The sequence below is a fragment of the Polypterus senegalus genome, chromosome 1, assembly GCF_016835505.1.
Source record: "Polypterus senegalus isolate Bchr_013 chromosome 1, ASM1683550v1, whole genome shotgun sequence".
NCBI classification, from domain to species: domain Eukaryota; kingdom Metazoa; phylum Chordata; class Cladistia; order Polypteriformes; family Polypteridae; genus Polypterus; species Polypterus senegalus.
This window is the reverse complement of record NC_053154.1, coordinates 155,892,715-155,964,803: the sequence shown is the minus strand read 5'-3', so window position 1 is coordinate 155,964,803 and position 72,089 is coordinate 155,892,715.

The window sequence follows — 72,089 nt, the reverse complement described above, 5'->3', positions numbered from 1 at the left end:
GAAGTTCCCTTCTTGAAGTAACGGCTTCTCAGCCTTGTCAGACTATTGGCACACAGCCTTGGCTTGACAGAATGGGTCTCAGCTTCAGGTTCACAAAGAGATAAGAATTTCACTTTTTCAGCTTTTAATGTTTTAGAGGCCAGGTCTCAGAAGGTCAATTTGAATATTCCACTCAAGAGAATCCCAGACAGGGTACCCTGACAGAAACACCAGAGAGTTTAGTGAGTGTCCAGCAGTTTTACCAGAGAGCTTCCTCTCACTACTTCTCACTCACTTTAAGAGAGTTGGTGCATGTGGTTTTAAAGGAAGGTTGAACCTTGTCCTGATTGGATTAAAGTCACTTCCTGTTACCAAATCAATGTGTTTTAATAGGTGAGTTCTTCTGTCCAAGTTGTCATCCCTTGAATTACAGGTCTTTGTCCTTGCTGATGTCCATTTCATGCCTTCTGGCTCAATTGGTCTGCAGAGGGATCCTCTGGAAAGATGCCAGTGCAACTCTGATTTAAGCCTTTGTTAACAAATGAAGCCCAGGCAGATCCTCGTACAAGGTGTAGTTCAGTCACTTAGTTTGGAATGCAAGTGGGAGTTTTGTGCAGCTGGATCCCAGCATCCCTGTTAAATCTGCTTTCTTAATGGGTCTGGTGTGCTAAGAAAGCTTAGTAAAATGAACAATGTTCACTTTGTTCTACAGAAAACAGCAATGGGAAATTAAGCAATGGACAGTTGGCCTCCACAAAACCGTGATCTCAACATCATTGACCCAGTATGGGATTACTTGCAGAGATAAAAGCAAGCAAAACAGCCATAGTCTGTAGTGGACATGTGGCAAGTTCTCCAATGTAGGAAAGAGAGTGATTTACCTTGTTTACCCCAGGGATGACAAATTAATGTAACTAATAGGGTGTAGGATTTCAAATTTCACCTTCTGGCTGGAACACCAGAAAATCCAAGAGATCTGTACAAAAACTGGCAAAACTTTAACACTTTCACTTTCTCTGTTGTTGTTCAAAATATGGCTGAAAATGTACAGTACTTACACAAAAAAAACAGACACACTTGTTGAAATAAATAAAACTAGCCGAAGCCCGCTGTACCATATGGCAGTGTAAGAATAGGAACGGAAAATGGTGAGAAAGGAATTCAGTATAACAAAGGCTTAGGAAACCATTGTTGCAGTATAACAAAAATAGCAAGGAGCGAAACCGATGCCAATGGTTGAGAGAGTACCTTCCTGTAGCAGGCTACGGAAAACATAGACATATATAGATAGATGCTGCATTCACTATGTTGCCCAGTCGACACGATAAGTCAGCTCGTCCGCCCTATTGTGAGTGGTAAAAGTACCATTTAAACTAATACAGGTAGACGTGGAAACCGGGTTTTCTGATGAAAAAGCAATAATGTTTCAAACAGTATCGTTTACACACAACAGATTTTGGCGAATCGTTTACATGCAATTATTTATATCCATTTATACACCAATAATGGCAATTATTAAATAATAATAATAATAATTATTATTATTATTATTATTATTAAATAATTCATCCCGTATAAGTAACATTTCGCGGACTGCTTTCTTCCATCTCCAAAACATTTCTAGACTTCGTCCTGTTCTTATGCAACACACTACTAAAGTATTGGTTAATGCCTGAGTCACCTCACGTATAGATTAAAGTAATGGTATTCTATCTGTCATCCCACAAAAATATATTAATCGCTTACAATTTATTCAAAATTCTGCTGCCAGGATAATAACCTGTTGTTCTAAATCCACTGAACATACTACACCTATTCTCTCTCAACTTCACTGGCTCCCTGTTAGCTACAGAATACAATCTATCTATATATATATATATAATTCACTAAAGCAGCCGACCATGGGCAGGCAAGACGCAAGACAGAGAGCCTCGCCCGCCAACTCACCGAGCCCCACCAACTCTAAGATCATGGGATCTTTAAAGAAATGTGAAAGTTTAAAAAACACAATAGAAAAACAATCAGTCCTTTAAAACTGACGTTAAAACAATGCAGGAAGCAGTCTTTAAAAACCAATAAGCCCAGTGTCTGCTCAGCTGCCAGCCTGCTCTCGCTCACTCTACCATACCGGCTTTCTCTCTCTCCTCACTCGCTCGCTCACTGCACAGGTGAGAAACGCCTGCAGCATGACTCCACCTGGAAACCGCTTCAGCCACAATACCACTCCCCTCGCTACGCCGCAAGCGCTGTGAATATTTATTTAAAAATGGCCCTTTTGAAGGGGAGCTGTGGACCTGCTATACCACCAGAACACCTTTGACATTGCCTTCACATTGTTTTCCTTTTATTTCTGATCCTGTTCAACAACTATATGGCGACATTGACTCTAAACTGTCATTCTGGAACAACTCAGCACGCAAACTATATTAAGCGTTACCAACGAAGACTCTCTACACCTTAATGAACAAGTGCTGAAACTTATCCCTACCAAGGAAGTGACTTTCACCAGTGTTAACTCCATCGTCACAGACGATCCTGCAGATCAACTTTCATTCTACAAAGAATTTCTTAATAGTCTTACTCCCACTGGCATGCCTCCACATACAGTGGTGTGAAAAACTATTTGCCCCCTTCCTGATTTCTTATTCTTTGTCACACAAAATGTTTCTGATCATCAAACACATTTAACCATTAGTCAAATATAACACAAGTAAACACAAAATGCAGTTTTTAAATGATGGTTTTTATTATTTAGGGAGAAAAAAAATCCAAACCTACATGGCCCTGTGTGAAAACGTAATTTCCCCCTTGTTGAAAAATAACCTAACTGTGGTGTATCACACCTGAGTTCAATTTCCGTAGCCACCCCCAGGCCTGATTACTGCCACACCTGTTTCAATCAAGAAATCACTTAAATAGGAGCTGCCTGACACAGAGAAGTAGACCAAAAGCACCTCAAAAGCTAGACATCATGCCAAGGTCCAAAGAAATTCAGGAACAAATGAGAACAGAAGTAATTGAGATCTATCAGTCTGGTAAAGGTTAGAAAGCCATTTCTAAAGCTTTGGGACTCCAGCGAACCACAGTGAGAGCCATTATCCACAAATGGCAAAAACATGGAACAGTGGTGAACCTTCCCAGGAGTGGCCGGCCGACCAAAATTACCCCAAGAGCGCAGAGACGACTCATCCGAGAGGTCACAAAAGACCCCAGGACAACGTCTAAAGAACTGCAGTCCTCACTTGCCTCCATTAAGGTCAGTGTTCACGACTCCACCATAAAACGGCCTGCATGGCAGATTTCCAAGACACAAACCACTGTTAAGCAAAAAGAACATTAGGGCTCATCTCAATTTTGCTAAGAAACATCTCAATGATTGCCAAGACTTTTGGGAAAATACATTGTGGACTGATGAGACAAATGTTTAACTTTTTGGAAGGCAAATGTCCCGTAAAATCTGGCATAAAAGGAACACAGCATTTCAGAAAAAGAACATCATACCAACAGTAAAATATGGTGGTGGTAGTGTGATGGTCTGGGGTTGTTTTGCTGCTTCGGGACCTGGAAGGCTTGCTGTGATAGATGGAACCATGAATTCTACTGTCTACCAAAAAATCCTGAAGGAGAATGTCCGGCCATCTGTTCATCAACTCAAGCTGAAGCGATCTTGGGTGCTGCAACAGGACAATGACCCAAAACACACCAGCAAATCCACCTCTGAATGGCAAGAAAAATAAAATGAAGACTTTGGAGTGGCCTAGTCAAAGTCCTGACCTGAATCCAATTGAGATGCTATGGCATGACCTTAAAAAGGCGGTTAATGCTAGAAAACCCTCAAATAAAGCTGAATTACAACAATTCTGCAAAGATGAGTGGGCCAAAATTCCTCCAGAGCACTGTAAAAGACTCATTGCAAGTTATCGCAAACGCTTGATTGCAGTTATTGCTGCTAAGGGTGGCCCAACCAGTTATTAGGTTCAGGGGGCAATTACTTTTTCACACAGGGCCATGTAGGTTTGGATTTTTTTTCTCCCTAAATAATAAAAATCATCATTTAAAAACTGCATTTTGTGTTTACTTGTGTTATATTTGACTAATGGTTAAATGTGTTTGATGATCAGAAACATTTTGTGTGACAAACATGCAAAAGAATAAGAAATCAGGAAGGGGGCAAATAGTTTTTCACACCACTGTAAACTCAAAATTAAAATTGGTTCAGTCATCATGCTTCTCAGAAACCTCCTGCCAGCAAAAGGTCTCTGTAATGCCACTAGACTTTCTGTTACCAGCATTCACCGCAATGTACTGGAGTGAAAGTCTATCGCAGGTGCTACTTCATAAATTGTCCTTATTCCCTGGATATCCCTGACCCCTTCAGATTCAAATTTGCCTTTATACGCAGACAATATCCTGTTAGATTTGCCTTCGCGATAACAATTAATAAGGTACAGGGCCAAACTTTCAAAAAGATATGCCTGTATCTGCCAAAAACAGTTTTCAGTCACAGACAATTGTATGTTGCTCTCTCCAGAGTTCCATCTTTTCATTCACTCACAGTTGTATCCTCAAACCCACCCCATTTGGACAACTGTGTCTTTCAGGAATGTTCAGTCATCAATAAATAATTATGCGGCATATGCTACGCCGTGGGTTGGCTAGTACTAAATACTGCTCTTAACATATAAAGCTCTCCACAACCTCACTGATCTCCTACAGACTGACACTCATCTCGCTCACTATGATTCTCATCTGCAGCTCTACTTTCTGTACCACACATCAAACTCTGTGCTATGGGAGCTTGAGCGTCTCTCATAGTGCTCCTCAACTCAGGAATTCTCTTCTCTCTCATATACATCAGCTCGATTCAATAACACGTTTTAAAACTACCCTCAAAACTTATCTTTTCAAACTGTCATACCAACTGTGAATTCTGCATTGCTACTGCCAGTTATCTTTGTTTGTTTGCTAATTATTGCTATTTGATCGAGAGAGACGGTGGATGCGGAAGTAGGATTAGAGATGGCGGGCGGGGCTCTGTCGTATGTATCCCATGGTCTTTAAGTTGGTGGGCAGGGCTCTGTGAGTTGGCGAGCTTGGCTTTCTGTCTTTCATGCGCTCTCTGTCTTGCTTGCCCTTAGAGTTGGCGGGCGGGCTTTGGCAGGCGTGGCTCTCTGTCTTGCTTGCCCTTAGTTAGAGTTGGTGGGCGGGGCTCTGTTGAGCGTATCTCATGGTCTTAGAGTTGGCGGGCATGGCACTGTGAGGTGGCGGGCGTGGCTCTCTGTCTTGCTAGCGCTCACTGTCTAGTTGCCCCTAGTGAATTATATATATGGATAATTCATTTATTTATAAAATGAAGCATTTAAACACAGTACTTTCATTGTTTCTTCTTTCTTTCCCTCTGTCTCTCTTGTCCTTCACCTCCAATTCTCCTCCAGCAAGCATGCATCCACCTCCATTCAACTCTGGCTCTAACAGTAGTGGAAGCTGGCTCCTTTTAAGATCCACCCAGGAGCACTCCAGGTGGTCCACTAGCATGTTCCGAAAGTACTCCCAGGTGTGGCAGAAGCCTAATGTCATAGGGCTTTGCAGACTCGGCAGCTCCTCCGGCCGAATCCACGAAACCCAACAGGGCTGCAGTGAATTCCCATGACACTGGACTGCCACCTAGCTGCCACCTAGCTACCTGGGGGAAATAATGTCCTGACCACTCTCTCCCCTGATCGAGACATTGGCATCTATATATTTAATATTGGCAGATAGATAGATAGATAGATAGATAGATAGATAGATAGATAGATAGATAGATAGATAGATAGATAGATAGATAGATAGATAGATAGATAGATAGATAGATAGATAGATAGAAATATACACTATATAGACGAAAAACAATAACAAACAACACAAAACCTGAAATTACAAAAGCTTAACACATAACCTATGTGTTATATCTTTTGTCTTAGATATGGCTTTTCTCAATTATTGAAAAAGACACAAAAATTGAACTCTACATTTTCAGTTCAAGTAGTTAGGAAGTTTCGACTGTGTTCAAGTAGTGTTTATTTGCTTACCACCTTCCCATTCCAATAATCATTCTTGAACATACTGTAAAACAAATTAAGGCTTTAAAATACCTCATATAAATAAATAATCTCAGATCATTTGCTTTACTGGAATTGGAATATTAATCACTTATGTCATACTTTTTACATACCCAAAACTTTCTTCTTTCAAATAAATCAGTTTCCATTTTGTCTACTCTCTTTCATTACACATATATTGTGAGGCCAACAGCACATCACAGCTGAGTTAGTTTTGTTTTATCAACTATCCCTCCTACATCAAACTGCACACAGTGAAAGGTTCAATAACATTGGATAGTTGATGTTTAGAGCATGTTAATGATGTATTGTTGTCTACAATTGGTCATTTGTACTACATGTCACAGCTGTACATAAACAGCAACAAATAGAATGCCTACATAATACCTCATCTTTATGCACTGTTATTCACAAAGCTTGAATCAGATTCTGAGCAAAGTTTTGACTTTATTAAGAATGACATGTTTGATGAAGGACTCAAGGCTATGCTTGATTTGTAAGTACTGCTTAATAGCGTTGTGTTGTGCAGTTTTACAGTTCAGGCGTCTTGGGTTCAATAACCATACCTAGACAATGTCTGCTGCACGTTTTCCTTATGTTAGTTTTCTGAGTAGCAGAGCTGCCCCTTCCTATATGCAGATCACACACTGTGCATGGGACCCGTGATCAGAGGACCAATGTGAGGAGGGGTGCCTGTTGGGGGATTGGAAAACTCTGCAATTTTGAAGCTCCGCCTGCATAGCTAATTGGATTGAACATTTTTGTTGCATGGTTTACTTGACTTGATTCAGATAATTTCTCCCACAACCCTAACCTTAACTATAGTGTAACCTGGCATATCGTGTAACATCACCTAATAAAATGTAAAGCAACAGCCTCCTCAAAGAAGTGGAGCTCTGGAGGTCACCAGCTTGACTGTGTTGGGGTTATTGCTGTTTCATGGATCATCAAATTAATGTTATTGATAGTCACCTGTTGTAATCATTTTCCATTAACAAGCAGAGAGACATGGCTTCAAGTGAACACCAGTCAGGAGCACATAAAAAAAAGCATGAAGAAGCAGCTTATGCTGCACTTGCAGTTGTATTTAGAAATCTAAATTTGTTTAACTTCTAGTAATCTAGTTAGCGTCACATCAGTTGCCACTGCACTAAAGACAGCGGTTGACTGGACTAATGGAGTAACAACAGCATTATGTGTAATAGTTTTGATATGAAGTATTTAACATATATTATCCATGTTACTGTACCCAGTGTACACACGGTTGAGGATTATTTATTTCCGTCATTTAGACCTCAGGATCTATACACTTTGTTAAAGGCTGCTGATATTAGTAGAAAAATATTTAGTGCTCTGAGCATTTTGCATTGGGAACTCGTTTTTAAATTTTACTGGCACGCACAGGCTCTTTGCTTACTGGTTAGTTAATGGCTGAATGGAAAAGCACCACTCAAGCACCTTTGACAATCAAGATGTGCAGATTAGCTCAGATTAACTTCAACTGTTGGTTGACGTTATTGGTAGATTACTGATTTAGTTAATGCCTTATTGCTATCTGGTATCATTGAAAGGAAAAAATAAATTTTAGATAAATTCATACATGTAGGTGATACATTCACATGTTAATTTTTAAATATGAAAATATTCAGCTTAATTTTCATCCTGTATTTACTACATTACGTTTATTAAACCATGTTCAGTATTTTTTATTTTATTATTGTTATTAGTAGTAGACTTATATATTAAAGTAAAAAGTAGAAGTTGTATTTTATATTATTATCTTTATTGTCATTATTATTAGTAGTAGTAATAGTAAAAATGTTTTTGTTGCTATTGTATCACATGTCACAAGTGATACTATTGGTTGTATGAAAAAACAAAGAGTAACAGCACACTGATACCTTGGACCATCATTATTATTATTATTATTATTACTACTGCTACTACTACAATTAGTCTTTTCCTTTATAAAAGAAACAAATCAATTGTTAATTCATTGCCATTAGATACCACTGAAGTCAGAATCTATTGGTTGCCCTTCCAGTTGACAGTTTTTCAAAACTTAAGTTCATTAAGACAGGATTTTTGTCACCCATAGCCCAAGAACATATAAGCAGGTTGGGCATCACTGGCATCAAGTAAAACCTTGCACAGAAGCTGCCGTATAATGACCTAATAGATGACTTTACCTTAAGAAAATGAAAATGTGTGCAGTTGTGATGTGCAGTAAAGAGACCAAAGAAACCCCTAAAAAATCACTGTATTTGTATTTTACATTAAAAGTTATAGTTAAGTTTGTGATGTGTGCTTCTTTGTTTATTTAATATTTATTTATATATTTATTGTTTATTTTAAAGCTGTTGTAAGAAATACTAATGTAGCGGATTGAGGGAGGGGGGAGTTGGGGGTGGGCCCCACAAAGATTCCGCTAAGGGAATCAGCAACTCTTTCAGCTTACAGTACAGGCAATGTGTCTTAGCACACTGATGAGTAATTGTTATGCTGCATTTGTGCTTCTTGAACTTTCACGTGAGAACCGTTCCCCCAGCCTGATTGAATGTCACTGTATTGCACTGCGTGTGTCACTGTACTAATGAGTTGATCCCTTTGGTGGTATCATGGGGAAAAAGTATTGTATCGAGGGAGTAAATAGTCTGAAGATGTTATCTTTCCTGGTGCAGATTTTATGTTGGCCTCCCAGCCAGGTAATGGTCTTTCCTCCATCACTTTCGGGACACCAACATATCCAATGGCACAATTGAATCTTTTTGCAGACCTTTTGATTAGGGCAGGGAATGTCTTGCCCTTCTTCCTGCCCACTCACTACCATGGAATCTCAGCCAGGTACCCATCTTGACAGGCACGCCAGCCCATGTGTGTTGACCATTACTAGAGATTGTTTATGTGCAAGAGACTAAATGTTTACTAAAAGGGACACAAAATTTCCAAAAAGGGGACACCTTGGCGGTATTTTCCATATGTCGCTTAAATCATCCGAGATCAGATGCCTCATCTTGGATAAGTTAATGCTGGTGAAACTCATCTGGGATAAGTCAGTTTTTCAAACGCAGCTGTGTAGTAGATTAGTCTAGCTGGATCTAATCATCCAAGATGATTGCATGCGCCTGCGCTGATTGAAAAGCCCATATATATTGAGTCTAGAAAACACGATCAAGTCTTTGATAGGCTGTAACAAAATGACGAGAGAACAGGCGCATTTCTTTTTCCACACAAGTGGAGCAGAACCTTTTATTCGAAGGATATGAAGAATTTCAAGATTTAATATGCACAAGGAGTAACACTGCAAAAGCAGCCCAAACCAGTAAAGATGGCTGCCAAAAAGTGGCTGACAAATTAAACACTAAGCAGTGTGCATTGTATTTACTGAATGCAGCGTTTCATTTCCTATGTGTCAGATGAATTATTATTTAATATGTCATAATTCCAGATCAAACGTGAGCACAAGGAGAACATGGGAACAGGTTAAAGTGAAGTATGAGAATATACTTCAAACTGGTAAATATTGGTATATAACTATTTAAAGAATTGTTGACATAAAGAATCATATATAATATAAAAAACATTAATTTTAAAGCTAATAAGAAGACAGACAAGCAAAAAACAGGTGGAGGTCCACAAGGTCCAGACCTAACCACTGCAGAATAGTTGGCTCTCCAGCAAAATGCCCATCGCCCTGTTTCTGAGCGCATTACAGGGGGAAGCTCCTCCTCAGAACCAGTGGCAGGATGCAGTGGTCACTTCATTTCAAGTAAAGGATGGTCATTGCATATTTTTGTCCTCAATGTGTGCCATAGGTATGTTCCATATGGCCCTCTTTTTTTTGTTGTTGTTGGGTCAGTTGCAGGGAATGTCATATCCCTAGAACTTGTGTCTGACCAACGAGATATTGACGAAGGTCAAATATTTGATGAAGACACTGTGTCTGATTATTCATCAGGAGGAGAGGTACATTTTCCAAATAATGTTTGATCAAACTCCACTCTGATCAGTCCCATGTGCCCCAATCACATTTGGAAATCCTGGGTAATGAGAATGTTAGGCTGACTGTGAGATTCTTTATGGAACTGTGGGTGTTTTTGCCTGTGTATTACCTACCTGAAATAGCATGAAATGCCTCTTTAATTGTCTGCACACACAGGTGTCCAGGAAACACTATGAAAACCCGAAGGAAATATTTCAGGGCCAAACAGACTTTACGAATTGCCTGGCAAACTGTTCTTTTAGATAGATTTTCCACATCGCCTACAGTATATAAAAAAGTCCTGCTTGCAAAAAACCTCAAAACAATGTATACTGTCTGTGTAGTTGTGAGAGCCTGACTTCGCCTAGTTTGCCTTCGAATATAAGGTGCTAATAAATCTTTGAGGTACAATATTCCCCATCGGCTAAAGCGGTATCTTCTAAAAAGAATTTCCTCTGCGAGCAACAAAGGATCTTGCCGATCGCGCAAAACCCTCCCTATATAAAATTCTCTTATTATAATTTGCGCACCGATATCAATTGTTCATTCATGAACAGCGAAGCCATGACTGAATGAATTCCATGCACAGAAAATTATTAAGTGTGTGAACTAATCCTTGTTTACATAGGTTTGAGCAGGTTTGAGGATTTGGATGTGCTGCTGTGACAACACAATCAGCAAGAGTTTCGAAAAATGAAAAGATCCAGGATCATGCCAAATTGTCAACAATTACATCCGGCTAAACGAGTATTCCACGTACGAAAAATACCCCCATGTGTCAAACAGAATAACTTTTCCATGCTATGGGATATAACATCTAAACTTAATACAATGATGGCTGTGCATCAGAAAATATCTTGGTTATATATTATAAAATTTTGAAGATAAATCCCTAAAGCACCATTTTTATGTTTTATCTAGTTGTTATTGCTGTAAACAATGTTTTTATTATCATATACTTTCTTTTAACTTGAAGTCTTGGATTCACTACTCTTCAGCCATTTGCAGCTCATTTATTATGAGTAATAGCCTTTTATTTTTGGGTATGCAATTTAGGTGCAATAATGACAAAAACCTCTTAGTTCATAAGGAGTTAAAGAAATTGTATAGTTCAATCTTCAACAGTAATTTTTTATGATTAAATGTAAAAACTGTTTATCACAACTGTATAATTTAAATTACAGGGAAGGAATTCACCACCTGATGCTCACTGTAGGCAAATATTACAGTTTCATGGATTAATTAGCAATAACAAACACTAGATAGATCCTTGCCAGAAGAAAGTACAAAAATACAAAAAAGAGTAATAAAACAACATTTTCCAGTGAACTATTTAATACATCGACTGTGTCATGATAAAAATACCATGTCATTTTTCTGCAATGATGCCTGAAGTAATATTACGGTTGATATAATAACAAGGTGGAAAGTTTATTTTTATATAGTGTCACATATTTAAAGCTTAGTCCACAGTACATATTTACAAATATAAAATATTACAATAAAACAGAAATCTGCAACCAATGCATAGATTAATACTCCATCCAAATGCTGTATCACTAGTTTAAATTATAAATGATTTGTTTTATTTTGAAAATCACAGCCAAATAAGTTAATTACTTACCTAACCACCTCTGGCCACATTTTGGAGCGTACCGTGCCTCCGCTTACCTAGCAATACCTGTTTGTTTATTGATTTTTAAAGTTTGTCTTGTTTCACTACTATGTGGTCAGAGCTGCGGGGGACAGCTAGTACCATATATAAATAAACCCTATTGTGGGGCAAACATGCTTTCCAAAAGAGCAACCATTTAGGTTATGGAAAAGCTAATGAATGAGAGTGACTATTGCACCCAGAATACAGAAAACATATTTCTGTTTAGTAAGCTAATTTGTTTGCTCTTTTGATCTACCTGGGCAGAAACAAATTGATCTGAGCAAATTGAGTTGATTAGCTTCATTTTGCAGCTCACTCATCCCTATCAGTGAGTGAGTGGTCCAGGAGTTCAGTTGTCTGCAGCATCCGCAGTTGTTTCAAAGTCTACACCTTCAGTGAGTGTCCCCATAAACAGTATTGCCTTCAGGACTCTTAGGGACCCTTTCTGCACCCATGTTATACTATTTTTCTACTTCAGATTCTACATTACTTTTGAACTTTTAATGAACATCTTTAAGAATATCAAGGCTTTGCCGAGGCCCCATTCCAAATGTCCCTTTTGCTTTTTGAGTTGTTTGCTTTTGATATTTTTTTTTAGTGAAGTTATTTTTGTTTATATCTTTCTTTGACCATTTAATTGTTTTTCATTAAGGTTTTCCTTTTTGGTAATTATCCATCTGTATTTTAAATGAATCAATGTAGCTTGTGATACTCCATACTTCTTATGTTGTGCCCAGTGAGGTGAGTAGCTAACGGGACTGCTACCTGAGGCTTAACAGGCCCCAGACTGACTACTTGAGTGAGATTCTCACTGTCATTAGAGGCCCCCTTGCTATTCTTTCCTCATCATTTATTTCCTTGCATTTTGTGGATTTTTGGTCATCTTGTTTTAGCTATATATTCTGACCTTTTATATTTGGGGGGGCGGTAAAAGATAAATATCATTTATTTGAACCAATGTGTCTGTGGTTTGGGGCTCTTTGGTGTTCCATTGTGGTTACAATGTGTATATGAGACAATTAATTTGGAGCTAAATCTATGGGCTGGCAAAATCCCATCACCACCTCCTCGCGGTGCCGGCTGGTAACAACGACCCTTTGGGAAATTGGCTAAGGGTGAGGGTGTTCGACATCAGGTGGAGCGACATCGGTCGATTCATTTCTTGGTCGCATCAAATGGCAATACCGTCTCAAAATTTGGAAGATAATGCTAGGGCGTCCCCCGGAGGCAATGCGCGGTGCCCTCGCCCGAGCGTCGTGAGAAGTGAACAAGGGCTACCTGCCCATGGACGAGGCAGGCAAAAGAACCGAGTCCAACAACAACAACCATTACGACTGGGTACCCTCAACATCGGCACGATGACAGGACGAAGCTGAGAATTAGCCGACGCCCTCAAGACCCGCCACATCGTCATCGCGTTCATCCAAGAAACCAAATGGACTGGTGCAAAGGCAAGGGATATAGGCGATGGATTCAAGCTATTCTACAACGGCAACAAGCCCCAAAATGGTGTGGGAATAGTGGTCAGCCAGAAAGCACGGGACAATGTGGTCGAAGTGACTCGAATATCGGATCGGCTCATGTCACTCAAGATCGACACGGGTGACATCACCATGCGAGTGATCTCCTGTTATGCCCCCCAGACCAACTGCTCGGAAGAAGATAAAGAAGATTTCTGGGAAAGTTTCGATGCCCACCTTCAAGCACTTGGACCCGAAGAATAAATTGTCATTGGCGGCGATCTCAATGGTAACGTTGGGCGAGATAGGAATGGCTATGAAAGGTTTCATGGCAGGCAAGGTTACGGAAGCCGCAATGAGGACGGGGAACGTGCCCTGGATTGTGCAGAAACGCATGATCTTGCAGTGGCCAACACTTTCTTCAAGAAGAAGCTATCACACCTCGTCATATACTCTAGCGGCGGAAGAGAAATGCAAATCGATTACTTTCTCACCCGAAGGCAACACCTGAAACTGGTAACCGATGTCAAAGTAATCCCATCAACCAACATCTGCCCACAACATCGGCTACTCGTCATGGACCTCAAGCTAGACCTCGGCCTACGGCGACAAGTGAGAACCACCAACGAGGAAAAGATCAAATGGTGGAGGATGGCCGAAGGCAGAAGGGACCTCACCGAAGCACTCAGATCGATCGACCTCAACAACGACAACAACCAGTTAGTCGAGACCAGATGGAACAAGATAGCTGACCAAATCCGAGAAGCAGCAACCAACATCCTAGGAAAGACCAAGCCGGGAAAGCACTTTATCGACAAGCAAATATGGTGGTGGAACACAGAAGTCCAAAGTGCTGTGAAAGAAAAGAGGTCAGCGCTAAAGAAGTGGCGCCAGTCTAGAGAAGACGAGGACTAAAAACGGTACAAGAGCCTGAAGGCGAAAGCGAAGAAAGCAGTGGCGAAGACAGCACATTTTGACCAGCTCTACCACGACTTGGACGAGCCTGGAGGAGCGAACAAGATATACTGCCTGGCCAATAGCCGACACCGTTCAACCCAGGACATCGGCCAAGTGAAACATATCAAAGACGTCAATCAACAGGTCCTGCGCGATCCACCAGCTATCCCCGAACGCTGGAGTGAGCACTTCTCCCAGATCAGCAATGAAGAATTTCCCCACCCGCCAATCCACAGCGCCGCCCCCGTCTATGGCCCAGTCCCGCCGAAGCACGACTGCTGAGATCAAAGATGCCGTGAAGAAAATGAAGAATGGAAAAGCGACTGGCCCCGACGACATTCCCGTCAAAGCCTGGAAACTCCTCGGCCAGCAAGGAGCTGCCGCTCTCAACACCCTATTCAATAACATCATCAGCGAGGGCAGGATACCAGCGGCCTGGACAACCAGCGTCACCGTCCCCATTTGGAAAGCAAAGGGCGATGTCACCGATTGCGCCAACTACCGACCAATCCACCTCCTATGCTACACTATGAAAATATTCGAAAGGATCCTAGACGCCCGCCTGCGACGGATCGTCACGATCACCCCTAACCAGTGCGGGTTTGTTAAGGGATGTGGAACCACTGACGACATACACGGCGCGAGACTGCTGGTGGAGAAACACCGAGAGAAAAATCAAATGGTCCACAAGGCATTCCTGGACTTGGAGAACGCATTCAATAGAGTGCCACACGAACTTATCTGGCATGCCCTGCGATCTCGCAGAGTCCCGGAAGCTTACGTCGACTGGGTCAAATTGCTCTACATAAACGTCACCAGTGTAGTCAGATGTCCCGTGGGAATCTCACCGCCCTTCACCATCAATGTAGGAGTACACCAAGGCTTGGCCCTCTCGCCCCTTCTGTTCATCCTTTGTATGGACACAGCGACTGCTGATCTCCAAACTCCCCAACCATGGTCACTTTTATATGCCGACGACGTATTCCTGGCAAACCAATCTAGAAGTGAGCTGCAACAACACACGCAGCAATGGAGGACACGCCTGACATGAGACTCAACATCAAGAAAACTGAATACATGGAAGCTGCCTCCAAACTGATGGCACTATCAGCATCGACGGAAAAGACCTAAAGAAGACCCATGAATTCAAGTATTTGGGATTGACGATTAGTAACGACGGGGACATCCTTCCCGATGTGCGAGCTCGGATCAACACAGCGTGTGCGAAGTGCCGCCAAGTAATGGGCGTGCTGTGTGACCGTCGAATGCCTGACCACCTCAAGGCCAAGATTTACAAGACTGTAGTCCGCCCAGTCGCCCTGTATGGATCAGAGTGTTGGCCAGCCACCGCCAAGTACGAGCAGGCCCTACACACGATGGAAATGCGAATGCTGAGGTGGTGCCTAGGCCTCACGTGCTGGGACCAAGTCATGAATGAAGACGTCAGAAAGCGCCTCGGCATCGCACCAATCACAGAGAAAATGCGTGAGGCACGGCTACGGTGGTATGGACACGTCGTGCGCGGAGACGACAACTCAGTAGCAAAAACAGCTATGAGGCTTGATCCTGGTGGTCAGCGCCCACGTGGCAGGCCGTAGAAGAGGTGGATGGACAGAATAAAGGAAGACATGAAGATTGTCAATGCCGCCCCAGAAGATGCCCTCGATCGTGCCAAATGGAGATGGATTTGCAGAAAAGCGGAACCTGCCAAGCGGGATAAACGCTAGGATGAAGAAGAATCTAAGCTAAATCTATGTATAAATGTATTTAAAAATCATATATACAGTATGTGTATATAACAATTAAAAATAAGAATCACAGTGATAATAGAAATTTATGAGAGAAGGAAAGAAACAGTCCCAGAAAAAAAAATGCAGATTCCATACATCCATATAATGTGGTCAGAATTTAAATCCATGAGCTAAGAGGCAATAACACTAACCAATGTGCCATGCTGACACTGTAATTGAGCCATAAGCATATGTATTTTTTATAGAATACCATATATAAATATGAAATTAGAATCAGTTATGAAGTACAAATACATTAGCATCCCTATAGTCTATAAGAATTTGCAGTTTTCTTATTCTTTCAGTGGCAATTTTATTGCCTGTTGTCTCTCATTAGTTTGTATATCTGGAAAAGATGGCAGGAATACTCTGAGGAGCCAAGGTGGCTGCGATGTCACTGGACTGCTATTGGTCAGGAACAGGAACATGGTGGATCATGGTTAACTGTTGGAAAGTCAAGATAGCCACTAAACCCAGACAAAGTGAATCTCACAGCACAAAATAATGGAAAAGTGTCATTGGAACAAGAGGATGATTGACTTTACAGCTTTGAACCAAGCTAACCAACTATCTTGGGAACTGTGTCTAGTACACAGAGGTCATTTACCCCTCAAAACAATAGGTGGTAGCATCCATCTGGTGGGTCTCCCATCTCACACTCACAGGGCTCCATAAGAGCTGCAGTCCTGAAGGACCTCGCCATGTGGAGCTGTTGGGAGATGACTCTGCCAATTTAAGGAAGTTCTGCAATGGTATAGCACCATGCCTGGGTCTGGCATCAAAGAAGCCATTCAACCTCATCCAGGAGTGTTGCATTTGGGTATGGAGGATGGAAAAAATTCACTTCGGAGGAGTGTAGGATTAAGGGAAAGTAAGTAGGGACACTATGTGGTATGCTTTGAAGATGCATGTTAAATAGCACTGCAAAGAATAAATATTCCTCAACCTGAACCTGTTGTCAGTGTAGTTATGTCTGGGGTTTAGGGCACTGCTGCAACCCCCTATTGGCTACATTATATATGGTGTATAAATATATATACGCATAATGCATTTGAGATCCAGAGGAGTTGAATCACTGTTTTATTAATGATGCATAATATTATTTCTGTTCCAGTATTTTCCATTTAATGTATTTCACTGTTATAATGTGTTGCTGCAAATAGCTTTTGTCCATATGTAAATAGAAGACTGAACCTTTAACACTATAAGTGCCACAGTTAGTGTTGTGTCTTTAAATCTATTATTTGGTGCACATCATACTCCTGTCGGGCAGCATGGTGGTGTAGTGGTAGGCTGCTGCCTCGTATTAAGGAGACCTGGGGTTGCTTCCTGGGTCCTCCCTGCATAGAGTTTGCATGTTCTCCCTGTGTCTGTGTGGGTTTCCGGCGGGTACTCTGGTTTCCTCCCACAGTTCAAAGACATGCAGTTTGGGTGCATTGGTGATCCTACATTGTCCCTGGTATGTGTGCCCTGCAGTGGGCTGGTGCCCTGCCTGGAGTTTGTTCCTGCTTTGCGCCCTGTGTTGGCTGGGATTGGCTCCAGAAAACCCTGTGTTAGGATATAGCGGGTTGGACAATGATTGACTGACATACTCCTGTCCCTTCTTCGCTATTTCTTAATTTGCTTTACTGCAAATGCCCATGTTGTTGTAACTCTGAAATTTTTTTTAGAAAAACGTGATTTTTAATGTTTTTCTTTGTTTTTTTTTCCACAAAAGAACCCCTATTACCGCTACAAGCGATGCCAAAGAGCACTGGAACATAGGTGTAAATCACTGTCTCTCTCTCCTCTGCCACCTCATGTATGTCCTTTACTTACATTAAATTAATGCTGATTTTTTTTTAGCTAACTGAAATGAATTGAGCACCAATAGTTTATAGGTTTGAATATGAATCTTGGAAATAATGAATATATATGGCTGAGAGTGATATTTTTTCTGTGATTATTATATAGGTTTTCGGAGGAGAGTAAAACAGCAGCATACAATAATGCAATGTGATTCAGTACTTGCATAATCATTCTATTATAACTGTACTCAAATCAGCATTTTTTTTTTTAATAGGCACCTCAGGCATGGACAAATATCACATTCCATCTTCTATTTTCACAAATAAGCCCCCACCATTCATTCTAGCATTTGCATATGTGGTCAGGTCTGTGAACACTCTGAAAGTAAGTCACTTCACTTGCATCCATAATGTCCCATCTCATGTGTCCTCCTTTTCACATGTAAGGTTGATGTTGTCTGTGTACTTTATATTTCAAGTGTGCAAAAATATTAAGATAACTGAAATAACTGGAGCACCAACAAACTGGGCAGTTTTCTTTTTTTAAATGAAAACATATGCTAACATTTACAATGAAAATATATACAGAATATTTGTTGTGTGACAATAAATTATTGATTTTTACATTCATTCTAGTTGTATTAGGCTATCTATGGTTTTTAAGACTTGGGATTTGTTTTCAAGATGCTGAGGTAATGTACGATTAGTGAGAACAAAAAGATTCAGATGCCACTTGGCACAGTTTGGTGGCTTTGAATCTTCTGTATACAGCAGCATTAGGAAAAAGGCCAGAATCAACCCAGGATTCCTCTTCATCACAAGACACAGCTGGTACATTCCCAATCTTTAAACTCATTCATCAATCCTTGCATCCACCAAACTGAGGGTAAAGTTAACAAGTTTATTTTGAATCTAAAGCATGGATTTGTTTTTGCATATGAACTAATAGTGCATATGGAAATCTTTATATAATGTTTCTTGGGCATTCATTTTAGAAATTAAGATAAATTAGGGCAGAAGCTAATCCATATTTTGCTGCATGCAATCATTTTAGAAAACTGTTTTAATCTGTTGGAGAGAAAACAACCATTCTTATTGATTTTTAGTAAAGTAATAAAATTATGCGTCTTATACAATTTTGTATCTTTTAAGGAAGTAAAGTGTTTCAGTAAAAAATGAGATCATTAGTGTATGACTTTTTTGTTAGTCACTCACCATGCTGCATTGTTTGCTCAACCATATACAATAAATACTTTCTGTGCCATACTTGACAAGACTGATTTTTTAGACCCTGAGTTCTCTTTACCAAAAAAGTTTCAAGTAAGGAAAGACTTTTAAGGCATTTCACGCTGCTTAAAACAGAAAGCAGCTCTATTAAAAGATTAGCAAATATATGCTTTTAATTCCTGGGTAGTAGAACATGGATAGCACTTCTCATTTAAAGGTCTGTCTTTAAATATGATTATGCTATTTACTATAGTTTACTACACCCCTTTTTCACAGCACAGCACATTCCAACCTGCATAAATTTTATATAACCGCAGTAGTAGAAAATTATCTAGACTTCTATGTCTTTGACAACTTAAGACCTATTTCTAATCTTCCTTTCTTAATCAAACTTAATCAAAACTCTAGAAAAAGGCATTTTTTGGAAGTTAAGTCTCTACTTAAATAAACACATTCTTGGTAAGTTTCAGTCAGGTCTTGGAATAAACCATAGTGTACTGGTTAAAGTAGCAAATGACCTGCAAGTTAAGGTGGACAGACAGACACCACATATCGGTTCTTGTTCTCTTAGACCCGAGTGCGTCATCTGACACCACAGAACACAATATCCTTATAACCCACCTTAGACAATATGTGAGTCTTAAACTGATTTCAGTCTTATTTAACAGATAGTAAAATTTTTAAGTTGCGGTGATTGTAGTTTTGAGGTCCATTATATTGTATACAGTGTACCACAAATAACTACTCTGGGCTTGCTACTTTTTTCAATCTACATGCTTCTATTAGGACAGAATATATCGATCACAAAGTGATTAACCTGATGCTTTGGCATCTTTGATGCAATGTCTGTATTTCTTAATGGATGAGTTGCACCTTTCTCAAGTTTAATAAAGAAAAAAAAAGAAACTTAACTGGTTGGCTAAAGTGGAAATAATGAGGGTATTAAAAATAAACTTGATCGCTAATCATTAGAAGTCAAGGTAAAGAATTTAGGTGTAACCATGGACACATATATAAACATTATATTGCACAATATTACTAGGACTACATTTTTCTGTTTAAGGAACATTGCAAAAGTTAGAAGTTTTATAACATTGCTTGTTGTTGAGAAATTAATACCTACCTTTTTAGTCCACTAGAGTATTGTAATGCACTACTAAGGTCCGGTTTATACTTCATACGATGCAATGAATGCACCTGCGGATGCTACTGCTATGCAAGCAGTGTACAGTTTATACTTGCGCACATACTTTACATAAATCTGGAAGATTCCACCAGGTGGCAGTACAAGATATCATCACGGTGAGAAAAACGTTCTGCTTCGTTGTGTTGTGAATTGCCTGAAACATCCAATAAATTCCGAGGACACCTTGCCACAAGGACTCTGAAAAGGATGGATGTTTAATGATTACATCCTTCAATCTAGGGATGTGCCTACTGCAGCATGCAACAGGCGCTAGGATGAAACAATCCTTGGATGGGGCATTAACTCATTGCAAGGTGAAAACAAGCACACACATACACTAGCATCATTTTAGCATCACCAAATCCCAAAACCTGAAAGGAAACTGTAGCACACTGTGCAAACCCACCAGGAAAACAAGCAACATGACTCCCTACTCTGCCACCATGTCGCCCCCACATGTGTTATTATTAACAGTATTCATTTTCTAAATAAAGTTGACGATTTATTGAAGAATATTCTACTTCCTTGCCTTGAAAAGCATGGATTTGTTTTCAAAGTATGTTTTATCTCATTGTCCATGTTTAATGTGTCCTATCGGTTTTGCAGCATTTTGCTAAATCTGAGCAGATATTATAGCCTTTTACACTTCAGAATTCATCCTGCTACTTCTGCCAGCAATTGTATCATCAATAAACACTGACTGACTTCATTTCACAGCCATGCATGCTCATGCCATAAAACTGCCTCCACCATATTTCACAGATGATGCGGTATTCATTAAATCATGAGCCATTTCTTATTTTCTCCATACTCTTCTCTTTCCAACATTCTGGTGTAATTGATCTTAGTTTCCTTTGCTTAAAGAAAATTGTTCCAGTGCTGGACAGGCTTTTTAAAAATGTTTTCTGGCAAAGTCTAATCTGTCCTTCTTATGCTTGAGGTTTACTAGAGGTTTGCACCTTGTGGTAAATCTTATGTCTTTACTTTCATGATGCCTTCTCTTGATTGTAGATTTTGGCAATAATAGGTCTACCTCCCAGAGTGTGTTCTTGGTTTGGCTAAATGTTGTGAAAGGGTTCTTCTTCACCATGGACAGAATTACGGGGGTCTGCAGGAGCCAATCCCAGCCAACACAGGGCGCAAGGCAGGAAACAAACCCCGGACAGGGTGCCAGCACCCTACAGGGCGCACACACATACACACATCAACACACTGAGCCCACACTAGGGACAATTTAGAATTACCAATGCACCTAACCTGCATGTCTTTGGACTGTGGGAGGAAATCGGAGTACCCAGACGAAACCCATGAAAGAAAAAGAGAAGCTTAGGAAGGATATTTATCTTGACAACGTTAATTCTTCCAGCTAGAGTGAGATGAAGGGTTGACCATCTATGCAAGTCTTGCTTAATTTTTTCCACACAGGCAGCAGAATTTTATTGATAAAGAGCTTTATGTTCACTTGTGATATTTACCCCTAGGTATTTAAACTGATCTGCAATGATAAAAGTGAAGGTGTCCAGTCTAATATTGTATGCTTGAGAATTCACTGGAAAGAGCACACTTTTATTCAAATTAATTCTGAGACTAGAAATATTTTGAAAGTCAGTAAGTGCTGTTAGGACTGCAAGCACAGTATTTTGTAGGTCTGACTTATACAGTACCATATCATCGGCATATAGACAAAGTCCTTCTCTGATAATCCCCTTTATCTGATAAGCATTTTGACAGTGAACTGCCAGTGGTTCAATGGCGATTGCAAAAAGTAGTGGTGACAGGATGCATCCTTGTCTGGTACCCGTTCTAGTTTAAAGTAGTCTGAATTAATGTTGTTAATACAAACTGAAGCTTCTGGATTGGTATACAGTAGTTTGATCAATGCACAAATGTTCAGACCAAACCCAAATTTCTCTAATGTAGTGAAAAGGTAGTTCCATTCAATCATATCAAATGCTTTTTCTGCATCCAATGATAATATCATCTCTGGGGTGTTTGACTTTGCTGGTGTATATATTACACTAGCAAAATACCCGCGCTTCGCAGCGGATAAAGTAGTGTGCTAAAGAAGTTATGAAAAAGAAAAGAAAACATTTTAAAAATAACATAAAATGATTGTCAATGTAATTGTTTTATGACTGTTATGAGTGTTGCTGTCCTCAAGGATTAGATTATCATTATTTCTTTCAATCAGATTCGTATTTGGAGGATGTGTTGTGTTCAAGTTATATTCCGTGTTTGTCAACCGTTGTAAAGATAACAGGATTTATTCATCAAAGTGTTCACTACCCAAATCGGTACCCGTGAATCTAAGATGTTTGACAGGCATTCCCAGTATTAAGTTATGGATTTGCCTGCAAATATTTAGCGGCAGCGTGTCTATGAACTTAATTTAAACTTAAGCTTTACACTTTGCTTTCCTATTTATATGTCTACAAAGGCTTGTTCAGATTCAGAGGGTTGTTCCTTACTGCATCAATAAACAGCTCGTCTTCCTCTTTATCTGAGACATCACATACTACATGCACAAGTTTACCTTTCCCAGTCCTGCAAACTTTAGCGAAGTGGTTCAATTTACCACATTTTTTACACTGTCTTCCTTTAGCTGGACATTGACTTTTTCCACCGTGTGATTTGTTTCTGCAGTACCTGCACTTATGAATATGGTTGTATGCGTCACACGCTTCATATTCTTTTGCTTCCTTCTAAATTGTGTAATGTGTTTTGTGTTCAGCGCTCTTTGGAGGTCTTGCTTTTTGTGTGTGTGCTGCGTTCACAGCCAGTTCACGTGAGCCACTCGGAGTACATACATCGAAGGTTCTCAGCTGTGATTGTGCTATCTCGTGTGATCTTGTGATGTCCACGGCTTTATTTAATGTTAGCTCAGACCCGGCACTTAAAAGTTTCTCTCACACTTTCACTGAGTTTGTGCCAAACTCTATTCTATTCCTGACCATCTCATCTTTGTTTGCATAAGCACAGTCCTTCACTATCAATTTTAACTCCATTACAAAGTGATCAAAAGTCTTGTTTATACCCTGCGTCTTCTCATTTAACTTATATCTCGCAATTATCTCGTGCGATCTTGTGATGTCCACGGCTTTATTTAATCTTAGCTCAGACCCATCACTTAAAAGTTTCTCTTGTACTTTTGCTGAGTTTAGTCCCCAGCCATTATAATTTTAGTGAGTGTTCACATTGGTAATGGTGGATGTAAATACATTTTGTATGAATTCTTTATCATCGACATTAGGTGCATAAACATTTATCAAAATCATTTTACAGTTAAATAAGTTGCCCATGACCATCACATATCTCCCTTCAGGATCAGATACTACATCTGATGCTACAAATGAGACTGTTCTATGTATGAGAATTCCCACACCTCTAGTTTTCTTTGTAAAGCTAGAATGGAACATTTGGCCAGTCCAGTCCTTTTGCCGCCAGAACTGATATTTGCTTAGTAAGTGGGTCTCCTGTAAAAATACTATTTTACCGTTTAAACCTGTTAAGTTAGAGGATACTTTCTTTCTCTTTAATTCGTGATTCAGGCCTTTACCATTCCAGCTCACAAAGTTAACTGTTCCATCATTGAGACATTGATTCTGAATTTTTGATGTCATTTTATAGTGAGACAGCTTTAACCTTAATTTCCTATTTCCCCAAAAGTTATTGCCATGCAGCCTATTGTTACATTGGTAGTTATAATTATGAGCATTAAATTGATAGATTAGATATAGCCTGTTCTCTTTCTCTCCCCCACTTATCCCCCACCCCCCATTTTGACGTCCCTTCGTGAGGCTGGACTCCACTTCACAAAGTACCGGTCCTCTGACATACCTAGAGACAGAGCACATCCAAAGCAAAACAAGCCCCCACGCAGTGGCGTTTTAGGATTAAATAGTAGAGATATCCATTGCCAATATAGTCTAAATACTGTATGCCTAAAATGTAATCATTAACAAACTATAAGCATAAAATATAATCTTCTTCAGAAATCTTAAAGTATTAAGATAATAAACCCAGGGAATGGTGTTAGACAGTGGTCCAGGATAAGCATAGTAAGTCTTAATGCAATAATAACAATAACAATAAACCAAGGGTATGATGTTAAACAGTCTCCTTTAGGGTAGTAAAAAAAAAGGTTAATTTCTTCCACACACACATCTATAACTGTAATTAAAACATAAACAGAAAGCATCCGAGTAATGAAAAGGACTAATAATTATAATACTCGTATCATTACAAGTGGATCAGACAGGAGGTGATATCTCCTTGCCATGCCATGAGAGGATGCGACTCACTATTGTGTTTCAGAATAGTGTCGGGATCAGCTTTCTCAATTTGTTTTCTGCTTCCTCCTTACTGGAGAAGAGTAGTATTGGCCCTGAACATCCACTTTCAGTTTAGCAGGATAGAAGAGGCTATATTTGATATTGGCTTGCCGTAACCGCTGTTTAATGTTGTAAAAGGCTGCATGTTTAGGAGAGAAATCAGGGAAAATACGAATGTGGTTATTTTTAAATATAATCTCTTGCTTGTGTCTGAGGAGTGCCATCACATCTAGCTTACATAATAATCTCTCGAAACGGATAATAAAAGACCTAGGTTTAAAGGTATTTAATCCGCATATATGATAAACTGCTGCTATCTCCAATTATTTTAGAGAATAGTTCAGCGGCGAATTTCACTGGGTTTAGACTTTCACGATTCTCAGGTAGACTTTCGATTCTAATATTATTCCTTCTGTTTCCATCTTCCAGAGCAGCAAGACTGTCTCCAAGTTTTTTGCATTCGGAATTGGCAGCTGTTGCTTTTCCATCAGCGGTGGATGCTAGATTTTCGGCTGTTTCAATTCAAGTCGTGAATGTCTGCTTAACATCCTCCAACTGATCGGCAAGTGTGCTCAGTTTAGACGCGTTTTTCTGAATGTGCTCCTCAATTTTATCCAACATTTTAAAAGGCCACCTCAAAGCGATTATATATGCATTTCTCTGAGTCTTTATTATCCTGCCGCAGCTCTTGTAGCTCCCACCGCAGCTTCTCACTTGCGTTATCGATTTTCTTTATATCATTCTTTATCTCTTGCTTGAGCTCAGCTATCATCACCTTCGGTTCAGACAGATCATTTTTGCTTTCGTGCACCATAGGTGAAGTGGCGGGCTCTATTACAGCCTATGTTCCCAGCTTGCATGGAGTAGCTGAAAGCACGGACTGCAAGGCCTTTTCCAGTTTCAAATGATCTTCTCCAATCGGCGAGCTATCGTGACCTACGTCACTCGCACATTTGCTCCCCATTTCGCTCTCAACTGGAGACGATGCAGTGGACCACGGTCCTGAGGAACCTGGAATTTCGCCCATCTGTTCCAGGTCAGCCTCTGAAAGGCCATACCTTGAGTGTGAACTTGGACTTGTTGGTCTGGGCTTGGATGTAGCTTTAGTTATTTTTCCATTTCTTTCTGAGACCCTTTCTTGCCGACCATGTTTATATATGTTGCATATACTGTAGTAGAACCCTTGGATTGGATAAATACAGGATATCTCAGAATAATAAGGAAATGATATAAAAAATAACGGAGCTCAGCTTCAGATGTCCATCTCGCAACGGAATAGACCAAAATCTATATGTTCCTATTAAACACTCCTAAAGGTGTTACTTCCATTTGGATCTCCTAAACCCACGCAGTTCTGCCCAATAGGATGAAAGCAATGCAATCTGTACATGCATATTGCGTGTTTCATATGGATTTGATAGCTTAGCTTTGGAAAGAGTGTTGTAATTTATGAGCTGCAAACTTTGAATAGAAAAGGTGAGTTTTTATAATAACATGTGATTTTATTTTAGTTGTAGTCAGTATGGCATAGCAGATTCTGGAAACATATCTAAATAATGTAGGATTAAGACAAAAATGCACTTCTACGGCATTACAATGGTGCAGTCACCTGAGGTCAGTACTCAGCTTGCAGTTCGGGTGGCATCATTGTACGGATTTTCACCAATAAACCTAAGTCATGCCAGTTATTGGTATTCTCAATAACTATGCAACTGCTGGTTAAGTATATTGAAATGGCGTCTGCTCTGCCGCAGGTGGATGCGTACTTTAATAACGGGAAAAAGCACATTTAAACAGTGGGCAGGTAAAAAAAAAACGACCTTTCCTTTAACCTTTTTGCCTTTACATGTAGTTGCAATGGCTCCACAGAAGTCGTCAAGAAAAAATAAACAGATTGTCTGAAAAACATCAGCGATACTGTAGAAGTAACTACATGTACTGTTAATGAGGAGACAATTGTTGTGGGAGATGCCAAACATACGCCAACAGAAAAAGATAAAACTGTCACTCCTGCATAATCAGATAAAGGTAATGTAAATTTTTTGCTGTTCATTCAGATATATTATGTTGAGGTGGTTTTAGAATTAGAAATTCTAAACTGAATTTCAGGCAAAGTTAAAGCAATATTTTACTCTTAATGTGATCATATCTTTTATTACAATTTAAATATTTGCAATTTTTTTGTAGCGTTTTCTCACTTTTGATGCCTTTTCATGAATAAATATAATTATATATCCTTGTTTCAAAATAGATGATGATAGAGCTCCGACTGCTACTGCACTTTACATTTGTGTGAAACAAGAAAATGTTAAGCTCCGAAGTAAGCTTGCTGTGATGGAAAGAAAGTATTAGAGCTTCAGGAGGAATGGGACTTTATACAAAAGAATTTGGACCGTTTAACAGCTGATGCCAGTTAGTTTTTTCCCATACCACTTTATAATACTTCCTTGTTTTTAATTATATTTTTTGTATAGTAAACTGCACTTGACAAAACTTCTCTATGCTTTAGTTAAATTATGTTTGTATCAGTTTTCTCAATTTATGTATTGCAATAACAAATTTCATATTAACATGAATAATTTGCAACTTTTTTAGTACTTTTTATATAATTAATAGTTTTTCCATATAATAAAATGAAATGGTTGCTTAAATTTGTAAAAATATGAATTATGAGTATGCTATTGAAGCTTCAAATTATCTTTAGGCAAACCAAGTGCCAAAAGGGGAAAATATGACAGCTCAAGTTCCAGTTCATTGACATCATCTACATCTGATTCATTTTCTACTTCGTCAAGTGATACATGTGTAGTAAAAAAAGAAAAAGAAATCAAAGAAGAGAGGAAAGGTGGCTCGCTTTTGTAAAGTTTCTTCAACACGAGGTATGATAAATGCTGTCACGATGCTAGAGGTTTAAAAGCTCTCCAAAGGTCACATTGTGATTCAAAGTTAGGTTTTGACTCTAAAACCATATGGTTTAAGTTCCATCATATTATCTACAAGGGTACACAGCCTACTTGAGATTTTTGAGATCTTTTTGTTTAGATATGCATTACAATTATGTCATGTATAATTTTTATTTTTCAAAATGAAGCACATTTTCTTTGCTATAATAGATTTACTTTACCTTTTGGTACTTTAATGTAATTCACAACTTTTTATTAAATATTTTTTGATGCCAGGTATTTATGTTTCCTGATGTATAATGGTAGATTTCCACAAATATTTTAAATACAGTGCAAACATATTTATATTTTAAAAATACAGTTTACAGCATACGAGTTATAACATTTCATGAAAAATCATGTTATATAAGGTAGTTAACTCATAGATATAATTTTGGGTCTTCTTATTCATTCATGCAAAATAGAAAAAACTGATTTGAATAAATTAAAAGAAAGTGATCCTCGTGTTTCACGGTTCTAACTTTTCTTCTACAGTAATCCCTCCTTGATCGCGGGGGTTGCGTTCCAGAATATAGCGAGGGATTACTGTACTTTTCTTTCTCCCTGAATAGCTAAAACACCAGAGGATGTACTAAGAAGATACAACAGAGTACTTCACAACTTTAGATCTGAGGGTAGTATGAAAAAAGCTTTTAGAAAAGTAAATGTTGACCGAAATACTCTGGCATTAACAGCACCATTGGCAGAATTATAATAGTGGCACTTGATTTCTTGTCAGAAATAGATAATTTTAATCTATCACAGGTAAAACTTCTAGATTATGCAAAGTGATGTTCAAGCTGCATGACCCCAGAAATAAAACAGATGATTAAAAAAATGAAACATGAAAAAAAGCTCCTGCCCATTACCTATAAATATAGGAAATAAAACCTATACAATATAAAATATCTTACACTGTTTACAAAAATATTAAGTAAGTTACATGTTGTCACATTTTCCTTTGATTTATTTAATAATGCTGTATATCCTGTATATTTTTTCTATAATGGACTTTTGGATTAATGTATTTCTGAAAAGTGAATTTACAATAAAAAAGTACACAGATTTCATGACTTATTAATTATAAGCATTTGAAATGTTACATTCTTATTCATACCTGACAACCTTAATATAATTTGTAGAATAATCATGAATAATGTATCTTATAGAATTATAAATACAGTATGTTCTTTTACTACTTCTTCAAGTATTCAATGTATATACAGAATTATTACTTGGTAATTATATTCTGTTTCCAAAGGAGTACACTTTACATATAAGCAATTCCTGGGTAAGTACATTTTGAATACATGGTAAGTACATTCTGTTCCTAAAAGAGTACACTTTACATTAAGTAGCTGTTCTTAAAGAAGTATACTTTATATTAAGTAGGCCATTTCTCTGTAACTACAGAGTAAATACATGGTAAGTACATTCTGTTCCCAAATGTGTTACATTTTACAAGTAGGCAGTTTCTAGGTAAGTAATGTATAAGCACAACATGCTGACATTTACTTCCCAGTCTGCAAGTCCCTTCTGAGTATTACGTAAGCACAGAGTACTTGAATCCTCTGCCAATCCAGCATTTCCTGTTTATGCTGTGTGTTTTAGATGTCTTCAGTGCCTGATTGTCAGCAATCTTGATGTCCCTTTTAAGTCTAAACACTGACGCATGTGCTTAAACCATTTTATGTTTGGAGCTTCTCTGCTTGTAGACTTTTACCATTGATTACCAGCTTTTGGAAAAATGAATTCACCAGGATGTGTATCGACATTCGAGATAACTAACCAAAAACACTTGAAAATCAAGATAAAAAGATCAGGCATTTATTTGCTTGCAAATATGTTGCAGCCATCTCCAAAAACCCCTGAGTAATCCTTTGCTTAGTGCATCCTAACATATGTAACTGCAGTTAGATACCGCACAGGCAGGCATTCATTATATGCCCCGTAATAACTTTTGTTACTTAGTACGTCATGAAAGATTAATGGTATCTTAAACATGTGAACTGTTTTTCACCACTCACTCCACTAGAGTGTGTAGTTCGTTCTGACCACTGCTATAAAATGTCATGAGATTAGTAACTGTTACTTAAATTGGTGAGGTTTCTGAGAAGTCTATGAGAAATGATGGCCACTCCAACGGTATGTAAGGTTCTGGCCCTTTTGGATTGTGTGCTTTGTTAATTGCATCTTAAGGATGTGGTGTTATGGGTCCACAGCTCGTTGAGCAAAGGCCATTCATTTTAAATAAATAATCGACGCACTCGCGGCTTAGCGAGGGGACGTTGGGCCATAGCGAGCCGTGGGGCGATCCGTAGGGTGTGGGCGTTTCTCACCGAGTGCACAGGTGAGGAACTGCCCACAATCGTGATTGTCCCATGGCTAATGCTGCAGCTGCTGTGGCCCTCGTCATTTTAAAAAGCGCGAGTCGGTTGTGGGGTGGAAAAATGGAGAGAGGAGAAAAGAGATGAGGAAAAGAGGACGGAGGTTACAGGGAGCGAGGAAGCATGCGGTGCAAGAGAGACGGACAGGCGGTGCGTGCGTGTGGTGAGCGCACGATCGAGGGCAGCTGTAAGGAAGCTGGGGTGTTGGGCCTACACCCAGGCGATTGATTTGGATGTCGCTCCAGCTGAGCGATTATGCAGCAGGAGTGACCGAGGAAAGGCGACTGACCGCAGAGAGGCCGCGGAAAGGCAGCGGAAGTCGGGAGACTTGGTGGTTGGAATCCCCAACGTGGGCGACCTGGCCGTTGGTGGAAACCAAGTTCTCCGAGGCTGGGATGAGTGCCATACCGGAGCCAGGGATAGGGAGGTCTCCAGTCTCGAATGTGTGTTGTAGGAGGGCAGCTGCATAGAGAGTGTGGCTCCTCTGTTGCGAAGCCTGGACAGGGAGATGCAGGGGAGTCACATGTTAAAAGAAGCACCGAGCTTGTTTGTTGTTTTAAGACTGCTTCCTAAAGAAGATTTTTAACCTCTCGTTTTAAAGGATTGTTTTTTCTATTTATTGATTTTAACCTCCACGTTCTTTTATTGGATTATTTATTGAATGAACTGCACTATTTATTGGAACACTGTTTTGTTTTGATGGACAATTTTAAATAAAAGCGCTATTCACTTTGTGCACCACCCCTTGCTCAAGTGTTTGTTTGCCTCCATTGACTAGCTCACTCGGTTACGTTATCGACGGTGTTGGGTTCAAGTGCTTCCAAACATCAAAAGGAGTGTGGAGCCAGAACCCACATCGTCACAAAGGAGTAGCAAATTCATAAATCAGATGGCTGGTGATTTCTTATGGACCTTAATATACCTTTCCACTGTAATACTGTCAAAAGACTGGGATCAATTATATTATGGTCACTGATCCTGCTGGTACAATTGCTTCCAATAGATGACTTTATTGCTGAAAAATGCAAAATCTAGAGGGGTACCTCCTTGACATATTTTGCTTAAACAAGAATTTGTCACATTCTTGTAGTTGTGCTACACTATTTATTGTTGAATATTTTTGGCCTATTATTATACCTATTCCTAACACACAGTAATACTGCCAAACTTTCATCATTCAATCAAGGTACACAGGATCGCAGAGCCATTCCAAGCATCACCAGGCACAAGGCAGGAAACAGCCCAGGATGAAGAGCCATCCCATTGCAAGGCCCACTGACAAACATACCAGCACTTACGGCTCTCACAAATATGGCCACGTAACCCAACCTACATGTCCCTGGGATGTTGCAGTAAAACCCATGAAGATGAGATAGGGAGACATGGGTAGAAAGTACAAATTTTACACACATATCTCCAGACAGAATTCCATCTCAGGATAATGGATCCGTAAGGCAAAAGCGTTGACCATTTTTCAAAGGTGTTTTCACCATTTAAAAAAGATCTTGAAATATCATCGAAAACCTATGCAGTTATCACTGCAATTCTCCATTACAATTGCCCAGACCATGGAACATCTGTTACATAGTAGTTACATACCCTGATTTTTTTTAATACATTTTGAAAGTACAGATAAATGTAACTATATAATTATATAAACTGTGGAATAACAATGACAACTGAGTAATTAACTATAGCGTATACATTTTATTACACAGTAAGTACAGAGTAATAACTCGTAGTTACACTGTACTTATACAGGTGATTACATAGTAGTTACAGTTTAATTATGGACATAATACAAAGTGTTACTGGACTCAGGATACAATACCACAGACTAAGTACAGGTTTTTTTAATCTGTTAGTGTTCTGCTAGGTAGCCTACCATATGTTAAAATTTTTTGTTTTTTAAAGCACTAAGAACTTCATATGCCAACTTCATAACCCATCACAGAATGAAATGGTGCTTGGTCAAGTCATAATTCTATGAGGAACCACAAAACCAAATAGAGAACCATAAAATGCCATTTAAGAACCAATATTTTTAAGAGTGTACAACAGTTAAAAAAAGCTTATTTTAGTCATAGCCGCAGATGTTTGAATCCCAATAAAACTCGGTTGTTAACTTGAAAAAAGGACATGTGGAGAAGTCCCTGTTGATTATTGAATTGATCTCTTTATCCTTTCATAACACATTCAGCAACAATTATTCTTCTAGATGACACTTTCCCATTCTTCCATTTCATGAGTTTATTATATTTATACATATTTAATGCTAAAAGCATTGATGCTTTGCTAATGATTGCCTTTAGACCCATCAAAGAACATATTATTTTTCCTCATAAAATTCAAAGTTAATGAAATGAGAGACTGAGTTATTATTCTTACTTTGAGCTGAAAAAGAGCTTGTTGGAAAATTCAAAAATTTGTAAATCATGCATTTTATTTTTAAAGAACTTTTTTTATTGTTGTTTAGCTTAATCTGAATTATTTGATTTAAATGTATAATAGGCAGGCATATGAGAGCTAAGTGGTCATGACTCGGAACAATTGCACCCATAGTTATTTTCATGGATAAAGTGTCTTCTGTATGCAGTCACTTGTTCTTCTTTTTCATGCTGATGCCCTTGGGAGACTTCAGTTACATTCATACTGTAGTTTAAAAAAAATACCTGTTCTTTCTGCTTAGTGTTCATTTGTGCTAAGGTAACCTATGGCACTCTGCCATGCATAATAAAATAGATAAAGTGAGTTTGCAAAATAGATAAATATTGTAGACTAATGGCTTGAAAGTCGGATACAATTTCTCCTTCCTTTTAACATTCTATGTAGTATTTTTTTACTTAACCTACCTGAAACAATAACTTCTAATTTCAAGCATAAGAAAAATTCCATTGATTAGAAAATAAGGTGTGTGCAAGAAACACACTACAAGGTTGGGGAACATACACTAGTACACTGTGTTGCCACACCCACCACATGACGAAACAGCTCAGGAACCTGGTTGGCAACCCCCTGGGCAGACATTTGTGGTCCAGTCCCATCCCCCCTGGAAATGACCGTCAATCTGCCACAGCCAGGTGTTACATGGGCGTCGTCTTGATCTGGTCCAGCCACTTGAGTACTCAAAAATGAGGATCCTGTGAGCCGGATCACCCTTGGGAAATCACACCACGCTGACACTCCTTCACAGTGCAAGTAATGTGCCTCATTTGGGACTCCATGAGCAACCGCTCATTCGATACAAAGTCAAACCAAAGGAGTACATTCTTTGTCTCATGTCACAAGATAGCATCCATGACTCACAACCATATAGCAAAACAGGAAGCAAAGATCCTTTTGCAAAGATATCAGGACTGAAACACACCCCTTTCCAGTGATCTCATGACCACCAATGTTCTCCCAATCCATCTACTGACTTCATAGGAGGAGTCACCAGAGACATGAATGTTGCTGCTGAGGTAAGTAAATCTCTCAACAAGGTTCACATTCTCTCTACAGACAGACACACTGCTGATGGCTGTGTCCGAAAGGTCATTAAAGGCCTGTTTTTCGTTTTTTATCTAGGACACTCACAAGCCCAGATGCTCAGACTCCTTGCTCAGTCTTTTGAGAGCCCTAATCAGAGCCTCCATTGACGCTGAAGATCACAGCATTGTTGGCAAAGTCAAGATCAGTGAATCTTTCTTCACCAACAGATGCCTCATAGCCACTGGGACCTACAGTATGACCTTGTCCAACACCCAGTCAATGCAAGCACTGAACAGAGTAGGCACAAGAACACACCCCTGATGAACCCCAGAATCAACTGGGAGAAACACAGAGGTTCTGCCCCCACTGTGCACAGCATCACACTACCAGTGTACCAGTTTACGGGCTGGCCATGTTATCCAAAATTTTCATGGGTATCCTACAAAGTCTCAGGATGTTCCACAGGGCAACTCAATCAACTGAGTCAATTGCTTAACAGAAATTGACAAAGTCTGCAAAGAAACTCTGCTGATAATCGCATTTTTGCTCGATGAGAACCCTCTGTTCCAGGATGTGGTGGACAGTAGACTTCTTAGGCAAAACAGGTGTGCAAATGATCATGGATCCTATTGAGGATGACCCTAGCAAGGACCTTAACCGGCATCAAAAGCAGTGCTATCCCTCTGCAGTTGCCACAATCCAGGTGATGGCCCTTCTCTTTCAAGACAGTCAGTTGGAATGATGGCTGTCTCCCAAATGCATGCTAAGATTGCTTGTAATTCCAGGGGTACAGCCTTACCACCAAACTGGAGAAGTTCACCCCAGATACCACAGATCCCTACAGTCTTCCCTATCCACAGCTGGTTAACCACCTGTGCAATCTCGGTGAGATTGGGTGGTTCACAGCTGATTGGAGGATCAGCCTCAAGTATAATGGATGCAGAGATGTCCAATGTCCTAGCCGCAGATTCAGCTTTAAAAAGCTGCTCAAAGTAGCCAGCCCAGCAAGTCACAACTGCAGCTTCAGCTATAAGGACTGTTCCTTCACCTTCCCAGTTTGTGACTTTCCAAGGAACAGATTTGGATGTGCATAATGCTTTGATTTCCTTGTAAGTAGGATATGGGTCACTATTCTATCTTTCTAAAATAGTCTTTCAGTAGACACATTGTGTACTACAGTCAGGTTTTAGAACAAATCACAGCATAGAAATTGCACTCGTTAAAGTAGTAAATGACTTGCGGGTAAATGCAGACAGAGTCCATTTATCTGTTCTCATCCTCCTCGATCTGAGTGCCGCATTTGACACCATTGATCACAATATTCTTAGAAATCGCCTTAGTGAATGGGTGGGCCTCTCTGGCAGTGTCTTAAATTGGTTTGAATCCTACCTGGCAGGGAGAAAATTCTTTGTTGTGGTAATCACAACTCAAAGACGCATGATATTCTATATGGTGTTCCACAAGGCTCTATCCTGGGTCTGCTGCTCTTCTCAATCAATATGCTTCCGTTAGGTCAGATTATCTCAGGTTACAATGTGAGCTACCACAGCTATGCTGATGACACACAGCTGTACTTATCAATAGCACCTGATGACACCGACTCGATTCACTAACACAATGTCTTACTGGTATTTCTGAATGGAAGAAGAGTAATTTTCTCAAGCTAAATAAAGAGAAAACTGAAATTTTAGTGATTGGCAATAATGGATTCAATGCAGTTATCAGAAATAAACATGATGCATTAGGATTAAAAGTTAAGACGGAAGTAAAAAATTTGGGGGTAACTGTTGACTGTAACCTGAATTTTAAATCGTATATTCATCAGGCCACTAGGACAGCATTTTTTCACTTAAGAAACATAGCAAAAGTTAGACCTCTTATATTATTGAAAGATGCTGAGAAATTAATTCACGCTTTTGTTTTCAGTCGCCTAGATTACTGTAACACACTCCTCTCAGGACTACCCAAAAAAGACATAAATCATTTGCAACGAGTGCAGAATGCAGCTGCTAGAATCTTAACTAGGAAAAGAAAATCCGATCACATCTCTCCAGTTTTGATGTCACTACACTGGTTACCTGTGTCATTCAGGATTGACTTTAAAATTCTGCTTATGGTTTATAAAGCCTTAAATAATCTCGCTCCATCTTATATATCGGAATGTCTGACACCCTATATTCCAAATCGTAACCTTAGATTCTCAAATGAGTGTCTCCTTACAATTCCAAAAGCTAAACTTAAAAGAAGTGGTGAAGCGGCCTTCTGCTGTTATGCACCTAAAATCTGGAATGGCCTGCCAGGCTAATACAGCAGAGCACTTTAAAACAGTGCTGAAAACACAGTACTTTAACATGGTCTTCTCATAACTTCACTTTAACTTAACCCTGATACTCCGTATGTTCAATTCATCAAAATAACTATTCATGGTGGCTCTAAAATCCGTACTGACCCCTACTCTCTCTTCTGTTTCTTTTTCCGTTTTTTGTGGTGGCGGCCTACGCCACCACCACCTACTCAAAGCATCATGATGCTCCAACATTGATGGACTAAAAGCCAGAAGTCTATGTGACCATCATCATCAAGTCCTTCTGTGAGAACCCTAAATACAAAGAGGACTGTTTCATTTATGTTAGGTAGAATGCCCAGAGGGGACTGGGTGGTCTCATGGTCTGGAATCCCTGCAGATTTTATTTTTTCTCCAGCCGTCTGGAGTTTTTTTTTTGTTTTGTTTTTTCTGTCCACCCTGGCCATCGGACCTTACTCTTATTCTATGTTAATTAATGTTGACTTATTTTATTTTCTTACTGTGTCTTTTATTTTTCTATTCTTCATTATGTAAAGCACTTTGAGCTAAATTTTTTTGTATGAAAATGGGCTTTATAAATAAATGTTGTTGTTGTTGTACTAATGCTGCTCCAAACATCTCGGCTTCATTTTACCTGGTGTGCCATCTGTGTTGTAATTTCTCTCCCAGGGTCCAAGAAGCTTATTTGGTTTCTATATGCAAAGCTAATAAAAGTTTGTTTAGCAAATATTGGCTTACTTTCTAGTACCCCTGTGACCTAGGGTCACTGTCTCTGTTGTGTATTGATACAGGAGAAAGTAGGGTGAAATTACACCTTTTATTAGCTAACTAAATAGATTACAAATGCAAGCTTTTGAAGCAGCTAAGGCCTCTTTATCAAGCAAGGTGTAAAAGGTGTCATTTCACCCTACTTTCTCCTTTATCAATCTATGGCTAACATGGTACAACACTCTACTGCTCTGTTGTGTATTATAAGAAGTAACTAAAGTAGGCAGGCATCAGAAAGGGCTTCTGCTATTAAATATTTCTGATCTTCAGATGAAAAGCTAAGAGATACAAAGCACTATATAGGTCCACTAAACCTGCCTGCATCAATAAGAGTGAAAGCTAGGAAGTCCGGCCGAACCACAGTTCTATTTTAGGCGCAAACCCTACTTTATTTGCTGTGGAGGGGCCAGTTTAATGGCAGAGAACATGAAGGGGAGGCAGTCAGAGTAAGACGGGAGACAGAGATAGAGAGAATATAAGGACTGTGACTTGGAAAATTGGTTGTATGACAGCAAAATCAATGGTGCAAGTACTAAGTATAAGAAGTGTAGAGGTGCTATATCCAGGAAATGAAATGGAAAGATAAAGGTGCAAGAGTGCTTTAGTGGTAATGGAAGCAGGGGAGTAGTGGTGACAATGATGGAGCTGGTGTACTTGTGTAAGAAAAATGTGATGGAGGTGAAGAGGGTCACAAAACACATTACAGTTTATTTAACATGCTTGCCCTTCCTCCTTCAAGCCAGAACATCATTAGAGACACCTTTGTGTTTATCATGCACATTTTTCTTTTCTCTTGACTCTGCTTCATATGCCAGAAAAATTTACCTACTCTTTGGAGTTCCTGGGGAAGGAATATTTTACCTATTATATAAATGTTACAAAATGTTTTTGACATGTTTATTGTAAATATATTTTTATTTTCAGGATTTTTTGAGTTGTTATTGTGAAATACATACTGTATGCTCTCTTTAGTATTCAGGTGTAGATGTAGCTTAACAAATTAGTACATATTTTGTTTAGTCTGAATCAAAATCATGGGTTATCAGAAATGGGGCATAAAAGATTTTAAAGTGTGAAGGCTATGTTAAAGGTGGTATGTGTGAGGTTTGTTTATATAAAGTGTGTGAAGGGCTGCAGAAAACTGATGTATTAAATGTAAATTTAGATATTTGCAATTTTTTAAATATTTGCAAGTTTTGGAGAAAGTAAAGAACCTCTGTTATTGAAGTGACATGCTAAGTCAGATGTGGATTATGGAACAGCAGTGATAGCAAGGTTGAAAGGTGCAAGAAGGACATTCCAGAAGCTGCCACCCATTCTACTTGTAAATGAGCCTTTCTGGCAATAAAGGGAAAAGATTATGAAAGCTGTGTGAGGAACAGTATGTTTCAAGCACAAAGCAGATCAACGAGCGGAAGCACAGAGCGGATCAGCGAGCGGAAGCACAGAGCAGCGCCGTCTCCCACAGGCACGTAGCCCTTCGCAAGCACCCGAGCACGTTCATCTGAGGTAAAGCCGGCAGCTGACCAGTAGAAATAACCAGCAGTGAGAAATTAAAGTCAATTGCTCAGCGGGTGGTGGAAACTTAAAGCCGACAGTCTCTTAGTGATTCTGTTGAACACGGAAAGCGCCAAAGCACCTATAAAAACAGCGAAGATGACTTCAACACTTAACGTAAGTTCTATCTGCCCATCGAGGGCATGTTTATATGTTGTGTGTCCTGCAGCTTGTACAGTTAAGGTTTTCCGGCCAACAGTGTAGACAGGTTCACCTGCCAAAAGTGTTTAGTTAATTTAGAGTTGGTCGGAAAAAAACACGAATTGGAGGACCGCGTTAGGAATCTGATAGCGATTAGGCAAACCGAAAATTGGATCAACTCAGTTTGTTTAGACAATTTGGCTACTTCTGATTCAGCTTCAGTCTCTTCAGGTCCCACTGTAGTCAGTGCGTGGCCGAAATCAGCAGCACCAATTCAGCAACAGGGTAAGTGGGTAGCAGTAAGACGGGGGTCTAAGAATCCAAAATGTAGTCCCCAGGTCACCAATTCAGACCCAGAACAGATTCTCAGCTTTCTGCAGTGTGCCTGTGGAAACTGAGAATAATAAAGTGCTCATAATTGGTGATTCCATAGTGCGGAATGTTAGAATTCTAAATTATGTTAAACCAGCAGTTAATGTTAAGTGCCTTGCAGGGGCCAAGATTTCTGGCATAGAGGCTGGATTGGACCGTGTCGACGACGATGAAGTATCTACCTTATTGCTGCATGTCGGCACTAACAATATTTATTTACAGCAATCTGGGGTATTAAAGTGGAACTTCATCTCTCTATGCACCAAAGCCTAAAAAGAAAATGTCGGAATTTAATTGTATCTGGTCCCTTACCAAGATTATATAGCGGGGATGTGATTTATAGCACATTGCATTCCCTTCACTGCTGGCTAGAAACCTGGTGTGCAAATAAAAGCATAGTGTTTGTGAACAATTGGGATGATTTTTGGGAAAGGCCTGGATTTTTCAGAAGAGATGGTCTTCATCCTAACTGGAGGGGATCTTATGTATTATCCCCAAATATGGCAGCAAAACTGCCTGGTTGACTGAGCACCATCCAGGCCACAGTCATGTGATCTTAAATCACAGGCTGTTCTTTATCCCACCTGTTATTTTCCTGAAGCTGTTACCCAAAACCCTTGTCGTGGGGCATCCAGTAAATTTAGTCTTGATACAAATCTCATCATCAAGTCCTTCCATGAGAACCCTAAATACAAAGAGGACTGTTTCATTTATGTTAGGTAGATTGCCCAGAGGGGACTGGGCGGTCTCTTGGTCTGGAATCCCTGCAGATTTTATTTTTTTTCTCCAGCCGTCTGGAGTTTTTTTTGTTTTTTCTGTCCACCCTGGCCATCGGACCTTACTTATTCTATGTTAATTAATGTTGGCTTATTTTTATTTTTTATTGTGTCTTCGATTTTTCTATTCTTCATTTTGTAAAGCACTTTGAGCTACATTTTTTCTTGTATGAAAATGTGCTATATAAATAAATGTTGTTGTTGTAAAGTAATTGATAACCAAAAAATAAGCTGTATAATTAGACCAAGGAATAAAACCAGACCCTCCACCAGGGGTATCTGTAATAGAAATTTACTTCAAATTAAAACAAAAAATATATCACCAGTTCAGGAAGAACCATGCAGTTTTAAATGCTATTTATTTAACATTCACTCTCTTGGCACTGAAGCTGTTTTGGTAAATGATATTATATTAAGTACAAAATCTGATCTGTGTCTTCTCACTGAAACCTGGCTTAGTAAATATGACACTGTTCCACTAGCTGAGGCATCACCAGATGGATACTCGTCCCTTCATAAGTCTGGAGATTCTGGTCGAGGAGGAGGCCTTGGAATAATTCATTGTAACAAAATGCAAATCACTTCTAAAAATTTAGGCAATTTCACATCCTTCGAGGCATTCATTTCAAATATTAAAACAGATTCCAACACAATTATAGTGCTAGTCTACAGACCACCAGGGCCATATTCATTGTTCATGACTGAATTTAGCAACCTTTTATCTGATTTGGCTATAAATTATGATCACGTAGTACTGATGGGGGATTTTAATGTACACATTGATGTGGAAACTGACACTTTTAGCAAATGTTTTACTTATTTGTTAAATTCAGTAGGATTTTGTCAGATTGTCAAAGGTCCAACTCATAATCATAACCACACATTAGATTTAATTATAACTTACAAAGTTGAAATTCAAAATTTAAAAAAAAACTCCATTAAATGAAATTATCTCCAATCACTTCTTAATTACATTTAATATAGTCCTGCCCTTGCCAGCGCACTCACAGATTAAAACAAAGACAGTGCAACATCTAGATTGTAATTCTGCTTCAAAATGTATAGATACCTTGAGTAAGTCGAGTGTAATTGTGGAAAACCATTTAGATCAGTTAACATCAAATGTAAACGTGGAATACAATTTAGATCAGCTAACATCACATTATAATGTGACCTTGAGAGATGCTCTGGACACAGTGGCTCCCCTTAAAACAAAAGTGATCAAAGCACATTGAAAGTTTCCCTGGTTTAACACTAGAATTACCAGAGCCTACGAAAAAACTCGTAGATCCGTCCCATCTTAAATCGCTTCTTAAATCCGTCCTCACCTCTCCGCCAGCGTCTTTTGTCCTGTTAATGTGCAGATTAAGAGCAGCAAGCAGCCAGCTATTCCATCCCCCACCATCGCAGAACATGCACGAACTTCTCCCAGCTCATGCCTTGATTGATTATCTGGGAGTGAAGAGGAGTTTTAGAGTGGAAATAATAAATCGTTTTTGGAACACATGCATTTCATGTGTGTTCCATTTCTACAGTAATCTGTATAAACAGATTGTTAAAACAGAAATATTACATATTTTAGTAATAGATGTCACAAAATGTAAGCATAAACTATAGAATTTATGAAGCCTGATTTCTAAAGATCAAATAAACACTTTCACAAAGGGTTCAAGAACAATACATCTCCCGTAAGTAGCGGTACGATATGCTGTCACAGCATTCCTGCCGTGCCTCAGAGACCTAAGTTCGATTCCCAGCTGAGGAGAAAAAGTTTTTTTTTTAACCACAAACGGACATAAAATTTATAAATTGGTATGCACTGTCAATTAATGAGATTGTTATATTTTCATGTGGGATGCTCCTTTTAAAATATTTTTTAACAACTGAGACTGCAATTAACATGAACAAGTGTCCTTATAACTGTTATTTTTAAGATCCATAACACACAGACAGAGCACTGCGTAATAGAGAAACAGACAAACAGGCAGAGTTTGTTTATCAAATCGATTCCAATATGTACAGAAATGTGCTGACAGTACTCCATCATTATACTCAGAAGTTCATCATGGTGTCCCGCAGGGCTGAGTACTGGGACCTTTACTGTTTTCACTTTACATGCTTCCACTAGGATCTCTCATTAGGAAACATAATGTTATTTTTCACTCGTATGCAGATGACACCCAGTTATACCTTTCATTTAAATCAAATGTTTGAAGTTTTGAAGTTTCTCAGATGTTGTCTTTAATTAGTTCTGTTAGTGAATTAAAGGAGTGGATGAATGAGAACTACTTGTCTTTAAATGCAGATAAAACAGAGATGTTAATTGTTGGATGGAATGACACTGATCACAACAATATTTTGTCATTATTTAACTCAGTTGTAATCAATTAATTTTACTGAATCAGCCAGCAATCTAGGAGTTATCTTTGACTCTAGCATGTGTAGACTTGAACCCGGACACAGACAGGCGGACATCTTAATTTTACCCAACACACTTTTATTTACAGTTATATTTACAATGATGACGTCAGTGCACTTCCCAGTGTCTCCAGCACCGTTCCCCCAAATGTCCAGGCCTCACAGTCTTTGTGCCTCTCTCTTGGCTGCCTCCCGTCCTCTCACTAGCTCCGTCCTCTTCCACCCGACTTCCACCATCGACTGAAGGGAGGCGGCCCCTTAAATAGGAACCCGGATGGGCTCCAGCTGCTTCCCGGCAATCCTCCGTAGCCACGCCCCAGTGTGGCGGAACTGCTGGGCTCCAGGGATATTCAGGCACCGGGGCGCCGCCTGGCGGTGGCCACAGGTCCCTACAGGGCTGGGCTTCTAAGCCCTTTACCCAAGGCCCCCAACATAACCAGGGTGGATGCCCCCTCGCAGTCTGGAGGAGGCACAAGCCCTCCTCCGGTCCTCCTGGGTGTCCCAGCTGGGCCACACATGTCATTTAAAGCGCATATTACAAAGTTGTCCAAAACATGTTTCTTCCATTTTAAAAATGTTAGGAAATTAAGGCACTTTCTAAATAAACAGGATTCTGATAAATTAATTCATGCATTTATCTCTACTAGGGTTGACTACTGTAATGCGGTGTTCAATGGCTGTTCAAACTGTTCTCTATACAGCCTCCAGTTAATCCAAAATGCAGCTGCAAGAATTATTGCAAGAACAAGAAAATATGAACACATAACCCCTGTTCTTAAATCCTTACACTGGCTCCCGGTTACGTTTAGGACAGATTTCAAAATCCTCCTTTTAACATATAAAGCATTAAATGGCCAAGGTCCGGCTTACTTGTCTGAACTTATCATGACTTACAAACCTGAGCGCACATTAAGATCTCAAGATGCCGGTCTGCTTATGATTCCAAGGATTAATAAAATAACAGTGGGAGGTCGAGCTTTTAGTTACAGGGCCCCTAAACTGTCGAATGGTCTTCCTGCTTCTATAAGAGATGGCTCTTCGGTCTCAGCCTTTAAATCCCGGCTGAAAACTCACTACTTCATTTTAACAAATCCTGAATAGAGCTGCTGATTAACTGTACATACTGCATCTCTGTTGTTAGTCATTAGCACTAAAATATAAGTAACATGATAGTTATAATTGAATACTAACCCTCACCTATTCTGTTTCTGTTCTCAGTACTCAAATGTGGCAATTGGTGCCACGGCCCACCTGCCAAGTTGTTTGCCTGCCTATAGTAAAGTCATCCCTAATGGAGGATCGCTGGAATCTTGGGAAAGAGGGGTCCTTTCATCGGACTGGCCGGCCCAGCACTGTTTCAGCCATGGAATGGCCAAATGGGGGAGGCAGCTTGATGGATGAGGTCTCCAGGATTCTAAAAATATCCAAATCTTATTATGTGATATCATCCATCCATTTTCTAACCCGCTGAATCCGAATACAGGGTCACGGGGGTCTGCTGGAGCCAATCCCAGCCAACACAGGGCACAAGGCAGGAACCAATCCTGGGCAGGGTGCCAACCCACCGCAGGACACACACAAACACACCAAGCACAAGGTTTTTTCCATTTTTCTCTACAAAGTTTTTTTTGGGAGTTTTTCCTTGTCTTCTCAGAGAGTCAAGGCTGGGGGGCTGTCAAGAGGCAGGGCCTGTTAAAGCCCATTGCAGCACTTCCTGTGTGATTTTGGGCTATACAAAAATAAACTGCATTGTATTGTATTGTATTTTGTGGGAGTAAGATGTGGCCAGTTAAAGCAGGACATCAGGCAAAGGTTCAAAAACACAGATTATAATAAATAGGTGGATGTCAGGAATGCCACACAGTGCAGGGATGATGAAAGCTAAGTTAAGAGAAAGACATGGTGAGAAGGTGCTAGGTGTTATGTTGAGAAGAGGCAGATTAAGGTGGTTAAGGCAACTGGAGTGAAAGGCAGAAGGTAACTGGATGAAAGTGGTGCACCAAGATGGAAGTGAAGTTCATGAAACACAGAGATAAGATAAAGAAAACATGGTTGGGGGTGGTATTTAAGTATATGAAAATTAAGGGTCTCACTGCAAAGGATACAAAGGACTGCAGAGAACAGAATTTAAAATTGTGGTGTAACTGGCTACCCTCGGTAAACCCAAAAAATGACCAGTGATGATATAAATTGATAGCATACTTTCAAGAATTTTTTTTTCTGCTACTTAATTATTTGTAATAACTCTTATATTTTATTACATTGTTATATTGAACCAGTTTTACATAGTGAAATGAAAGAGAACCACACCTTCTTCCATAAAAGATAAAAGGATGAATAAATTCCTACAATAGAGTACAGTTATAGACAGGGTATTGCCATGCACCATTGCCCAAATTAACATCAAACAGAAGATGGGGCCCACTTCAACCAACACAGTGTGTGATTTTCAAATGGGAATTACTTGATTCTTCAGTCCAGGGCAGAAGTTTCCATTCATTTTCTCCAAAAGCACTCTTTTCTGCCCACCCTGCACCATTGCATAGTCTGGCCGTTAAGAGCATAAAGAATTCAGTACATCCACATAAAAACGACAAGGGCGAGCTTTCTTGAAGGATTTTGCTGGACTTATCTCATTATAAACTGCAACATATACAAAGGAAACATACAGGTATTTGCAGGTATACAAAGAAAGACAAAAAAGAAATCATGATTTACAAAGCAGTACATATTAGACAGAATACATTAAACAATATAGCTTTAAGATATAAGACACTTACAAGGTGAGTGATTTCCATGGTCGGATAGTGACAAGAGGTGCATGTAGATAGAAATTCAGATTGCTGCGTACCACAACTAACCAGACACAGGTGTTTATATACCTTAACACTAGAATTACCAAAGCCTACGAGAAAACTCATAATCCTGGCCTACCTTAAATCTGTTCGCACCTATCTGTCAGCTTTTTTGTATTGTAAATGAGTCGATCAACACAAGCAGCAAGCAGCCTTCTATTCCATACCCCCACTTATCGCCACAGTTCAATTTGCAAAGAAGGTTTTCAGTGCTTAGTGTTTATGTTGGAGTGAAATACCTGGGGTCTCATGCATAAACAGTGCGTATGCACAGAAATGTTGCATAAGAACGTTTACACGCTCAAATTGCGATGTATAAAACTTACACTTGGCGTAAAGCCATGCACTTTTCTATGGTACTTCATACCCTGTCGTACGCAAGTTCTCCACTCGGTTTTACAGACTGGCGGCACCCAGCGTCAAAGCAGTGCTACTGTTCCTGTGTGGTTACTCTTTATTTTCCTGATGCGGCTTTATAAATACAATGAAACTAACCACATATTGTTGATTAGTGTAATGCATCTGATTGTAATTAACTTGTAACAATATAATGGTCCAGGGAATAGCCATAGTATTCCAAATACCATAACTGTTTTAGCGTTGTTACTGTCACTGCACCTGTCTTCTTCTTTTTCTTCTTTCAGCTGCTTCCTTTAAGGGTTGCCACAGCGGATCATCTTTTTCCATATTACTCTCACTGCACCACTCGGAGTATTTATATCACTGTATCTGAGTGGGGAATCACAGCAGCAGCTGATCGTAAAGAGAATTATCGGTATACAGCATCAAGCCCACGCTGCCTCAGCCACGGCAAAACATTTCAAAGCCTTTCCTGTATGGACCTCACGGTTCAGAAACAGTTTCATCCCAAGAACTATAAACACATTCAATCAAGTGCTTCTTGTAGAACTGTTTGTACTTATAAGTACAATTGCCCCACTGTAAACTTGCACTACAGTTATAATATTGCACAACCTGCGCCACTTTATAAAGCGCGTATTTACATTTGGTGATAGTATCATTTGTAAGACGAAATGCAGCAAAATATTTTGATTATATTATACAGATTTAACTTCATTTAAATAATCTATTGTTAATAATTAAACTTGTGAGGACACGTGCGCAGCACTAGCAAGTTCACGTATTGTTTCTGCCTTGCGCTGTATTTTTGCTGAGGCTGGCGTGACACTGGAAGGATAGATAAATAGAATAATTAAACACGTACTATAAAGATATTTCAGTGTTCCTTAAAAATTTTGAAGAATCGTCATTGTAAGCTTACAGATGGCTAACGTCTATTACAGAGCTGATTGTGTATTTGGGGAAAGAAAAGTAAGGACAGGAATTGAAGGTTAGTACGTTTGAAAGAGACAGTACTGCTACAATAAATTATTTCATCGAAGATCGCGCATGGCACAGCAGCATCTTCTGTGAGACATGAACAATCACTGCGCTATCGTGTTTCCATGTTTAATAACATGCTTTTATTCCAATCATCATGAAAATGATACCACATATACATCTCAGCATTTTAATTATTCAGAGAGCTGTAATATCACGAATGTAATGGATTCTGTTTCCTGTCGGAGAAAGAGAAAGAACTGAAGCATGTAGTGATTCACACACCTAGAGCACATTGAAGATGAAATACAAAATAAAGCATTTAACATGCTACTTTAGTTACGATGGAATTTGAGAAACTAGTAAATTAAATAATTTTTAGATAAAGTTTATGATGTTCTACTTTAATGACAAAATAAACTACGTGAATAAAGTGGAAATTTCACTGCGACTTTGATATGTGACTTCTTTTTTATTTTGGTAATGTGCAACTTTGTGAACTTGAGCTTTCAAGTATCTCCGACAAGGTATGTCACTCGATCAACTTCCTTTTGTTGTTTATACCACTGTTTAAATCAACAAATTGTATGCTTTTCCTTTGCATCCACTTGGTATTCGCTGAAATTCTTATATTTTCCCCCGTGCTTTTCTCATTGTCTTTTCACAGAACTCTGAGCTTAAGGGCTATTTATATTGATTTGCATATTCATAGAGGCGTAATTCTGGGAGGAGTTAGGGTGGGACAGAAGGTGTGTGCACGAGCATTACTTTTCACGCTGACCAGAATTTATGGAGTGGAAGAACATGGAAGTTGAAGTACACACAGATTCCTGCATCTAGATTTTTCTGTGCGTAAGCACATTTCGGCTGTTGTGCTTACGTCATGTTATAGAGCAAATTCTACACACGGCGTTATGCATGAGGCCCCTGGAGTTTTAAAGGGTAAATAATATATCATTTGGAATACATACATTTCATTGTGTGTTCCGTTTAAAGCATGATGTCCAAATATTAAATAAACACTTTCACAAAAGGTACAAGTATAATATGACAGTGTCCGTGGTGCAGCGGTAAGAACTGTTGACTTGTAATCAAGAGATCACCAGATCGATCGTGTGTGCCTCCCAAATTTACCGTTTACAGTAGTAAACTGCTCTTTTTGTCAATATTATACAATAAAAACATACATTTGATTTGTGTCTGTAACAGCCGGTGTAAATTTATAGCACTTGTAAAAGTTAGCCTTTTATTTTTCACTTTTATTCTCCCAGTCACGATCATGATACAACTCCCCCCACCCCAGATCTGACACTATTAGTTTTTATATGAAACTGGGAATAACTGTGGATGTGAGTGGTGTTTTAGACAATGGAACTAAAAATTCTATGATCAAGAGGGATACAAGCTGACACACAAATGCTGGTGAATGATGCCTTCTTGGTATCTCATTGTCACTTGAATATTTTTTATTTAGTTTTATTGAGTGTTCCTGCTCACACTGAATTAGTGTGCACCTTATGGTCCATGATGTCAAAGCCACACTCACAAAAAACAGAGATATAAGTATATATGATATTCGGAATAATTCTATTTATGACCTGTATAGTACATTTCAGAAAACACTGTGGCTCTGATGCAACATTATTCATATTCATTCACATGCCTTCTTGCGGTTGTAATCCGTGACCGCATTTTTTTTTTTTTGCCCAGTCTTGCTCAGTCTCCAAATTTGTGTGCACGGTGGTGTTTCTTTTGTACTCCAGGACATGCAGAGGAAAGAATAGTACAGAGAGGTCAGTTCCGTACTATATACAATCATCAAATTCAAATGTTAACAGTTTCCACACACCCAAGGACTGTCCTTTCTACATTTATGACATGGTTACCTGTTGCAATTTACACACTTCTTTCTATGATATGGTTCCTATTACATTGAAGGGGCATGTACACTCTATATATATGAGATTACAATTGCAGTGAAGCTAAACCTGTATTCAGCTACTTAAGGTCTTTTGAATGTGAATGTGATGAATATGGATTGTCACAAAGAGCAACAATTTGCCTTTTAAACATAGTACCTCAACGTATTTAACTTTCTTTAGCATTCAAGACGATTTAATAAATGGTATTTCTTCTAAGGGAAACTGAATAACAAGCTCTTCAACTGCTTCTCATATTTAAAACTGGAGCAGATATCTTTTACAACTTTCTCTTTAATGTCAGTGCAGCAGAAACATTTATTTGATTAAAAATGCTTTTATGAAAAGTGTCTGCTGAGACCATGCTTGGATTTAGTCACTTAAACTGTAATTTTTATTAAACATGTTTTTAATCTTCACAGACCTTTCAATTGTCCATCTTTTATTTAGTTCATTTGTAATTGTTATACCATTATATTATAACTTAAATCTTTTTAAATTGTTTTTTATCTGTGTTTTGTTTATGCATAGTCCTGAGATGGACAGCAACTTAATTTTACAGAAGTGATGTCATAAGAGCAGCCACCTGAGGCTGCCCTAAATTAAAGTTTTCTTGGTCTCAGTCTTATTCATGACACATCTGTAATCTTACTCTTTGTTGTTGCCTCACCTTTGCTCAGATTTTGTTTCTTCTTGTGTAAAGTAACGAAAAAGAAAAGGTTATTTCAATTGTCATTTTGGTGTGATTAATTTTTTGGGGGATGAAAGTTTTGTCTGATTAATTACTTTTTGAAATTTGTCATTTGTGGTTGTCCCTGTGGTTGGCTCTAAGACTAGGGATCTGTGCCAGAAGTTGAAAGGTTGCTGGTTTGAATCCCATAAATGCCAGAAGAGACTCTACTCCATTGGGCCCCTGAGGAAGGCCTTTAACTTCCAATTGCTCTGTCCTGGGTATGACATTAATCTGCATCCACCCCTGCAAAGCAGATTTTCCAACTTGCAGAAAAAACCCAGGGGTTGGTGGCAGGATTGGTACTCCAGCCACTGTAAAAAAAAAACTTCACACTGTTCTGTGTGGTACTGAGGTGTCACCCATTGCATGGCTGCACGTGGATCTCAATCTAGGTGGTTTCCTGTGTGGTGGGTGTGGCAACGCGCTGTAAGCAGAACATGCTCCCAACCTCCTCCTCCTCCTCCTTTTGTCTCCAATTATTGTTTTTGTAAGCTTCCTCTTAGTTTATAGAAGTTCTGTTTTATAAAAATATCTGATGATTTTCCTGTTAAATAAAGTATGTTTACTTTCCTTGAATTCTTAGTCTTCTTTGTGTAAATTATTACATCTTCAGTTCTTTTGAAAATAACATTTTTGATATTTTTTTGTGCTTATGGTCTTTTCCTCTTAGCTTTAACACAGATCTTAACTGTGTGTAAATTCCCCAAGGAAGCTAGAAGGCAATTACCTCAGCTGATGCTGAAGCACTTGAACTTCAAATTTAAGGCCATGTCACAGTTTTTTTCAGTGATTTTCATTTGCAAACTTAATTTACATAATGTTAGCAAGTTGGAAGCAGTGATGGTGCATTCTCATGACCTGCAGTCTTGTAATAATAATAATAATAATAATAATAATAATAATAATAAAATACATTTTATATACAGAGCCTGCTATAGAAGGAATGCTGCTGCACATATGTTCTTGCCACACTTCCTGGTTAACAACACTTTTCGTTAAAATTTGCATTGAACATTGCACTTCTTTCAATTTCCCTCACTGTATGCATACGTTCATGGATCCAACTGATTACTTTTTGTATTGAATTTGGAATTGTTTTTATGGAATTTGCCTTGGCTGAGTTCAGGGCCTCAGGATCTGAATCTTTTTGTGGTTCACTAGACAAAGCTTTCTTTTGATTGCCTGCTCTCCTTGATGCCTGATTTACTAACATTTTTCTTTGCATTGTGGAAATTTAGGAACTAAGAATGTTGCGTTTTCTTAATTAAAATACATATACTGGATTGCTGTTGATGTCTTCTATATGTGTTTCAATTGGAGAAATGATCTGATCTGACACCTGTAATATCCATAGTTATATGTATATGGTCATACGTTGGAACCTGCAAATTCTAGTAATTATCTTCATGAGCATCCTATAATATCTTCTGTGTTTTTAATGGATCAATCCTCTAGTGGTATCAGTCTATGCTTCTACTGGATTTTTGCTGCATTGTTGTTGCCGTTAGTCTAACATCTCAGACCAACTAATCTGTTTTGATTGTGTCAGGTTTGATTTTCTTAAGCCGTAGGATGGGCCTGTGTGTTTGCGAGAGATGACATGTAAACTAGCTAACTCCATTTTATGACACATGGTACTGTGAATGCAGACAAACTTCCTGTTTTTAGGCACGTACACCGTCAGCATGGCACTGCCAGAGCAACACTAGAGTGGAGAATTGTTTGTGCACTAAGTGACTTTAGTTGCAGGTGGAAGTTCCTGTCGCACTTTATTTATGGTGTCAAGCAGAGTTGGGTTGTGGTGCAGCAGTCTATTAGCCAGCGAAAGCGACGTGAAAAAGTTGTCTGTTGTTACATCTCTGCCTTTGTCCAGAAACAGCTCCATAAGTTTTAAGACCTCATTCTCGGAAAGTCTTTTTCCCGTGGGACGAATGGGATCTTTTCCTAAATAAGGAGTGACATCACACATGTCCTTTGTCTCCAAATCTGTCACAATCCAAAACTTTATGCCAAATTTTTCAGGCTTGGTTGAGATGTATTGCAAGAAAGGACAAATGGCCTTGGTTGGAAACAGTTGCCGATCAACAGTAATATTTTGCCGTGGGTTGTAACTCAAAACACAATTCTCAACAAAAATTGCCAGATGTCCAAGATCACCGTTTTTCACATGTTCTGCATGAGCGTCTTTGTTGTCAAAGGGAAAATACTGCATGATAGTCCAATAGTGGTCACACAGCATCATGTCTTTGATTGCTGGTACAACAAATAGTTCTGACCAGGCATCAACCACAGCACCAATTGTGGTCATTGCTGCTCTTGTGAAAAGAATGGAGATAAACACCATCAACTCAAAGAGGGAGAGGCAAGTTTGTTGCATCACGTGAACATGGCTGAGAATAATACTGAATACATTTACAAGTAGCAAAAATTTACACAGGGTGGCACAGTGGCCGCCTGTATGCAAAAAATTAAGCAAGACTTGCATAGATGGTCAACCCTTCATGTCACTGTAGCTGGAAGAATTAACGTTGTTAAGATAATTATCCTTCTCTTTTTATTTCAAAACATTCCAATATACTTTCATACATTCAATAAATCATGGGTGGCATGGTGGTGCAGTGGGTAGGGCTGCTGCCTTGTAGTCAGGAAACCCGGGTTCACTTCCCAGGTCCTCCCTGCGTGGAGTTTGCATGTTCTCCCTGTTTTTGCGTGGGTTTCCTCCCACAGTCCAAAGACATGCAGGTTAGGTACATTGGCGATCCTTGTGTGTGTGTGTGCCCTGCAGTGGGCTGGCAACCTGCCCGGGGCTTGATTCCTGCCTTGCACCCTCTGTTGGCTGGGATTGGCTCCAGCAGACCCCCTGGACCCTGTAGTTAGGATATAGTAGGTTGGATAATGGATGATACAGACTCAAATCAAATATATGTTTTTATTATACTATAGTAATAATAATAATAATAATAATAGCAGCTCACTTCTCAGAATCTGGAAAGCCCAGTCTCGAACCCACAACTTTTTGCAGCAGCACTTCCCTCTGCACCATTCATGCTGACTTTCTGTCAATTGATATTTGGGCTTGAGTTTTTACTCATTGACAGCAACATGTAAATTGAATGATTTTTTTTTTTTTGTATATACCTTCTTGTTTTGTTATATCTTTTGTGAAACTGTTTATTTGGTATTTAGACTTCAGTCTTCACATGTTATACACTTCATGTCTGCATTTTATCATTATTACTATAACATGAAAAAAGTTTCTGTTTTATTTATGTGTTCAACATTTCTTGCCTCACATTTCCTATTATCCTACATTTATCCAGATTGTTGTAGACACAGTACACATGAAATGTATGTATTCTAAATAATAATATATTATTTACTCTATGCAATTCCAGACACCTCGCACCCATATAAATAGACAAGCTTTGAGAATTTCGCGTCTCACTTCAGCTGCATCGGTAAGAGATGGGATTGCAGGCTGCTTGTGCTGATTGACACATTTGCAAAACAAAGATGCTGTCAAAACAGTTTTCTTTTAAAACATCAGCATCATGTTGTCAAAAGCAAAAACACTGAGAATATGTGACTAGTAATACTGTATAAAAAGAAACTGTATTAACAGCATAGTGGTGTCTGTTCTAGAAAATAGAATAAATGAGGTATCCCTCTTCTTTATGCTGCCTCCCCAGCACACCACCGGTGGCACTCACCACAACCGTCTGATAGAACATCTGCAGCATCTTATTGCAGATATTGAAGGATGCCAGCCTTCTAAGGAAGTATAGACAGCTCTGTCCTTTCTTACACAGAGCGTCAGTATTGGCAGTACAGTCCAATTTATCATCCAGCTGCAATCCCAGGTATTTATAGGCCTGCACCTTCTGCACACAGTCATGGGGTCCATGATGGGCCTGGGCCTCCTAAAATCCATTACCAGTTCCTTGGTTTTGCTGGTGTTCAGTTGTAGGTGGTTTGAGTTGCACCATTTGCCACAGTCCTTGATTAGTTTCCTATACTCCTCCTCCTGCCCACTCCTGATGTAGCCCACAATAGCAGTGTTGTCTGCAAACTTTTGAACGTAGCAGGACTCAGAGTTGTATTGGAAGTCCGATTTATATAGGCTGAACAGGACCGGAAAAAGTACAGTCCCCTGCGGTGCTTCTGTGTTGCTGACCACAATGTCAGACCTGCAGTTCCCGAGACGCACATACTGAGGTTTGTCTTTAAGATAGTCAACGATCCATGCCACCAGGTATGAATCTACTCCTATCTCTGTCAGCTTGCCCCTAAGGAGCAGAGGTTGGATGGTGCTGAAGGCGCTAGGGAAGTCCAGAAACATAATTCTTACAGCACCACTGCCTCTGTCCAAGTGGGAAAGGAATCGGTGTAGCATATAGATGATGGCATCCTCTGCTCCCATCTTCTCCTGGTATGCGAACTGCAGAGGGTTGAGGGCGTGGCAGACCTGTGGCCACAGGTGGTGAAGCAGCAGCCGCTCCATGGTCTTCATCACATGTGATGTCAGAGTGACAGGCCGGAAGTCATTCAGCTTACTAGGACGTGATACCTTTGGGACTGGGGTGATGCAAGATGTTTTCCAATGCCTTGGGACTCTCCCCTGTTCCAGGCTCAGGTTGAAGATGCGCTGTAGATGACTCCCCAGCTCCAACACACAGGCCTTCAGCAGTCGTGGCGATACTCCATCTGGACCAGCGTCTTTGCTGGTACAAAGTCTCCTCAGCTGCTTACTTGGGCTGCTGTAATTGTGGGTTGAGGGAAACTCTCTCCTATGCTGGTATAAGTGGAGTGGAGTACTCTGAGGTGAGAGTGGGTTAGGGTGGTCAAACCTGTTGAAGAAGTTGTTCATCTGGTTTGCTCTCTCCATGTCTCTCTCAATGGTGGCACACCACTTCGAGCTATAGTCAGTGATGATCTTCATCCCATCCCACACTTCCTTCATGCTGTTATTCTGCAACTTCTGCTCCAGCTTTCTCCTGTACTGCTCCTTCGCCGCCCTGAGCTGGACTCGGAGTTCCTTCTGTACGAGCTTGAGCTCATGCTGATCACTACCTTTAAAAGCCCTTTTCTTCTGGTTCAAAAGGCCCTTGATGTCACTTGTAATTCATGAATTGTTGTTAGCATAGTAGCATACTGTTCTTACTGGAACTACAATGTCCATATAGAAGTTGATGTAGTCAGTAGAGCAGTCAACAACCTCCTCAATGTTCTCACTATGTGATCCCTGCAGGATATCCCAATCCGTAGTTCCTAAGCAGTCTCTCAGAGCCTGCACTGCCTCAGGGGACCACTTCCTGAATGAGTGTGTGGTTGTAGGTAGCTCCCTCACTCATGGTTTGTAAAGTATTGGTTTAGTTCAAGACTGCTTTTGTGGTTTTAGCAATTTCCTTATGAACAACAGCCAATAAGTAAATATGATGTATTTTATCATCTCTAAAAATTATTAACATTAGCATCTCATTAGTCTAAACTCTTTTTTCAGTATTGAAAACACACTGACTCACACATTTTTAAAATATGCCTCCATACCAGCGGTACTGAGATTGGCACCAACCTCCATGATTGTAAACTGCATTAACACTAAAACTGGCACACATTTTTTAGTACTATAAATGTCAAAATTATTCCAAGTGGAATATAAACCCTTTTGTGCTCACTAGTGTCCCATTAACTCAGCATGCTGAGAGAAAATTCCTACTGCCCTATCCCCAAAAAACCACAGACAGCTTGAGTGAACATAAAAATAAATATGTTCTAGGCACATAGCTTCTTGTTTTCATATTTTTTCACTTAAAAAAAACTTTCCAGGATTGCACTGCTATTTTTGAAAAGCAAAACGGCAAACTTCAGTTAGCTGAGTGCATAAAATAAAGTAAAAACTTTTTTTTTATTATTGTAATAGTTTAAAACTTGTATAACTATACTCACATATTTATATGGATATGTAAATATTTACAGTAAGAGCCATGCTGGATTATTACAAAATAGTACACATTAGCAGTCAGCATAGATTCTTGGTGTCGTTAGTAAGCATTTCTCGCACAAAAAACAGTAATACTTTACACAATTTTATTTTATGGTGTGTCCATCTTCCTATCTGGCACTGTGTCATTCTGAGTGACAGGAATGCAAAGGACTGTGGTGACATAAATGGTTTCACACTGCTGCTCAACATTAAAATGTTTCAGTATGTAATCTTAAACAGAAAACAGCACTTTTTAATCTAGTGGAAACGTACAATAATAAATGAAACGGAAACTAATAGTTTTCTACTTAAATTGTTTATATGTAAACGCGGATTTTAAATGTAAGCATATCTAAATATATATCACGGATTTTTCGCTGGTTCGCGGATTTCTGCGGACAATGGGTCTTTTAATTTATGGTACATGCTTCCTCAGTTTGTTTGCCCAGTTGATTTTATACAAGGGACGCTATTGGCGGATGGCTTAGAAGCTACCCAATCAGAGCATGTATTACATATTAACTAAAACTCCTCAATGATATAAGATATGCTTCCCGCGCTGTGCTTGATTTTTTGCTTTTCTCTTTCTCTCCCCTTCTCTGACATTCTCTGCGGGGGTGTGAGCAGAGGGGCTGTTTGCACAGAGGCTGTTTGCCTCTGGATACGGACGCTCTTCTACAAAATACCACTTTATCGCGGTGCTTCGGCATACTTAAAAGCACATATTGATTTTTTGATTGTTTGCTTTTATCTCGCTCTCTCCCTCTGACATTCTCTGCTCCTGACGGCGCTCCTTTGAAGAGAAGATATGTTTGCATTCTTTTAATTGTAAGATTGAACTGTCATCTCTGTCTTATCATGGAGCACAGTTTAAACTTTTGACTAAAGGGTGTTATTTCATGTCTAGAGGGCTCTAATAATGTTAACAGTGTGGGAGTTTATAAGGACTTAAAATATATAAAAATAACCATACAAACATATGGTTTCTACTTTGCGGATTTTCATCTATCGCGGGGGGTTCTGGAACACATCCTCCATAATCGAGGAGGGATTACTGTACTGCAGGTCTGCTATATAGTAAAATTACACGTACAGTTCCAAAATGTTATGTGTGCATGATACATTTTTCACCTGTGCTCTTGACAAAATGTCTGAACTACTGATGCCACTGTGTACCTGCTTAGGTTAGGCTTTACTCTCAGTCCAGCCTCTCTCAGTGCATGGTGCACAGGTTTAGCACGAATTTCATTAGATAGATTTGGTTGTCTTCTTCTCTGTGCACATCCTACCCCTCCTCCTCCAGGTATCTCTCTCTCTCTCTCTCTCTCTCTCTCTCTCTCTCTCTCTCTCTCTCTCTCTCTCTCTCTCTCTCTCTCTCTCTCTCTCTCTCTCTGACAGCGGCCATTTCTGTTGAGGACAGGTGACCTGTTGCTTTTTTTATAGTGCTCGTAAACCTGATTGGTGTGCCCATAATTATGCACCTGTGTCTGTGCACGCCTGTTGGCTGTGTTTAACCAATTGGTTCATGAGTGTGATTGTTTGAAAGCCTTTGCTTGATATTGCAAGGAAGTGACATCATGATCTATTTCTGTGTCAAATGTATACAAGTGTGTTTAGTGTTTTGCAAATTACTGTGTGTAGTGTTTTGCAAAATGTGTGAAGCTGACAATGTGCTTATACTGTAGTTGTGCAAATCTGGGCTGGTGTTTTGCTCCTTGAGTGTCAGGCTTTGCTAATTGTGGGAAAGTTTTAATTTTAGTGTGTAAGTAATCATGAAAAGCTGTAAAGTTTGTAATTAGTAATTGGTTACAATTAGCAATGACGTATACATGTAAATGGGGGTGGTGGTGCTTGTTATTCTTATATACCTTCTAAAAAACTGACAAATGAATACACTGCTCACTGTACATTATATTTTGCATGTAATGATTTATACAATGACCCATTGAGCTGATGTGAATGAAATATATTTTGAAATGATAAAAGGACAATCTATTCTGATTGTCTTATCACAGTCAATTGAGAATTGTGCATATGCAATGATGCAAGTACTTAGTGATTTGCAAAATGTGCTTTACCAATTACCACTTAGTGCATACAAGTTAAGAAATGAAACAGTGCTGTGGCCAGTGGCATTAAGGTTGTGGATTTATGAAGCTATGTTACAGGAATGAGGTTAGTGCTTTGAGACCTGCATTTAAGCAACTGAAAAAAAATGAATATACCACTTTATTATTGTTTTAATCTGCTGTGTGACAGTGTCAGTGTGTGTAAGTCGGGCCAAGGCCGGGTGTATTCCTGGGATCCTCACAGAAAAAATAAATGAATCACATGCCCTGGGATGGTGTGAATTTTGGCAAGAATGCAGCCGCTACAGTTGATTGGGGTCTTTCTCCATAAAGGCAATAGCATTTAGTATATCATCACATGTGGGTCACAAAATTGCACAGAAACACACAGGAGATTATAGAGACGGGAACTTTATTCAAACACTTCAAACAAACATATGTCTCTTTCAGAAGTAAAACGAGCTCCATGTGTAGACAGAAGGGACAATCACGTCTTTCAATTAAAAGAATAGAAAATCATCTTCCTCTTCATAGGGGCACACCTCGGGAGCGGGACCCCCAAAAGGAGCAGAGGATGTCTGGGGGAGAAGGGAGACAAGGCAGTGAGACAAAAAGAAAGGTGCTGTACAGGCTTTTAAATGTATGAAGCGCAGCGCGAGAAGCAGATCATGCGACACTGCAGCAGCAAGCCAGCAGCTAATGGACCAAAGAGGAGGTAAAAAAAAATATTTGTTCCAATTTCCAATTGCTTGGGAAAGCAGATCATAACCTGGTTCTGCTTCAGCCTCAATACAAACCAAGAGTGAGGGCGCTACCTACAACTACACGCTCATTCAGGAAGTGGTCCCCTGAGGCAGAGCAGGCTCTGAGAGACTGCTTTGGAACTACAGACTGGGATATATTGCTTGGGTCACATAGTGAGAACATCGAAGAGGCTGTTGAATGCACAACTGATTACATCAACTTCTGTATGGACATTGTTCTTCCAGTAAGAACAGTATGCTGCTATGCTAACAACAAGCCATGGGTTACAAGTGACATCAAGGGCCTTTTGAACCAGAAGAAAAGGGCTTTTAAAGGTGGTGATCAGCATGAGCTCAAGTACGTGCAGAAGGAACTCCGAGTCCAGCTCAGGGCGGTGAAAGAGCAGAACAGGAGAAAGCTGGAGCAGAAGTTGCAGAACAACAGCATGAAGGAAGTGTGGGATGGGATGAAGATTATCACTGGCTGCAGCTCGAAGCGGGGTGCCGCCATCGAGAAAGACATGGAGAGAGCAAACCAAATGAACAACTTCTTTAATAGGTTTGATCACAGTAACCCACTCTCACCTCTGAGTACTGCATCCTCCAACCATCCTTCTGCTGATACCAGCATAGGTGAGACATCCCCACCCACAATTACAGCAGCCCATGTGAGCAGAGAGCTGAAAAGACTTCGTGCCAGCAAAGCAGCGGGTCCAGATGGTGTATCGCCATGACTGCTGAAGGCATGCGCGTTGGAACTGGGGAGTCCTCTACAGCGCATCTTCAACCTGAGCCTGGAACAGGGGAGAGTCCCAAGGCTTTGGAAAACATCTTGTATCACCCTGTCCCAAAGGTATCACGTCCTAGTGAGCTGAATGACTTCCGCCTGTTGCTCTGACGTCACATCTGATGAAGACCATGGAGCAGCTGCTGCTTCACCACCTGAGGCCACAGGTCCGCCACGCCTCGACCCTCTGCAGTTCGCATACCAGGAGAAGGTGGGAGCAGAGGATGCCATCATCTATATGCTACACCGATCCCTCTCCCACCTGGACAGAGGCAGTGGTGCTGTAAGAATTATGTTTTTGGACTTCTCTATCGCCTTCAACACCATCCAACCTCTGCTCCTTAGAGACAAGCTGACTGAGATGGGAGTAGACTCACACCTGGTGGCATGGATTGTGGACTATCTTACAGACAGACCTCAATATGTGCCTTGGGAACTGCAGGTCTGACATTGTGTTCAGCAATACAGGGCGCCGAGGGGACTGTACTTTCTCCGTCCTGTTCAATCTATATACATCAGACTTCCAATATGACTCGGAGTCCTGCCACGTGCAAAAGTTCGCTGATGACACTGCTATTGTGGGCTGCATCAGGTGTGGGCAGGAGGAGGAGTACAGAAAGTTAATCAAAGACTTTGTTAAATGGTGCGACTTACACCTTAACACCAGCAAGACCAAGGAGCTGGTGGTGGATTTTAGGAGGCCTAGGCCCCTCATGGACCCTGTGATCATCAGAGGTGACTGTGTGCAGAGGGTGCAGACCTTTAAATATCTGGGAGTGCAGCTGGATGACAAATTGGACTGGACTGCCAATACTGATGCTCTATGTAAGAAAGGTCAGAGCAGACTATACTTTCTGAGAAGGTTGGCATCCTTCAACATCTGCAGTAAGATGCTGCAGATGTTCTACCAGACAGTTGTGGCGAGTGCCCTCTTCTACGCAGTGGTGTGCTGGGGTGGCAGCATAAAGATGAAAGACGCCTCACGCCTGGACAAACTTGTTAAGAAGGCAGGCTCTATTGTAGGATTAAAGTTGGACAGTTTAACATCTGTGGCAGAGCGACGGGCACTAAGCAAACTCCTGTCAATCATGAATAATCCACTGCATCCACTGAACAGTGTCATCTCCAGACAGAGGAGTAGCTTCAGTGACAGACTTTTGTCACTGTCCTGCTCCACTGACAGACTGAGGAGATCGTTCCTCCCCCACACTATGCGACTCTTCAATTCCACCCGGGGGAGTAAATGCTAACATTAATTTTATTTTAATTTTTTAATTTTTTCATTTTTATTACTATTTAATTTAATATTGTTTCTTTGTATCAGTATACTGCTGCTGGATTATGTGAATTTCCCCTTGGGATTAATAAAGTATCTATCTATCTATCTATCTATCTATCAATTGTATCAGTGTTTAAGAGGGAGTTTTGGAGGAGCGACCACATCTTCTAGGGGTGCGTTCAGCCCCCTTCTTCACAATATATTAATTATTTACATCAGCAGCTACGTAGAAATTTGAAGCCAGACTTTTTTTGTTTGTTTCACTTACACTGAGAACAGCCACCAATGTTTCATTGGGTAAAGCTATCAGTATATGATGTAGACAGCCAGCATCAGTTTGATGTGGGGAAATGAGAATATGTGAGATAGGATAGAATAAGCCATAAATGAAAAGCAAACATTTTCACTGACACAGCAGACTCAACAATGTATGCAAATGCAAAAATAAACATCTTTCTTTGCTAGTGCTAAATGCAGATTCTGACAGGCATCCAAGATTGTACTGTGCTGAAGCTGGAAGGATTAATATAATGTTAGACTGGGTTGTGACTGAGGCATTATTAAGGAAAAAAATCGAACTGTAAGCATCTGCCACTTAGCCATTAGGTGTAGATATTCAATTCAATGCATTCAATTTTGTGTTTATGTGATTTTGTATGGGAGCCACCTGTACTCAAATCATAGTTTTGCTCAGCTCCTTTTGTGAATTTTAAATTGCATCTTTTTATTAGATTTTATGTTTTGTTTCAGTTTTGTTAAAAGATAATATTTGTAACTATTTTCAATATAAAGGAACACAGTCTTATTATTAGGGACCAGAATTTTGTACAGTTCCCCTCTTCCCTTTCTGAATTTTCAAATTTAACAGTCAATATTTTTTTGTTGGTCTTTAAGAATGTAGAGGGATGGATGACTGCATTTTTCTCATTTTCCTGTCTTCCTATGAATAAACAAATAAATGTACAATGAATTAACACATTTTTACGAAATGTATAATTAATACTTGAGTATATAAAATGTGCAGATTAACATTTTAAGTAATCTTAACAAAATTATAAACTTGCTATGTGAACAAAAATTGGACTTTGTAAATAAATAGGGGAATTTATGCTAGGCTACTTGTGGTCATCAATGGACTCTGCCACAGTGGTAGCACTGTTGCTGTTCAATAATGAGACCAGGGTTCACGTCCCCAGGTCTTTCTGGGTCTGTGTGGGTTTCCTCTGAGTGCTCAGTTTTCCTCCCATAGTCTAAAGATATGCAGGTTAGATGGTTTGTCTTCACAAAACAGGGTCATGTGTGTTCATCCTGCGATGGACTGGCACCCTATTCAGAGAATTGTTCCTGCCTTGCATCCTATGCTTGCTAGGATAGGTTTCAGGCCCCTGCAACCCTGCTCAGGATTAAGCGGACTTAGAAAACTGTATGGTATGGGTTAGAAACTTTGACATACAGGTACCAAATTGTAGACATTTATTTTGTCACAAAATTTTTATTCTCCTGGTAATGCCAAAGCAGCAAAGAAAAATTACTTTAGTAGTAAGGTGTATAGTAAAAAATGTTGAATGTAATCAAGACAATTTAATGATCACTAGTGAAACCACTTTAAGAGGACTGTGAATAGGTCTGGTCACCATGCTAAAAATATACAATGCACGTCTAGAAACTGGGCAGAGAAGAGCACTCAAACACTTTTTGAGCTAATGGGCATTTCTTAACTCAGTAAGGTAAATGAATGAAATCTCACTAGTCTTAGAAAAAGAAAGCTGTATGATGTGGTATAGTGGGTCCACAGCTCCCGTCAAAGAGCCGCTTTTAAAATAAATAATCACTGCGCTCGCAGCTTGGTGAGGGGGCATGGAGGTTGTGTGTCTGAAGCAGTTCCCGGGGCGATTCGTGATGTAGGCGTTTTTAACCTAAGTTCATGGGTGAGAAACCGTCCGCATACGTGATTGTTCCTGAGGCTGCTGATTTGCCACAGCTGCCATGTCCTCTAGTTAAATGGAAGCGTGAGTCGGCTAAGGAGGGAAAAAAAATTAAAAGAAAAAGAAAGAATGGACAGGAGGTTGCAGGAGGAAAGCAGGAAGCAGTGGAGGAAGAGAGAAAGTCGGTGCGGGAGAACAAGCGAGTGACAGCTTGCGTGCAGCTGATCAGGAAGCTTGAGTGTTAGGCCGACACCCACGGTGCAGCAGTAGTGGTCGCTCCCGCAGAGTTTATTTTGAAGGGCAGGAGTGACCGGAAGGCGGATGACTCTCCACAGATGGGAGCGAGAGTCGGGATTTGGGACGTGGTGTCCCTAGTGTGAGAGTCCTTGTTGTTAGGGAATCCCAAGTCGCTGTTCGGTGGTGCCTAATGGAGACAGGTATCGGAAAGGCGACTGACCAGTTTACGAGTAGAGAGAAGGCCAGCTGCAGGTAAAGTGACTCCCTTATTGAAAAGCCCAGACAGGGGAAGCAAGGGAGCCGCAGGTAAAAAGGCACCGGGCTTGTTGTTGTTTTTATAAGAATGCTTCCTGCTGTATTTTAACCTGGTTGTTTTTAAAAATACCTTTTCTATTGTTTTTAACCTCCACATTTTCACTTCTGGTTTTATTGGATTATTTATTTAAAGACTGTTTGGAAGGCACTGCACTATTTATTTGAACACTTTGTTTTGCTGATTGTTTTTAATAAAAGCACTTGGCACTTTTGTACACCATCCCCTTGCTATGTTGTTGCCTCACTGCTTAGCTCATCGGTGGTGACGGGTTCAAGGGCCCCCAGACAGAAGATGGGAGCATGCAACGAACCCGCATTGTCACAAATGATAGAATATGGAACATTTAAGCTAAGCTGACAAACCTATTGGTTTATTAACTAAGATGCTTGACAAACTGAAAGGACTCCTCTTCTTTGTAAAATGTATTACATTTTTATCCCAAAAAAAAGATTAAATAAATATACAAGTACATGCTTGCATACACACTGACTCACACCTACAACACACAAAACTATTCATGAATAACTGTATAACTTATGCATAAAACATGTATACCTAGAAATCAATAGCTAATAAATAATTCAACATTATCCAAGTAGCCTTAGGTAAAAGACAAGAACCATCCCTGAACAAAATGCCAGTCAATAGCAAGGCACAAACATACACCTACCCACCGTTTTCTTATATCCTACTCAATATATAGCCATGAGGTAATTAAACTTACACAGATGTGGGATGTGGGAGGAGACCCATGTGAACATGAGCCAAGAAAATGCAGTCAGTGACCAAACTGTAATCTCAAATCATGAGTCTAGAGCTATAAGCCAACAGTCCTAAACACTGCTCCACTTTGTTTTCAAGAAGTAAAAGAAATCATTACTGGCAAGTTAAAATTTTCATGCTGTTAATGAGTACAGATGTGTGCCTTGTGACTGACTAATGTCCTGCCCAAGACTGGTTCCTCTCTAATGCCTGTAACTGTATAGTTAGGTCCTGTACAAGTAAACGGCTTATTTTATATAATGCCTTTAACTGTGAGCCCTAACACAAAGCACAAATCTTTTAAAGTAACACAAAATAATAAATTACTTAAAATTAACATAGAAATTAGTATAAGTAAAAGTATCAATGAAGTGAAGGAATTATGTATGAATAAAATTATGCGATAAATAAAGACAAAAGCAAATATCTTCTTCTTCTTTTGGCTGCTTCCATTAGGGGTTCCCATAGTGGATCATCTTCTTCCATATTTTTCTGTCCTCTGCATCTTGTTCTATTACACCCATCACCAGCATGTCCTCTCTCACCACATCCATAAACCTTCGCTTAGGCCTTCCTCTTTTCCTCTTCCCTGGCAGCTCTATTCTTAAAAAACAAAAGCAAACTTAATGTAATTTATTTAAGTTGACCTGCTGAAATTCAAACCGAGCATCAGAATGGGGAAGAAAGGTGATTTAAATGTCTTTGAACAAAGCATGGGTGTTGGAGCAGGACAGGCTGGTCTGAGTATCTCAGAAACTGCTGCCTAACAGATTGGTAGAACACCTTTTCTATGTGACTGTGTCTTGGGCGTTCCTTCCCTATGCCTCTCCTAAAACTGTTGACTCCTCAGATTAGGACTACTCTCTCTGTGGCATACTGTCTACTGATAGAGTAAGTCATATCTGTTAAATTATAGGGTGAACTGTCCTCTAGAATTTTCACGAAGCACATGGTAATCTGTGTGTTAAATTACATAATTATGGGGCAGAATGTTCCTTGGTAGTAACAGCCCAGTTCCACTGGCAATTAGCTATGGCCAGACTCCTGTCTTGAATAAATTAAATGGCTTGCAGCTTTAGATGTGTCAGTCGTCACAATACACAGATTCATATGCACTCGTATTAACAGACACAAATATTTACAACACTCTGCTTCTTTTTAAATAATAATAAAGATCTTAAAACAAAATTCTAGTTCCAGAGCTGAACCATTCTAGGTTCTCCATATACACTCCACAATGCAGAATGACACAAATAACTTCAATGATTCTATCAAAACAGAATAAAGTTCTGCCAAAAGGTCCAACATTGGTGATGACACTTCCATTCCAAAGTTCAGCTCTGAGATCATGAAGAGAAACTTAATGAAGTTGCCAGCATAGGAAAATAGGATGGAAAGAGGATAAAAAACACTGTGACAGCTAATCAAAATGATTTCTAACTTTATTAAAAATCAGTATGAACAGGTTCAACCACAGCTCTCAGAGGCATATGCCACATTAAAGTACTCAGTCCTTAAGCCGTTAAGATGTTAATAGTGAAATTGATTACAGCTCTCACAAATATTTAGTGCCTAAATGTAAGACTAACTTAAAAACTAAGCACCCTGGGCTTAATTGATTGTTTTTGAATTTATCTTCCTTTTGTACCTACCTGAGAGCAGCATTTCACCCGGCTGTTAAAATTACAGGAGAGGAGTGTGAGATTAACAAAACAATGTGCACAGGAAGCATAATCAGAAAATCTAGATCAATTTAAGAGTATACTAAACAGAGTTCCACCTTTTCAGATGTCATTCAGTTTTCCATGGTGCAGTAATATGAATTAGTATGCGCCAAGAGGTCAGCCCCTAACCCTTTGCAGATTAGAGTGGAGCAGGATAATCTATGGTCAATATGAAATGAGAAATGGGCAACATGTATCTTTGTTGTTTTATTATTAAAATTCTGAAGAACTAATGTTGCTTGAACAACAGATTTCTCTACTAAATTATTGCTTCTTTAATAGATATTTTCAGTATTTGTCAGATAGCATTTTCCAAGTGGGATTAAACATACAATCACAATATGACAACCATTATCTGAATAATTCAATTTCAGGATCACAACTGACAACAGCAACAGCACTGGACAAAAGGTAGGAATCATTTTTGAAGGAGCTGTCAGTGCATAACAAGGTCTACTTCACTCACCCACACTCACAAGGGAGCAATTAAAGGCTGGCAATTAACCTGACCTGCATGTCTTTGGATGAAGGTGTGAGAAAAAGAGATGAACCCCGAAATAACATGCAGACATACAGTATGGAGAACAGGCCAACTCAGCACAGACAGTAACAACAAATGAGTTTAATTCCAGTCTCATCAAATGGTCTGTATACAGTCATGCAAAATTAGGGATAGCTTATCTAAACAATGCAGTCTATGTAACATGCTTCTCTTTACAAGATTCTCACATAACCAATACGCTTTTTATTACACCAAAGCAAACAAATAATAATTTAATATACAGTATTTTTCTCTCTGTTGTTAGTTAAAAGGTGCATCTTTAATTTTCTCCATAATGAATTAGAATACCGGTAGTTTGGATAGATGCTAAGAAACTTAACACTAGAATCACTGAAGCCTATAAAAAAAACTTGTAATCCCGGCCACATTAAATTTCTTCGCACCTCTCCATTAGCATCGTTTGTTTTGTAAAAGTGTTGATCAGCACAAGTAGCAAGCAGCCTGCTATTCCATACACCCACTGCCACAGCTCAACTCGGGCAAAAAGTTCTTCCAGCTCAAGTCTTGTTTATCTGGGTGTGAGGTGCTGAAGTTGTATAGGGTACATAATACGTTGTCATTTGGAACACATGAATTTCATGTATGTTCCGTGTCTACAATGATTTATGTAAATGTAGGATGACAGGAAATGCAAGAAATGTTAAACACATACCTAAAACATAAACTTTTTTCATGTTATAGTACTAATGACAAAATTTTGACATGAAGTGTGTAAAATGTGAAGACTGAAGTCCAAATATCAAATAAACACTTTAACAAAAGGTACACATAACAAAACAAGTGCTCTTTTATTTAAGAATAGCAAAATACCCGCGCTTCGCAGCGGAGAAGTAGTGTGTTAAAGAAGCAATGAAAAAGAAAAGGAAACATTTTGAAAATAACGTAACATGATTGTCAATGTTATTGTTTTGTCACTGTTGTGAGTGATGAGTGTTGTTGTCATATATATATATATATATATAAATATAAATATAAATATATATATATATATTTACACACACACACAAACATATATATATACATATCTATACATATACACATACATATACATACACACATACATACACACACATATATACACACAAATACATATATATATATATATACATACACACACACATATATAAACATATATATACATATACATACATATCTACATATATACACACACAGCTATTTCAGTATCAGTGCAATACGCTGTTTGTTAAAACGGATGACACCCGCTCTTACGTGCAAGTCTGCGTGGATATTATGAACTATCGATTTGTTCAAGTTCTATTTAAATTTTAAATAGAAGGAATTTTTATTTAGTCGACAGAAATATCTTTGGTAGGAATGGTAAAAACAGACAGGAATATTATTCCTGAATAAATCAACTCAAACCTTAAACAACTTATAATATTTTGCTCTCCATAAAAATATATCCTGTCTAAATTATACAAGTTAGAAATAAAGTAAACATTAAAAGAACAAACATTCAAATTTCTTTACTCTTATGTAATTTTATATTTTATAAAAATAAACTTAGATTTTAAATATCCCAAAAGATTTTGCTCTCCATAAAAATATATCCTGTCAAAATTATACAAATTCAAATATGAACATGCTGCATAACAAAACCTAGAAATATAAATAAAATGTGTTCCTTTCAGCAATAACAAATCAAATCATTCAGTTGTCTTTGCTCATATGTCATTTTAGAGCTGGACGCCTGGCATCTTTTTGGCACAGGTTCGTTTCTGTTTGGTGTGAGGTTCTGTGTTGTGGAGATTCTCAGGATGGATTGCAGGTGCTCATCAGTGAGGCGACTCCTGTGTGCTGTTTTGTTAGTCTTTATCACTGAGAAGAGCTTCTCACACAGATATGTGCTACCAAACATGCACAAGGTTCGAGCCGCATGTAGACGGACTTTTTGTTCTTCAAAGTCACCAAAGCGCCGTGCAAACTCAGTGCGCTCAGTTTATCAGCAAAGTGCGATTTGGGAACACCGTAGTGACGACTTGGTTTAACATTACTTGGTAATAGGGAAAGTGGGGCAAGTGGTTGTGTCTCCCATAAAAGCAGCCTCAATTGAAATCACTTTGTGATTGTGCACGGGTAAAACGTCCGCTGAAGTGTCAGATTCTTATTTAATTCTTCTGCTTTCTGTATCTTCTGCATTGCATTCAGGTCTTTCAGGTTACCCTGATGTTTTGTTTTATAGTGCCGTCTTAGATTAAATTCTGTAATTACAGCCACATTAGCTCCACAAATGAGACACACGGGTTCAGTAAACATATACTCAGCCTCCCATCGGTTTTAAAGGCTCTATTTTCAGAATCAACTTTTCTCTTCAGCATCGTGTGAGCTAGCTTCGCAATAACTTGCAGCATCTTAAGGTAGACTTGATTAACGCGTAACTGTTCGGCAAGGCAGCTGAAGCGCTGCATTATGGGATCTGTAGTTTATTGTGTTACCAGCGCTTCATATACCGGGCTTTAATAACAATAATACAGTATATAAAATGATCTCGGGGCGGATATAATTACGCCGGGCGGATGTGGCCCGCCCTTGAGTTTGACACATATGGACTAAATAGAACTTGAAAAGATATATTTTTCAAATGTGATCGCGCAATTCAGATAGAGTTGACGCGACTACAGCCTGCATGCCTCAATAAGTCATCCTCCCTTGCCCTTACTTTTTACCGTTCATCTAATGAATACACTGAGTATGGCTTTACCAAAACAATCATTGATGGCTAATAAAGTATCCATTATTCGAGTATGTAGATCGGGTTATATATATATACATATATATATACCCGCGTATCACGCAGAAGTAGTGTGTTAAAAAGCTAGAAAAGAAAAGGGAACATTTTAAAAATAACGTAACATGACTGTCAATATACAGTATTTGTTTTGTGAGTGTTACTGAGTGTTGCTGTCATCAAGGATTTGATTATCATTATTTCTTTCAATCAGGTTCGTATTTGTAGGATGTGTTGTGTTCAAGTTACATTCCGTGTTTGTCAATCGCTGTAAAGATGACAGGTTTCATTCATCGATTCGTTTCTTACTGCATCAATAAACAGCTCGTCTTCTTCTTTATCTGAGACCTGACACACTGCATGCACGGGTTTTTTACACTGTCTTCCTTTAGCGGGACATTGACTTTTTCCAACGTGTGCTTTGTTTCCGCAGTAGTTGGATTTATGAATATGCTTGTATGTATGAGACGCTTCATATTTTTGCTGCCTTTTCAATTGTGTAATTCGGTTTTGTTCAGCTCTTTGGAACTGTTGCCTTTTATCTGTGCACTGCGCCAGTTCACGTGAGCCACTCGGTGTACATGCATCGAAGGTTCCCAGCTGTGCTGGTGCCATCTCGTGCTATGTCCATGGCTGTATTTAATGTTACCTTAGTCCTGGCACTTAAAACTTTCTCTCGCAGTTTCGCTGAGTTTGTGTCAAACACCACCCTGACCATCTCATCTTCCTCTCCATAAGCACAGTCCTTCACCCGTGAATATTTACCCGTGGCAGTTTGCTATTGGATTGCCGCTGACGGACGGCCTTATATGGGCAGGCACTAAATTACAAACGCCAGCGCAGCCTGTCTATGAACTTAATTTAAAGTGTAGGTTTACATCGTGCTTTGTTTCCGAAGTAGCAGAACTCATGAATATGGTTGTATATGTCACTCGCTCGCTTCTTATTGTTTCGCTGCCTTCTCAATTATATAATGCATGTTTTCTTCAGCGCTTTTTGAGGTCTTCCTGGTTTTCTATGTACTGCGTGATTACGTGGGAGGCGTGATGATGTCACACGAAGCTCCGCACCCACGGCGTTGAAGCTCATCTCCATTACAGTAAATGGAGAAAACTGCTTCCAGTTATGACCATTACACGTAGAATTTCGATATAAAACCTGCCCAACTTTTGTAAGGAAGCTGTAAGGAATGAACCTGCCAAATTTCAGCCTTCCACCCACACGGGAAGTTGGAGAATTAGTGATGAGTCTGTGAGTGAGTGAGTGAGTGAGGGCTTTGCCTTTTATTAGTATAGATATAACCGAAGAAAAATAAATTACATTAGGGTACAATGCTGACATGACAGTTTGGGTGGTGCAGCAATAAGAGCTGCTGACTCATAATCAAGAGGTCGTGGGTTCGATTTCGTCAGCTTCCCAGAATTGCCATTTTGAGTAGTGAGTTGCTCTTATTGTTACTATTATACAATAAAAACATACATTTGATTTGAGTCTGTAATAGCTGGTGTAAATTTATGGTACTTGTAAACAAAATAAACAGGATTTTATAAACATGTGCCAAGGCTAATAGGAGCCAACACTTAATCATTCATTTATTCATTTTCTTAAATTGGTTATTCAAGTATAGTGTACTTGAGAGCCAGAGTCTATGCCAACAGGATCAGGCACATATGTAACTCTGGGCATAGTCTATCTTTCTCACAAGCTCGAACAAACCTACTTACTGGTCTATCTAACCAGCATACCTACTGGTGATGGAAGACAACTGAAAGGCATGGAGAAACAAATAGTGAAGCACAAATTTCACGTATTCAACACACTGGGACTCTGGAAACGTGAGGCAGTTTACCAGTACACAACCTGGTACAATCAATCATTCTTTATGTTATATGCTTTTCTAAACGAGTATACCATTTCAGAGCGCTTTACAAGGCACAAGGATAGCACTAAAAACAACATGATAATAAAGGGCAACATAAAATAATTCATATGTGCAATTAATTAAAATGAGATACTTGGTGTTAAGAGTTTAGAAAAGTTTAAAATATAGAAAACTAAAAACACACATGAGATCAACATTAAGAGCTTATGTCCAGTGAATTTAGCATCATCTTTGAAATTAAATGAAATTTAGGAAGAGGAAATAATACAAATGGGTTTAGCTGAACTGAAACACAATAGATAAAAAGTGGGTTTTCATACACAATTTAAACCACAGAGTATGAGGTAGAAAATAAAATGAGAAATTGACATTGACATTATTGTATTTATTTATAATTAGAATAAATAATAATAAAAACAATAACATGATTTAAATGCTCACTGTAAAACAATAAAGACACAAGAAAATAATGAAGGTTTAGGGTACCATAGATAACTCTGTTTATTTGCTTGCCGAATAGAAGATGTTAGTTGAAAACAAGACTTTAATCAAACAAATCAGATGTCTAGTCATATGAGTTCTTTTTTCTCATTCAGTGTTTATGCAAATGATGACATTTTCTGGTTGCTGACTAATGTTGTGCTGTAAGGATCAGAAAGTTAGGGAATGGATGTGGGGTTACTGATCTTCTTCTGTGGACTGGTCTTTCTGGCTAAGAGCAAAATGGAAGAAGGCAATGTTAGTGTGCTACTCCCAAATCCTTACCCTGGTGTTTCCTTAAAAATGTTTCCCATAAAACAAACTATACATTTGTGCCCATCAAAGAATAAACATGTAGTCCTCTTACTATATTCATTATGAAAGAATTATCTTATAGAGTAAAAACATAAAATTATATAACATTTTGCAAAATCTCTTAATCCAATTCAGAGTTATAGTGCTACAGCCTTTCATGGTAGCACTGAGCACAAGCCAGGAAACAAATCCGGAGAAGGTACCTCTAGCTACATTACTTTGATATTTCCAAGCAACACAGACACAGAGATCCAAGCACTGAGTATGACACATAACACAATAATTTGCACATTCCAGGGGTCATCTGCAATATGGTCTACTAAAATAACTTTAATAAACTTTGTAATAGTCAGGGGTAGCTTCAGTAAGACACCTCTCTGTTAATATTGCATACTTCATTATAATACCCAAGAATCCTTCATATTTACAAGTAATGTTACCAATTGTATCAAAGGCCCTGTAATAATCCATACTTCACATAGATTAATAACTGCTTTTCTGACTGCCAATATCTGTAGATGACTTCATTTTTGATGAACCAATCCGAAATTTATTGAAACATTTACAGTACATGTAAGTTTTATTATTTTGCTAGCTAATGTTAATTAATGTTGATTTATTTTGTTTTCTTATTGTGTCTTTTATTTTTCTATTCTTTATTATGTAAAGCACTTTGAGCTACTGTTTGTATGAAAATGTGCTATATAAATAAATGTTGTTGTTGTTGCAGCTGAAGCAGCAAAAATGGTACATGTGTATAATGCTACAGATAAGATATGCCAAAATCAGTTTAAAAGCTAACAAGGCATATGTGACTCTACACAGTGTTCTCTGCCTCAGAAAGGGCACTTCATCACTGTGTAGATGAAACCTAACAACATGTTTTTGGGCCAGGGAAGGAAACTCATACAAGCATGAGTAAGACATGCAAATGTTTGTTTGTTTTGAAAATTGTGAGATACTTGTAGAACTTATATCTACTATACCAACTTGCTGGCAAATACTTTAATTTTATGAGTTAAAACTATTTATTTGTCAGCTGTGAATTACAGACCTACACACATCATTAAAATATAAATATAGTCTTACCATTCTAAAATATATATTATAGTACTTTCAGTGAACACAGATGCGGTTTGCCATAAATTTCCATGTAGAAATTCAATTTTCAATGCAGCTGCAAAACACATTAGTAATTTGTTGTTCAATTTATTATAGGATGAAATATATAACAGAAAAATGTCACACATAATTTGCTTCACTTTTTCACTACAATCACATTGTGGAAAATTGCAGACCATGTATAGAAGCAGATGGCCTCACAAATGAGGTAAGGCAAGGCAGAAAGCTTCCTGATTTAATACTGATAAGACATAAACAGCTGTCTAAAAAAGAGCAGAAAAATGAAAAAAAAAAATAAAATGCTGGACAGCATTCAACATGAAAAACATGGATAACACAATAGCTTTAATGTGCATTTTAATATACTGTATATGGAGATATAATGCATTTACATCACAATCTTTATTATTATAAATAATATTTTTAACATGATTACATTGGGGTGATAGAGTAATGTTGACCCCCTATTTCGTTCCTATTCCTGGTAGCTTCTGTGTTGCTTCTCCTGCGGTTTTGATAGAGTTTAGCTCCTGCAAGCTTGTCCAGGATAAATTTGGTATGGAATGGTAAATTTTAAAATGCACAATAATAAAAGACAGACCATTTAGTCCTAGTACGTTAAACTGCATCCGGCCCTGCAAGCGGTCCTCCAACTTGCCGGCAAATCATGGGGGTTGGTGGCAGGATTGGCGCTCCAGTCACCGTAAAAAAA